At 40.7% G+C, this 66908-nt stretch overlaps 3 protein-coding genes across 3 annotated transcripts; 2 read left to right on the forward strand and 1 right to left on the reverse strand.

The window, feature by feature from the left end:
* The first annotated feature begins 3899 nt into the window (after window positions 1-3899).
* Window positions 3900-9287, forward strand: LOC124254820 (QRFP-like peptide receptor). The gene is made up of 2 exons (XM_046688670.1): window positions 3900-4293; window positions 5130-9287. Exons 1-2 carry the CDS (start codon window positions 3900-3902, stop codon window positions 5807-5809), a joined length of 1074 nt encoding a protein of 357 aa, XP_046544626.1. The 3' UTR covers window positions 5810-9287.
* Window positions 9288-27260: 17973 nt separating this feature from the next.
* LOC124254447 lies at window positions 27261-38256 on the forward strand. Its single transcript, XM_046688283.1, has 5 exons — window positions 27261-27329; window positions 33527-33606; window positions 35181-35462; window positions 35806-35895; window positions 36009-38256. Exons 2-5 carry the CDS (start codon window positions 33585-33587, stop codon window positions 38162-38164), a joined length of 2550 nt encoding a protein of 849 aa, XP_046544239.1. The 5' UTR covers window positions 27261-27329; window positions 33527-33584; the 3' UTR covers window positions 38165-38256.
* A 4040-nt stretch (window positions 38257-42296) lies between these two features.
* On the reverse strand, window positions 42297-44377 carry LOC124254463 (major royal jelly protein 1-like). Its single transcript, XM_046688284.1, has one exon. It carries the CDS (start codon window positions 44331-44333, stop codon window positions 42921-42923), a length of 1413 nt encoding a protein of 470 aa, XP_046544240.1. The 5' UTR covers window positions 44334-44377; the 3' UTR covers window positions 42297-42920.
* Between the last annotated feature and the right edge of the window lie 22531 nt (window positions 44378-66908).

Below are 66908 nucleotides of genomic sequence, written 5' to 3' on the forward strand. Positions count from 1 at the left end.
TCTGTCTCTATAATTTGATTCCACTGGAATGCGTGTACTTTCAAATGCATGTTTTGGGAAACAAGTATTCACAGTTCACTATAAATGCAAATCCAAAACGATCTCCACGGGACATCGATAAAATGGTAAGTAAACGATACTGAAAGTAAGCGATTTTTTATATCCTTAAAATAAGAACAGCTTTGAAGATACCTGATATTTGTACCAGCTTGGTACTCCGGTGGCGCTGTGTAAGAGTTGCCCCCCTTTGTCATGTCAGGGCGGCCAACATTATGCCCCTGTTCAATTTTTCGCAGATGTGTTTACTTCTAAAGGATCATAAATAGATTTGTCATACATTTATAACGAGAGAAAGCGAAAGACAAAGACATCGTCTTGACCTTTTCAGCTCTGTGATGTCTCCGTTTCATCTAGACACATGCCTGTGGCCAGATAATGTGTTATTCGAATGGCGAAACATCACGACATCGGTCTTCTTGCTTCGGGCGGATCGATGACCCGGTGACGGATGGTCAAAGGGATTGTTTTGACAACTGATTCCAATACGTTTCTAGGAGTCATTCCTAGTCATTATTGCTCATATTTATTTAATTATTTATGGTCGTGCGTTACTCGTTTAATGCAATAACCTAACTCATGTAATTACATGTAAAGGGAGCGTAAGTACTCCACACTCCCCCTTGGGTTCTCCACACCCTCCCCTTGGATACTCCATACTCACCCTTCGTTACTCCATACGCACCCTTAAATACTCCACACACACCCTTGGGTACTCCATACTCACCCTTTGGTACTCCGAACTAACGATTGGGTACTCCATACTCACTCATAGGTACTCCACGCTCCCCCTTGAGTACTCCACACTCCACGTTGGATACTCCATACTCACCCTTGGGTAATCCATACTCACCCTTGGGTACTCCGAACTCATCCTTGGGTACTCCATACTCACCCTTGGGTAATCCATACTCACCCTTGGGTAATCCATACTCACCCTTGGGTAATCCATACTCACCCTTGGGTACTCCATACTCACCCTTGGGTTATCCAAACTCACCCTTGGGTAATCTATACTCATCCTTGGGTACTCCATACTCACCCTTGTGTAGTCCATACTCACCCATGGGTACTCCACTCTACTTTGGATACTCCACTCTCCCCCTTGGGTACGCCACTCTCCCTCTTGGATACTCCATATTCAAACTTTGGTAGTCCATACGCACCCTTAGGTACTCCACGCTCCCCCTTGGGTACTCCATACTCACCCTTAGGTACTCCGAACTCCCCTTGGGTACTCCATACTCACTCTTGGGTACTCCATACTCACCCATAGGTACGCCATACTCCCCCTTGGGTACTCCATACTCACCCTTAGGTACTCCACACTCCCCCTCGGTTACTCCATACTCACCCATAGGTACTCCATACTCCCCCTTCGGTTACTCCATACTCACCCTTGGGTACTCCATACTCACCCATAGGTACTCCATACTCACCCTCGGTTACTCCATACTCACCCTTGGGTACTCCATACTCACCCTCGGTTACTCCATACTCACCCTTGGGTACTCCATACTCACCCTTGGATTACTCCATACTCACCCTTGGGTACTCCATACTCACCCATAGGTACTCCACGCTCCCCTTTGGTACTCCACACTGGCATACCATCGGTGACATGAGTGAGCTTAGTTTTATGTCGCTTTAGCAATATTCCAGCAATATCACGGCGGGGAACACCAGAAATGGGCTTCACACATTGTACCCATGTGGGGAATCGAACCGGGTATTCGGCGTGACGAGCGAACTCTTTAACTACTAGGCTACCCCACCACCCCACCTGTGACATGATATGAAGGGAAGATGGAAACAATTTTCCGGGTACATAGCGGTAACAGCCGCTACTGAGTCTTGATGGATTGCCATTATGACTGAACGTTGTCCTTCACCAATTGCTTTTATACCTGTGCTCTCAACTTTCCATTTCCATACGCAGTCCATACATTCCAATTTTGACATCAACTACTGTCAAACCTGTCCTATTCATGCATGTGCAATATTGTACATTACCATCATTTCCTGTGTTATCGTTGGCAGAGAGCATTACCCTGCAGATTTTATTGGTCCATCAAGTTTAAGCCTTTATGCCAGTGGTACAACGTACACGGTCGACAAACGGGGATGTGTGAATGTATACATGTACAATCGTCATGTTTTGGTTGTAAGGTTTGTACTGCTCCGCGTCCTTGTCGTTTCATTATGTTGTCAATACAGCCCTCTGCTGTGCGCCTGAAATAGCCTCTGACATTTGCTAAACCGTGCTGCACAAGATTTACGAATCTCATTATGAGACCATGCCATTTACAACGTAAATACTGAATTCGTGACAGATACGATTACGAATCACAGTGAATAGAATATGTTGCGTGACATAACTACACGCGCTTTTAATTGTGCTTCAGACACACAAGAGTGGAATTATGGCATCAATATATAATCATCACCGAATCATGCCGTACTCCCACATTATCAATAGGTTCTGCTGAGCAGAATTGCGTCCTTTAGCCGCCCAGGATCCCTAGAAACCTAGAATATACCTGATTATGAACCTTCGTTTGTCATACTTGCTACATAGGACCGGTGAAGATGCGAGTTAAAATTGATCTTATGTAACCCATGCTTGTCGTAATAGGCGACTAACGGGATGGGGTGGTCAGGCTTGGTTGACACATGTCATTAGTTCCCAATTGCGTAGATCCATGTTCATGCTGTTGATCACTGGATTGTCTGATCGAGACTCGATTATTTACATACCGCCGCCATATAGCTGGAATATTGCTGAGTGCGGCGTAAAACTAAACTCACTCACTTTCTACACACTTTAACTAAGGTGTACACATGTTCGCGGGTTTCCCTAAAGCGCCCATGTCAAACTGGCAGCTGTGTTACAACTGAGATATTGTTCCAAACGTCATTAAATCCCTCTGAATCACTCACTTTGTGCATACTCTGGGATAACTGATGCCTAGAAGCACGGAAGTGTTTAGTGTAGAAATCTCAGGAACCCCAATAATTCATAAGAAACATTTCTCTTAGGTTTAGGTTGTGAAATACACAATGCCATTTTAGGTTTAGGCTGGCCAACAAAACCCGTGATGCAAAAAGTGCTGCTGATTGTGTAACTGGTCAACGAGACATTTTCCGTGAAACAAAAATTACATATTTATCCTAATATATTTGTACTGGAACCTGAAGACATCAATGCCAAATTATCCATCACGATTCGCTGGCCATCATATGCCTGACCTGTTCCATAAGCACTAACATTTTCTTGTGATCAGTTGCTGGTATATTATGCCTGTATATCAAAGCTCCTCTCTAATGCTCTACCAGCCTCACAAAATATGTTGTCACAAATCAATGTCATTGAGGTCACATGTCGGTCATTTACTGGTCATCTTCATCAACGTACTACATGTATCTCCATCTGACCATTGGATTGTGCCCGAGAAATGAATCTTCCATTGTTATTAGCTCTGTCTGAAGAAGATCAATATACCTGCAGTCTCCGACCAATGTTACACGATGCGTTCATGCCCAGTCGTATTAGTGGACCGTTCAGATAGACAGCGTGTACAGTACAACCACTGATGTCAATGACCAACCATTAATAAGTGTCATACCATAAATAGGTGTCATTTCATAGGTATCATTTATGCATATTTTGAAAATTGCCATTGAAGATTTGTTTTAGACGAATTGCTTGCTGTAACTTTCTTGAACTTTGCATTTTCACTTCAACCATTGGATGTAAGGATACTGATGTTTATATGCATATATGTGGTTATAAATGGGACTTTTGTTTTTTGCAGATCCTCCCCGATTCGGTGGCATCCGGGATGGATCAGCAACAAGAATACAACTCCTACAAGCACCTGTTGGAGTCCAAGAACTTCACGGCGTTTCTTGGATACCCTTACAACTTCACGGGGGCAGAGGACATACTTCAGGACTTCGAGCACAGCTACTACACTCGTATGACGTACAGGACAGTGATTCTACTGTCACTGTATGCTCCTATCTTTCTCGTTGGACTCGTGGGGAATATACTGATAATCTGCACTGTAGCAAGTGACAAGAATGTCAGGAAGGCCAAGAACTACTACTTGTTGAACCTAGCTGCCGCCGACCTCATGGTGACACTATTCTGTATGCCGATGGCCATAACGACTATTATATATAGATTGTGGATATACGGGGAATTTCTCTGTAAAGCTATAGTGTTTCTGCAAGGTAAGTTCATATACATGTCCATCCATCTGTGTACTTTGGCTGGAACCTTTTTTATTGATTAGATACCTTATGCTGCTGCTCCAAACGAATGACATCAAAACAGTTGATGGACATATCTTAACATGTCAAACAACTGTTATTCTAAACAGCAAACAAACTAATCAAAAGTTTAAACAGATTGAAAGTTAATCATATATGTATTGGCTACTTTTTGGATATACATTTGATATACATCATTATGCAACATGAAAATTGACTATGTTTCAAATGTGATTCCTTGGTATGCCATGTTCATGTACACCATACTGAAATGTGAAATATAACCATGTTGTTTTCCAACGCCCAGTTTACACATATAATGATGCAACGTGGAATATAAACTGTGTTTCAAACGTGTTGTTTTCGTATGCACAATGTATATTCACCATGGTGCATCGTGGAATTTTACCAGAATTTCAAATGTTTGCCCTGTTTGTATAGACCCCAGTGCAACGTGGAATATTATTGTGTAGCAAACGTGGTCTTTGTATGCCCCCTTTATACACATCCGGGGCGGTGGGGGAGACTAATGGTTAAAGCGTTGTTTCATCACGCCGAATCCCCGGGTTCGAATCCCCACATGGGCACAATGTGTGAAGCCCATTTCTGGTGTCCCCCACCGTGATGTTGCTGGAATATTGCTAAAAGCGGCGTAAAACCAAACTCAGTCAGTCAGTCAGTTATACACATCCAAATTGAGACATGGAATATGTTTCAAACGTGCTTTTATGGTAAGCCCTGTTAATCTACACCAATATGCAACATGGAATATAACTGTGTTTCAAACTTCATTTCAGGTATTGCAGTGGCCAATAGCATCTTCACTTTGACTGCGATGAGCATCGATCGCTACATCTCGATTCAGCATCCTGTAACAGCACATCGGGTCACCTCCCCGGGACAAGCACTTATCATTATTTTGGTTATTTGGATCGTATCTGCCATTTTCATGGGACCCCTGCTATATATAAGAAAAATTGACACGTTGGAAATGCCGGAGTTAACCGTGATGCAGTTTTGCATCGAGGACTGGCCACAGGATTACGATCGCCAGGCATTTGGTGTATTTCTTCTTTTCATGATCTACATAATTCCGGGGGGTACTCTGGCCATTTGTTATGCGCACGTCGGAAGGACTCTTTGCAGCGATGATATGTGCAGGGAAAGCTCCGACAGCAGTACAAAGAGACTGTTCTCCAGAAAGCGTGCTGCTCGTATGCTTATTATACTTGTAGTGATATTCATGATCTGCTGGCTTCCATACAACATTACATCACTCAGTGTTGACATCGCAGAAGAAAGTGAACCGGTCCGATTACTCCCCTTTGCTCTTTGGCTCGGGCATGCGCACAGTGCAGTCAACCCGGTGATGTATTGGCTGCTGAACAGACGGTTCAGGGACAAGGTACGCAGTATGATGAAGTATATCAGGAGAAGCAACATGTTTCTCAGTTCTCCTACACCAGATTACGTGTGAAGATAGAGGAAGTCGTCCCTCACATACTGGGCTACATGTGTATGAATGGCGAAGTGTTGGAACTTACAACTACCTGTTTCGCCAGTCTCGAAGGTTCAAGTCCGGTCTGTGTTGTATATAGATATCAGGAGAAGCGATCAAATCAAAATTTATTTATCTAATTTCTTTGCCTCTCCAGCCTCTGCGTGGCTTTTTAGTGTTATTCAGACAGTTCTTCCCCGACAAAATGAGTAATCATTGCTAAATGAACATTTGGGGTATCCTATCACTCCAAAAATATTTTAATAATGTAATCGCACAACACATATTTGTTCATCATGTATTTAACATTCAACTGTGTAAATTCGTGTGCAACTGTGCGAGGTTAAGGCTGTTGTATTTCACGAAGTGTTCGGTACACGTTCCATTTCTTGCATGAAACGCCTTGTCATCACTGGGTGAAGTGCCAACTTGCATTATGTGGCTTGATCATCACTGTATATAGTGCAAGTTTACATTGTTTGGTTTGATCATCCCTGTAAGTAGAGCAAGCTTGCATTATTTGGTTTGATCATCACAGTGAGTGGTGCAAGCCTACATTAAGCGCCTTGATCATCACTGTGAGTACTGCAAGCGTGCAGAAAGAGGCCTGAACATCGCTGTAAGTAGCCTATCTTGCATTATAAGCAGTGCCAGCTTGCATGAAGCACCTTGACCATCTCTGAAAGCTACCATGCATGTTAAGGAAGTTATATCACTGCAAACTGACCAGCATTGCTGAATAAAGTGGTGTCACCATCGCTGTAAGTAGTTAAACATTGAATACATATGTTTAACCACTGCTGTAAATAGTGCAACATTACTTTAAACGATCTGACCATTATTGTGTTCGGTTGTGTTAAGCGGTTTGATCATCACTTTAAAGAATCGTACGTTGCATACGGCAATTGTGTCATCACTGAAAATTGGGTTACATTGCACGGTTTGAGCATTGCTGCATGTGGCGCACAGCAATTGGCCACCTTTCAAAGGCGACTATAATTTCTGAGTGACTGAGGGTATCACTGATATGTTGTAAGCCCTTTGTTTTGTAGACTAACATACCTGTGGTTTCGTTCGTACTATGAAATGTCGTAGAACACACGTATCATTTTGTACTTGATTTTATTGTAACGTGGAATCCTAACCATCCTGTCAGACAACTCTGTTTAGTTCATGAACATGCGTTAGTTTCTATGTCCGTTTCCTTCCACTGTGTTGATATGATAGTGTTGTTTTAGTGCTACGTACCGTAATCAAACAGCGTGCCGTTGATACGCATTTATCGGGATCTGTGAACTGGCTGCCATTTTCACGAAAACATTAAACAGCACAGCTTTTGAACAACTGAATGGAATCCACGCGGTTATAAAGCCCCAGTTTTGTTCCATTCTAAAATATATAACCCCACATATATATCAGTATTAAATACGAAAGGTAACCTGTGTGTCGGTGTACATGTTCATTACAATGCAAGTGCAAGTGCAAAACATTGATCATTAAAAATATCGGTTCACAGACACGATAACTTCATATCTGATACCTGTTGTAAGACCCTTTTTACAGGCAGCTTCTGTGTATTTTGCTCACGTTTAGTGTTGGGCTATTTGTATATATCGTGTATTGTAATGTATTGCAAGCATTTATAGAACCCACAGCATCAACCTACAACCCATATCTTAAATACACATAGGAACGTTCAAAGCTCAGTTCTGATACAAATGCATTCTCATATTGATAGATTCGTTGTTGGTAGATGAAAATGTGATATCTTCCCTCAGATTATTTCATTTGTCTAAAGGTTTACCTTTTGGAAAAACTGCGCCAATTCTGAGATTGTTTACATGCAAATCATACAAGGCTTTCTATATCTTGTTTCTAGTCAACTTTATCCAGTAGCGCGACCGATGTTCTCCTCTTGTACATACATCTGATCAAGAATCTCATTCCGTCTCTTGTAGTTTTGCATCTCCTGATGGTGTATGATGTGATACAAACCCGGTTATTAGTGGACATTGAGCCAGCTGAAGCTCTTATAGACCCTAGGGTATCTCATAGTACCAGTCCTAGCGACACCATTTGAACACACGCGACACTGTTTAACCATTTCGCACTAATTTCCTGTCGTACGAAATAAGATCTGCACAATACATAAAGCCTGAAGCAGACATTAAGGCTACACAAATGGGGTCGAGTGTTGGTTCAGATGTACGTATGACGATAGTTAAGGCAATATGGTCTCAATCAAATGAATATCAACACGGAGGAGGAAAGGGTTTATAAATTGAAATGTGTAGATATGATAAATGTTGCGAACAGTTATTAATATCTTAAAGAGTACATTAAAAATGCAGTATGAAGAGTATACATTATTTTCAAATCAGGATAACCATGGTGTCACATTCATTTCAGTTCCCTGTTCAAATTGGTCCGTCCTCTTCTAAATCTTCACAGTTCCAATATGGTATTAGCCTGTCTTTATGATATTACTGCCTTGTGAAAATATCATGGACAGATTGGTTTTAAATGTAACGTTGCGAAATTATTGTTAAAACCATGTTTATTTACGTAATTTGTTCTGGCTGAAATTTTACTATTTCTGTTATATAAAGTGCAGTGTGTGAATTAGGTCATCCGTTTAGTACACACTGCAAAGTAGGAAACGCGTAACTTATACAATCTGTAAACTACTGGCTATTTAAATCATTTAGTAGGTGAATAGAATCTGTTTCCTTTTTCGTGAAATATCATGGTTGTCCGAGCAACTCAAGAAAATACCAAGTCAGGTCAGGGACGATAGAAATATTATTTGACAAGAAATGAACCGGGAAAGGACGTTCGTGTCGCCCAGTAACCTACAATAATGTGTCAGTCAACCCGGGTTATCACATTGAAGCATTGTAGGATGACGTTGTCTTCACGGCTGAAACGTAGTCATTCGTGATGTACATGTATTCCCGTGTCAATGTCCTGTTCGCATGTACCACCAATCACTGAATAAATCCATTTATCGGTTCAAATGCCCACCACGTCGAGGGGACGTCGTATAGTTTCCTACGAGAAGTGCCTTTCATAGAGTCAAAAACGAGTACAGTTCTATCAAATAGAACCATAACCAACTCCATAAACCTCAAGTATCGCTGTTGTAGCAGATTATGTCTTCGTGTGCAATGCCTAGCTGTTGTGATTTTCTATGACGCTTGTGGACTAGTCCTTAATAGATCCTTTGAAATAATTTATTTGATTGATATACAAAACGGAAATCAGAGTATGTGCGAAACAGAAAATAACTACGTATAGTTCATTAGCCAAGTTAGATGCATAAAGCTTCATCGATCTTTTTATACTGGTTACAGTGTGATTCAATGTGCAACATAATCCCGGTTTTATTAATTATATATCATGTTAATACAAATATTACAGGTCTTTCCACGGGCAAAGGTTATATGTCGGTGACCGACAATTCAATATTGTGGTGGAAGGGGGTGAGGAGGGGAGGGGGTGGGGGATGTGATTATTATTTAGAGAGGGTGCATTCAAAACAAACCACGTTCTTTCTTGAATGAGTGCCAAGAACACTATTTTACTCGACATCCATCCAGAATGTTATTTTTTGTAAAACTTGAGGGCATTTCTTTTAACCCGGGGATCCATCCTCTCTCACCCCCATATACCGCTAACGCACAGAACAAGTATTTTTATTGTACGCCAGACCGCAATGACAACTTGTATAATTGTATTGTTAATTTTGCTACACATTAACCGTTGTGACAGCTCCATTTTGTACTATTGTTACAATAAAATGTTAAAGAAACTATACCTGTCATGTTGTTACTTTTACAGGCATGTTTTGTACATTTTTATATGTTTGCATTACTAAGTCTGCCGCGAACACCTGGTGTCTTCGCTGATTGTCACTGACCCACTCACTAAATGTCAACCACTATATTTATCTTTTGCTCTCAGTGACATATTTTTCGGATAATTCTGACCGATTATAGATCATCTATAATCAGATCATTTCTGTGGCATGAGTACTCTAGGTCTTCATGACAGTGAGTGTAACTTTGTCCATCGTTTGTGACCTGTTTCGAAGTTGGCATCACATGTATTGTGCTTTGTATAACAGAACCAAATGCTCGATGATGGTAATGTATAGATACTATATACTGAACATTTCCACCGTGTTTATTAATGTTGTTCTTCTAGACGTGTTTTCTAGGAATCAGGACGAAGCCTCATGGCTCCTCAGCACTGGCGTGGTCACCGGACGCCTTGATAAGCTATCCAATAAGTCTTTTTCTTACCATAATCAGATTACAAAGCGCCTACGGTACAAACCATTTAGCGATGTCAACACATAAATGAGACACCGCGTCGTACTGACTATTGTGAGCATGCCCGGTTATATCTCCAAGGTTTCTTTGATGGGCATTTTAGAAGTTGAGTTCTTTTATTCTGACGATGCGACGTTTCGACATAGATTCTAATGCTTGATTCTTGTTTGACAACGACATTAGAATCTATGTCGAAACGTCGCCTCCACAGAATAAAAGAAGTTGTATATCCATAACAAGTGTCATCATTCTTCATCTCCAAGGTTGTCTAACAGAAACACTAAATGCTTGAGTTGTTGAAATATTACTCATATAAAAGAAAAGTTGAGTATTGCAAAGCTGAAGTCATCCTTTTGGTCATCCTGGTGGATAGTGGCTCTGAATCTGTCCAGATGAGGTGTATTTTACTGCTGTGGTGTATTTGTAGCTCATGTGGGTGGGAAAACCACTGTGGGAAATTGGCGATTTGACGTTATCAGATTATCAACGTACCTTAACCGTATTATAGCACTTGACGTTCTTGACCAAATTGCCTTGAATTGACTTTTCCATTCTGTAATCATAAGGAATCAGATCAGGAAGAACGGAAGCACATTTAGTTTTCTTGAGAAGGTCAGCCTTTTGCCTAAATGTCATATCTCCAAATTTCACTTTGATGCTATCCATGATAAGTCCACCATTTCACAATACTATTTTCCTCAGTAAAGATAGATCACATTTACTTCCATTTTTGACAAATTGCTTTCAACGTTTGAAGACAGAGATTTCAGTGACATAATTCGACATCGTTAAAATTGGTCCTTTTCTGAGACTGCAAATCCTGTTGGTTTTGGAGATTCGACGTGGTATCGATTCCACATGTCTAAAAAAATGTCTTAGTTACGAAAGTGTAGAAAGTATATAGTTACGATGCATGGTTCAGGAAGATAAACAGAGATGAAACAAACAGGAAATGGTTGCACACAACGTACCATGTCGCACCCTCAGAAACAATCTAGCAGCCTGGGTCATGTGCCAATAAGAACATCATTATTGTAGATCGATGGTTGATTAAGTGTGAGAACACATACAGACTCCATCCGATGCGCTCCTGAAGACAAATTTCATTTTGTCTTAAAGCATACATGCACCAAGCTTTGGACCCCTTCGACACACCCACTGCCCCCAAACAGGTACTAAGAGGAGTTCCTCGAATGTATTTCTTCGCAATCTGAATCACTGGACGTGTTTGTATTGAGATGCGACAACATAATGACATCCCTAATTGAGTTTCTGCAGTACGTAAAGTTGAATGCTGGAGCATTGATCATAAATTATACACCGTCTCCCACATAGCAGCCTCAGAATAACACACAGCTTCCTACATTGTTAATTTGAGGAGACGTCGATCCAGTTATAACATGAAGGAGTGTGATTTATGAAGGTGGGTCCCCATATCCGCCCTGGTTTTGTTAGTAGGACGTGATAATTACAAATATGTACCCAGACTCATTCAATAATCCTAAGAAATTTAATCTTATACGATTTCGACGATACCATAAGATCGTTTTTGAGAATCACTATCAACTGGTGTTGATAACAGTTGTACATGAGGTGCTGAGCCTATCATCTCTCCTGGCGCTGCCTGTCAAACACACGAAGGAAAGTCAGTCGGAAACGTGTGGCAAAAATGAAAATGGGGATTTGCATCAGACATCACTCTTTGACATTTATGATTCAAATTTGGATATGTCCTGGATCTGAAAGCTTACATAAAGATGGAATGTCTATTGTATCTGTTACACACTTTACACACCTCATTGAACAATCAAACCTTACACGTTCAGCTAGTGCTTTAAACAAAGGTGAAATGACACAACAACCACAAAAATTAAAGTAGCTAGACGTGATTAGATAAGAAAAAACAATCCTTGGGAACAATTCCATTTTATAGCTCGACGTGATCCAGGTCACGAATGCATTTTCCTTTCAAAGCCCTTTGCCAATCAAGGCAATTGAAAGAACCTGTCATTCACGGCATAATCTGGGAGGCTGAACATAAGTAAGTTACAAATCAGAATTGTCACTACTCAACAGGGACCAACTGGATAGCCTGGCGCTTAAAGGGTTTACCATTCAACGTCTGAGTTCGATTCCCCACATGGGTACAGTTCGTGACACCCATTTCCACTGACCACCACCGGATTACTACTAAGAGCGAGTGCCGTAATGTGAAAGGAGGCTTCGTGAGGCATCACCCAACACAGACACATTTTACTACCTAACAAAACAGCTCGAGCAACTGACGGAGCAAGACGCGGGTACCCTGCTACTTATGGTGTCATCCATGATTTTCAGTCATCCTCGCTCACTTCCATAATCCGAAATACGAAGGTAATGGTTAACATGGTGACACGTGCAGATGTGGACAGCACCAATGTATACACTGTTCTAAAAAGACACTGGAAATAATGAGAATGTTGATTTTGTTTATCCAAGACACATGCAATACAAAAAGCAATGTTTGCATAAACATCCATTAGTCGTGTGTTCGCTAAACGCCGAAATGCCAAAAATGTTTTGAACGTTTGCAGCTTTATAAAGCATTTCCATGACCTTACACGGGCTTGTCATGGAAAAGAAATTCAAAGTAGAATACTGCATATACAATGGAGCAACATTGTACTGGCTGAGGAACTGACCTCGAGTCTCGTTCAGTGATGATTTCTTTTCCAACGTCGAGATGGAATAAAGCGTCTTGTGGACGTCAGACTGAACGTTTGGAGGATCTCCGGAACTGAACCCAATAGATTATAGGGTGAACACGATAAAGGAAGCATACAACTTTTGGATAACAACTTCTTGTTTATTGCATACATCGATGTGTGTGTGTGTGTGTGTGTGTGTGTGTGTGTGTGTGTGTGTGTGTGTGTGTGTGTGTGTGTGTGTGTGTGTGTGTGTGTGTGTGTGTGTGTGTGTGTGTGTGTGTAGTGTGTGTGTGTGTGTTTTGCCAAGTGATTAAAGCGTTGGCTCGTCACGTCGAAGACCCGGGTTCGAATACCCACATGGGTACAATGTGTGAAGCCCATTTCTGGTGTCCCCCGCCGTGATGTTGCTTGAATATTGCTAAAACCAAAATCAGTCAGTCAGATACATCGATGTAGATTGTTAACCGTTAATATCGTTAAAGCTATAGGTGTATAAATCTACATCGAAACGATATTTAGCGACCAACGTCTAGAATGCGAATTGAACATTGTACTCGACAGGTGTAGGTCAACGTTAACGTACGCCGCATATACTCGTCCAACTGGTCAAGGTACTGAGGAACAACTTATGATAATTCCTCCGGACATAATCTATAGACTCCTTCAGTCTGTGCCAAAGAGGTTTAGAGCAGTAACAAGAGCACACGGTGATCACACTTACTGACCAAAAAAGCCTCACAAGTGGACGGACAGGTCTTGTAACAGAACACTCAGTGTAAACATCATGTCAGTGATGATCTACGTGTTGTGTTTCATCCGTGTATCAATCATACTATTGCAATATGCGCATGTAATTGAAGACAGTAAACAATTTCCAGTGTAGCTTGTTTTGAAGATGGTGTCAATGATGTTCATTCTGTGCATGTTTAAAGAGCGACACTCAAGGATACCAGTAGCAAGCTATGTTAATAGGATGTGTAATCGTGACACATATCTGATGTAGATTTGTTTCTTCTATCCCATCCCTGAAAGCAGACTGTTCGTTGAAGTTCCTCAAGCAATACATAATCGCTCCCAAGACGCACCTTTAAAAAATTAGATGTGTGTTTGACAAATAGTCTATCGATGTAGCCATGTTTTCATGACGCCGTCCCGTTGACAGTTATGATATTATCTCGTGATTAAATGTCCAGTCTCTTTGTACCAGAGGGATTCCGTAATTGCTTCAAACAATGACTAACTCACGGCCACAGGGTTGCCATTTACTGAAAAAATAGTTTTGTAAGATAAATGTGTATTCGAATGATGAAAATCTAAAACTCCCTTGAAGTAACGCTTATTGCTTACACAGATCTCTAATACCTCTTTGGCCACATAGAAGCACTTCCCACGAGGGCATTAATCACTTTGTTGACTAGAAAGGAAAATGTCTCACGAAGACCTCCATCACGTTGTTGTCTCATACAAAACCTTCGAAAGTGTTTTCTATTTTCCACCACTGCTAGCCATCTCCAGCGATTCGATGACAGCTTGTAAATACGCGAATGGTACATATATCAAATTAATTAGTAACGTCAACGTAATTCAACGTCCCACGTGTCTGTTTTCGATAACACGCAGTCAACACATCTACCACATATATATCATGTTCTGAAACACTACAGATTGACAGTAATGTAGCTTGCAGTAGAAATTTACATAACTGTCACCAGACATGACGCAGTCGAACCTGGGTCTCTAGAGGTTGTTGCATATTTTCAGGACAATTTTGCCAACATCCAGCAGGAACAAATCCTGGCAGTTATTGTGTCAGTTGTGTTAAGGTGCAAAAGTCTAACGTGGATGGGGAATAGTAGAGGCAGGCACATTTTGAAAGGCCAAAGTTGGTGGGCGAAACTAATATTGGAACATCAGATCCCGATACAGCTATGGGGATGCAGCAACGAACTACAACCCCAATAACACCTGATAGGTTCCTAACTGCTAAACGCCACATGCTGTTTTCGGCATTTGCAATCATAGAAATATCTTTGTGTGATTGCCACATTTCACTGTCGCCAGTGATTGCATGCTCGAAAAGGCAAATTGTCACAGTAACAGTAAGCTATATATTTTTCCTGAAGCATTTGAACAAAGCCATGCATCGTGTAAACTGCAGTATATGGATATGGTGTATGTGTGTCTTCGTAGAGAATCCTACATCGTGCTGGTTTGTTTTCCACAAAGCATCTTCTGGTCTTTCAAGAACAGTGAGGAGGTGACTCACGGATCGGTTGCGGCAGAATGCAAACGTGTGCGCATCGTGATTGCTTACAAAGACGAATATCATTTCTTTACTCGTTTGACAAGGACTGACAAACTGATTAAGACAACAATAATACCACCGAATGAAGGTCTCAAATGGGTACGTCATTTAGTTTTATTCAACATTGCAGTTTTTATTCACCTCATTTGATTTGAAATGAAGCTAGAATTTCTTTCTCTTTAAGAATACCATTGTATGGACGCCAAGGATCTATGATTGCGGTCACAGTTTCAAATGACGCGAACCTAATTTCTTTTGACATTTAAAATGCCACAAATATCTCTTCTCGGCGTCACTAATGCCATCTTTAGTGAGTGATTAATTACTTACTGGGTACTCCAAAACTGACCCACTGACTGTCACATTTTCCCTTTGTGTACTCGAAATACTCCATCAAACCATCAAAGAACATCTGCTACGTATAAGTTCTAATCACTTGGAAATCTTCTGACAAATCAAATGTGATTCCTGGAGACATTGATTAAGGAAACACCCGAAGATATTCCACTGACCTAATTGGTTGTGAAATATAGGTGCTTCACATATTAGCGAAGTGTCGCACTGGTGATTATCGAGACAGCAGTTTCATTATCCAGTGTGGAAATGTGATCGGATGTGTTATCGATCGTAGACGAAACACGTTCCACCTGAAACTCTCTAAATAACTTCAATAAAGAAGCAAACTTATAGCGTAAACGGGAGTGGAGTTTTCCGTACTCAAAAAGTAGTTAGTTCGTATTTCTTCATGACCGTGCACGGACTGCAGGTGGCCTCCTTAACATAAAAGTGCATCGATTTTGGTTGATTTTCAGTACACCGTGAATGCCCTCCTAAATTGTTCATTCATGCACAAACTAAAATGACTTTGTGTGAAAGAAACTACAAAACCCGTTTTCACTCAGTCACTAACTCATTCACATACGGGATCGGCTGGTCAGACTCGTTGACCTGGCTCATGCATGTAATCGTATCCCAACTGTGTCGATCGATGTCCACGTTTTCAATGACGGGATTGCCTTGTCCTCACTTGATTATTTGTCAAATAGCTAAAAATTGTTGAGTGCAATGTAAAACAACAAACAAACTTTGACAAATGAACGTTCATGTAGTGTTGAAAGAAGCAAACAAAAAAACGTTCCCTCACTCACTTGAGGTTTAAGAACATTCATTGTTTCTGTTTGTGAAGTCTCACACAGTGGTTGTAACCACGTCTAATTGAAGAGAAAGTATTGCCGTTTTGGAAGCACAGAGCTCATTTAAGACATTCAATAACGGGATCGTATGACCTTAAACAGAAATATCTGATACATTTAAACAGCCATTAAACTTAAATGTCACGTATGTTCGGCATCCGCTCACGTGTAGGGTGAACATGTCGCAACATGTGACATTAATCTACCTGTATCTGTACGTAGCTCTGGTCCGGATAGTTTCGTGGGGTTTCACATTTTAGTAAAGATACTTTAATGTAAATTCCTAACATCGTAATATCAACCCATTTTGATTGTATATGTTGATGTAATTATGATATCAATTACGTGTCTATAGCTCAAGTGACCTTTAAACTGTAGACCTTTATCAAGATTTTAGCGAGATTACTGCTGAAAGAGCTTTGATTTTCAACACATTTGACATAGTTGACAGCGTTGCTTTCTTCTCCAAAGGAGCAGATCATTGCTTGTGTTACCGATCACTGGGTTGTTTAGTCCACATTTGATCGTTTATACGTTGTATTTCAGGAGTATTACGGGTCGCAGCGGTAGGGAACTAAGAATCACTGTCTAATTGTGACAGATGTGCGAATGTGGGTGCAGAACGCCCCTGTCGATGTGCAACGATTCATTAAACTTTCAAGATGTGAAGCCTCGTGAATTTCGGTAATTTCCAGGTCAAATATACTTGCACATCAAGCTGTATAGATCGTTTGACAAAACGTTGCTGGTGAGACAAATCCGCATCATAAGCAAAACATAATTCAGAATAGAACATTGGTCCTTGCATATTCATTCGTTACCTTTAATCAAATTTGATTATTTTATCAATTCGTTCTTTGGGATTTCGTGACAGAAAATGCCCAATGCTTATTGTAAGAGCTACACATGAACCACGGACATGCCGTGTGTGAGTCCTCTGCTGTGGTCTGGTGGGTGGAGTGTCAGGTTGGGGAGGGGAAGGTACGTGGTACGATCCCAGGGTGCGTCATACTACGTTAAGAGGTAGAAAATGTTGTTAATGTGTCAGGCGAATAAGAGGACAACCCATGGCTGGAGGATTGGGAGTCGGTGTACTGTGTCTGAGTAGGTATACACTGTGGGCTTACATCTACGTGGACGAACCGCACATGTAAACATACACGTACATTCGCGTCGCTATACAATAGTCCTGGACGCTACGTTCAAACTGATGTCACTCACCTCACCTACACTGTATAATCGGTTGTGTGATCGTTGTGTGATCGCTGTGAGATGTATTGGTGTGCTGTGTGGTGGTGCCGTGTGGTCCTGTGCATAGAGTTCAGGTCATAAATCAGTTGAAGTTAAGCAACGTTGGATGCGGATAGTCCTTGGATGGGATACCGTGTTTGGCAGCTTAACTCCTGAGAGTTTCTAGGACTTCAGTCCTGCCCCACAACGAAGTACATGTGATACATGTGATTTCAGGCAAGTGAGTTTGTTCAGAATTGCCTCTGTTCACCCAGCAGAAAATGGGTACTTGGGTTATCCGGGGTAATAACTGTCAGATTGTTAGCGCTATGAGCATCCACCCAGTGAATGGAGTTTAGCGCATTGTAAATGCACCTATTATTATTTATCGTATGTCATCGTGCCCTGATGGAGGGCATGCTGTGGACCACTGACTTGTCTTGTCCGGACTGGACTAATTACAAACCCCCATGACACAGCTAACTGAAATATTGACACACATCAAATATTGGTTCAAAATACTGAGAATGCATGAAATTAGCCCTGTCATTCGCTGTCATTAAGAAAGAGTCCGATTTGTCCTGTCAACTAATTTCACATTGTTATGATCCTTTCCACTATTTGCAATGTCCATACTTTGCCTGTGATTATAACACCATGTGTATGGGTCGGAGGCCTTATGTACAATAAACTATATTGATCTTGATACTAGAGTAGTCTATTCTTCTTAGTTTACTTCATTCTCAGTAAGGCCTCAATATTTCAGTATTTCTTTTCAATTAGTAAGTTCAAAAGTTTATAAAGAACATCTACTTCAACAGAAGAAAGTCATGACCTTGTCACACAAATCTGTTGTTGTATGGTCGGTCGGTGTGTGAGTGTCGTATTAATAGATTGATCCAAATGAGTCTTGACGAACTTAATCTCGTAACACGACACACGCCGACAAACCCAAGTCTACTCAAATATCAATGTGGCTGCAAGGCTTTGTCATTGGTTTCCAGATGAAAGCGTGACGAACGATAACAGCTGCACACGAATACAACATTAAACGTGATTGTAAGAATGCACAAAGAACATTACAGATGTCAAACTGGCTTCATATTAACCTAGATGTTATTAGTTTTAAACCAACGTGATAGGCGACTGTAGTGAGTTACAGCATTGTGCTAGAGGGTTTAGGCAGGCGTGGAGAGACAATGCTTTAACTCATAAGTGAGTGAGTGAGTTTAGTTTTACGCCACACTCTGCAATATTCCACATATATGGCGGCGGTCTGTAAATAATCGAGTCTGGACCAGACAACCCAGTGATCAACATCATGAACATCGTTCTAGGCAACTTGGATAAGATGACATGTGTCAACCAAGCCAGCGATCCTGACCATCTGATCCCGTTAGTCGCCTCTTACGACAAGCATGGGTTGCTGAAGATCAATTCTAACCCGGATCTTCACGGGTCCTCATATTCTCATTGTGCTTTAATTCATGAGTTACAAAACCCCCTAATAGACAAAAAATGGTCACCCCGTATTCATCAATGTGTGATCCTCCCGTAAATACAACGTGCATTGCCTGTGACTTAACTGCATACCAGTCTCCTCAATGCTCACAACATCCCGCACATGTCAATATATCCTCTGAATAACATCTTTGCTGCGAGCTTCCATGTCTTCATTTTACACTTAACACTTTGTTGTCGCACAATTTATCATCATTATCGTTGCTGTTAATTTAAGTTGCGGATCGCCCATAACAACGCTAAAGTACGCACGCACGCGCACACACACGCACGCACGCACGCACACACACACACACACACACACACACATTACTCTTCATGTTTTCTGACACAATCTGAGTCCTAGTCTGGACTTGTCAACCGAATGCTTAGTACAGCAACGAGCTACATCACCCGAGTACGATCACTAGGTGACCTATTCTTAGCCCTAATACTCACAATGCTCCACAAAAGTCACCTCAAAATTCACATTGCAGATATATGATCGCTGACAGCACATTATTTGAGGGGGATTTGAAGTGACGTTAACTGCATAGAAAGCCAGCACCACCGGACTACGACTGTGACAGTGTGTGCTTGTATCTATCGTTTGGTCCGTGTTCTTGTAATTTATCATTGTAACCTTTCATGAGTCATGCAAGGCAAATCTTATAAATAACAACTTCTTTGTTTGTTTACCACAATGTCAATATCCACCTGAAGTTGGTGCAAGAACTGGCCCAGAAACGTCGTGGTAAACAAAAGTTGTTATCCATACGATTTGTCTTGTATTTAATTACTACACCAACTTCTAAATGCCTTTGAAGAATTTCTTTCATAACTACTTACACACACAAAATTGAATAATACATATTGAATCGTTCTCACTTACGCGTATATTGTATATTTTAGAGGCGCTTCCGTGCAGCGATATTCAACACATTACAAGCACAAAGTTTATACTTAAGTTGTTCTTTGTAACGTGTAATATGACTAATATTCATAACAACAAGCCGTGCGGTTACCGAGTAAAGACGTTTACCTGTCACACGTGAGATCTGGTTTCGATTCCAAATCCAGTTGTGATATTAGGAGATTTGACCGCCGAACTGAAGGATGCATGGATTACTGAGCCAAACAGACGTCTTCTTTCTACAAGTGTGCAACGTGTCTTTACTACCTGGATTTAGAAATTATCGTCTACATCATACCCGAACAGAACACACACATATATAAATTATTTTCTTCGATTGCGGTCTCTTTAATGTGTAAATGTCATGTTGATCAGGAACCAGCGGGTGTATAAAATATCTACAGCAGTTCGTATTATGGTGTTTTTCGCATTCGAAATCCCCCTTCATATTCGTATTCGAGATACATATATCATGGTGGTCTATTTCTGAACACAACACAACGCCATGCCAAATTCATTGATGATACAAGAGAGTCTGCTGGTTCGTGAGCGCCACGCAAATGGATCAGTCAATACACTGTGAATGCGTACTGTCTTATGTAGTATATAGAAACGCCAAAACCCTTTCCACATCCATAAGAAATCTCTGCTAAAAGCAGAGTCGATTGTACAATTCTGAAAATATCATGAAAATATGTTTGTTTCACCACTATTACAGCTTTACGATGTTGTTTGCAAACAATCGAGTCTGGACCAGACGATCCAGTGATTGTCATCATGCGATATGATGACAGTGCATGTGTTTATGAATCACTATCAGTGTTGATACATGGTGAGCGTACCCTGACCCACCGGTGGCACCCGTCAAAATCCCTTTTGTCATACAGCCTTGTGGAGACTTTTTGTCACTCCCAATCTTTATGCATAGATCTAAATATGAAACAGTCGAGAGGACCTCACATTATTTCAAGTTTAGGTGGGTAAATCAGTGGCAGGCAATTTGGCTATTTGATGAACGATATTAGATTTTTGATATACCTGACACTAAAGTTAAACTTCTTGACCAAATTACCCTTTTCTGAATTTGCCAAGCCAAGCAGAAATTCTGATTTATATGCATAAAAAAAACCAGATTATTTTAATTATACAATATATACAACGCATACTGATTATCAAGACAGCTGAAGACGTTTTGACTGTAGTTTCCAGTAGCAGTAAGTCTGCTCATGACGTAGATGTGTTTATAGATAAAGCGTCTGTTCTCTCCTGTCAGATGTACAATTACCTTGAAAGTTACAGCTATTAGATGGTCTGATTTGTCAAGATGACAGTATCTGATCTAAAACCATGACAAATGCATTCATACCTCTATGGATTATATTTCATCACATACTCCAGATACGAATTCGAATCACTTGACTTCTGAACAGGTTCTAATAAAATAGAGGCTATATCTTAAATCATTACTTAGAGTCTACGCATAATTACGATAATCATTGCATAGTTGGACAATAGGCTAGTAGCGATAATATTCAACTTATCTTTTCCTTTTTATTCAAATATCACATCTGTGAAAAGTCATGACACAGTAATTCAAATAGCACATGTGTGAAAAGTTATGAAACAGTAATCGAGTTATCTCCCTTGACTCTCTAACCGCAAACATCTGTAAATCGCATGTGTCCTTGTGTACGGTTAACAGGTATTGTACCTCTGTGGCTTTGGTATTTGTGTGCACTACGCAATAGCTACCTTCTAATTATAAATATAAACAGCAGGCAAGATAGCGACTACACATTGTATAATTCGTACCATTAATTGCCAGTATCACGCTAATCTGTTTAGCTAACTCTGGAAGAATATTAAAACTAAATGTCGTGATAAACTCACTGCAAGATTTGTTATTCCGCCAGGACAATGCATCTGTACAAAAGGCTGTTGTTGATATGGTTCCAAAGCGTGACTGTTCCTTTGAACTCTTTGAGCATGGTTTTCATTCACCAGATTTGGAAACCTCCGTTTTCCGCCGGTGAGAAATGTCTTGCAAGCATTATGCAAATGACAATGACGTCACTTCTTTTTGGAGGGCTGTTTACACCACAAAAAGACACCTATCAGCAGACCTCAAACACAAGATCATCCTTGGCAATTTGTTATTTTAGTTATTTTGAAAATTATTAGCAACCCACTCCATTAATTATGGTTCGGCTCTCTCGTTTTTATCCATCTCTCGTACATCTCCAATGCACCCCGCGGTGTACTCCTTTAATATACACATTTGAGGTAATTTCTAGACGAAGGATGATGATAATTTTAAGGTTATACATCTTCTTTATTCTGTGAAAGGCGACGTTTCGTTATAGATTTTAATGTCGTTGTTAAGCAAGTGATACTTTCTCGACATTCGAAAGGCGTACGTTATGGGGAAAAATTCTCACGCTAGTGTCATAAAGTCAGTTTTCAGATGCAATATGCTTCCTACTCCAAAATCAGAATAGTGAGCGAGTGAGGTTACTTTTACGTCGCACTCAGTAATATTCCAGCTATATGTCGGCGGTTTGTCAAAATCAGAATATGTGTAGACCACTTCAGAAGAATTGTGGGCGGGATTTTATTTGTTTGTTTGTTTATTTGTGTGTGTGTGTGTTTGTTTGTTTGTTTATTTGTTTGTTTGTGTATTGTTGGTGTGGCAGCTATGTGTCGCCTGATATGACTTAAAGACATACCTGAATACGTTTTACTAGAATTTAGTGTTTAGTGTCCTGATAGGCCGTTGACACCCGTCACAAACACATACAAAGTCAAGTCAATTGTTCCCCTGTGAAAATAGTAACATGGTACACGTCAAAATAGGACAGTCATTTTTGTTAATATTGCTTCACGTTCAGACATACTAGTATTCTGCACATACATTTTCTGAAAGCTTCTGGGGCTTTGAGTGGAATGTATATTTGTTTATTCGTGTCATGGCGACAGCTTTCGAATACATTTTTCCTGTTTTTCTTTTCTTATATGATATTCGTCGAGAATATGTATAATCGCATAATGACACGGTTTCTAAAAAGCGCTGCTGACTTCAACACTTGCAATGTAAACAAGCACATATTTACAGGACTGGAATATATTAGAACAGCATAATATGAAAACTTGAGTGTTTTCAAAACTTCAGGTGGAATTAAGTGTTTCATATATCTGAATTTCATTTGACACTTCGCCATGGGGACACATTAAGTTGTCAGAAATATGAGTGTGATCCCACTTCAGTTAGTCCATATCCGTTCATTGAGTGCAGTGGGGTGTACTTGTCAAGCGCAGCTCCTCAACAAGGCTGTCCTGGCCTATGTGTATTTACGTTAGGTAAACGTACCTACACCGATTACGCCTATGGACTAAAACGCTGACGTCAGCGACTAATGGGAACGTATTGATACACTCAGGGTCAACTCTAGACATTTTCATGTACATATGGGATATAGTTTTCAGTGTAATGTGTGATTGGGCAGATTTATAACATGGCATTTTACATTACGCTTCACTTGAATGATCTACATAAGATAAGAACCATGTATTGTGAGCTGTTACAAAAGCAGTTGCTTGTAGAGCTGTTTGATCACAGCTCTTGAGTTCACGGAACTCTCGATGACGAGGACATATCCATATGCGTGAGTTGGTAGAGCGCCACTTTGTACAATACTCCATTCACGTCAGGGCGAGTCATTGTGATGTAGGTTATGTACAAATGACCATGAGAGAAGATGTATATCAGTTTACCAGTTTCCACATTATTATGCAACCTGTATCCGACTCTAACAGACTGCTTTATTCCTGTGTCGGTGTGATTGATCATGCTACTGGAGTGAGTGAGTGAGTGAGTTTAGTTTTACGCCGCACTCAGCAATATTCAAGCTATATGGCGGCGGTCTGTAAATAATCGAGTCTGAACCAGACAAGCCAGTGATCAACAGCATGAGCATCGATCTATGCAACTGGGAACCGGTGACATGTGTCAACCAAGACAGCGCACCTGCCCACCTAATCCCGTTAGTCGCCTCTCACGACAAATATGGGTTACTGAAGAATAATTCTAACCCGGATCTTTACGAATCCATACTATTGGAAGGTAAAGTTACCTGTATGCACGCGCTGCTATACGTTTGCATCGTCCAAATATATGTCATCCTCAAGACAATCAATCTAAGCAGGGGCGGTGGGGTAGTCTAGTGGTTAAAGCGTTGGCTCGTCATGCCGAAGACCCGGGTTCGAATCCCCACATGGGTACAATGAGTGAAGCCCATTTCTGGTGTGCCCCGCTGTGATATTGCTGGAATATTGGTAAAAGCGGCGTAAAACCAAACTCAGTCAGTCAGTCAGTCAGGCCATCTAAGCAGCTTTGGGATAATTTGGGTCGTATCGCATGTTTGCGCATCATGATTTTACATAGATATTATTTCAGCACGGTTATTATTCGTATTAATCTGTCTGAATGATCCGACTAGAGAGGTAGGTAAATGTTAGTGTAGAAGATACATGGATTAACTAACGGGTAATGTCACGTTGTGTTTCTCTTTTGGTATAGGTGGATGTGTGTAAGGCTAGTGGTTAAAGGGTTTGCTCGGATCGTTACCCGGGTTCGATTCCCCACATGGATAATATGCCTGATGCCAACGTTATTGTTTGAATATTGCCAAAAGCTGCGTCAAACATACCCACCTGATAAAGTAGTAGCGTATTTTACAGAAGTTGACAAAAAATAAATTTCCCTCGGTTTGATTATCGCGTCTAAATGCTATTAAAATATATTCAGGAATAAGCTTGCCTCCACCAACGCGAAATCTAATCCGATTAAACTGTGAAGAAAGTTTACGGACAACAAATTGCCAAATGAAGGCCTGATGAATCTCCAGTTGCCAGACTTTGGCGAAGTGAGCCGAGCTGTGCCGACTGTTGAACCCTGAACAGTCACTGGACCGCGAAGATCCTTGTTTTACGACCCTGTGACATAAGGCCGCGCCAAGCAATGTTACAGCTGTACGACGATGGCAGCTGAGCAATGAAGTCTGGGACGGACAACCAGATGATGAGCAAAGTCAGGAGCAATGATCCACATCTTTGAGAAACAGTGTCAGGTAGTCATCCAAGTAAATAGTTTAGCCAGAACCAGAGAAGTCAGTGATCAACAGCATGAGCATCGATCTACGCAATTGGGATACAATGACACGTGTAAACAACCAAGTCAGCGAGTCTGACCACCCGATCCCGTTAGTCCGCTAAAAAGTGTATCGTTATGTGTGTATATTGACAGGTTTTAGCAAGATATCGAGCTTGCTCTCAAAAGATACTTTGCATCCACAATGAAAGGAACATGAAGAATGTTGTTAAATAAAAAAATTGAGAAACAAGTTGTAGTTAACATGGTCGGTGTGTTTGTGTTCGTGCATAATGTGTGAGAAGCCTGCATAATGTGTGAGAAGCCTGCATAATGTGTGAGAAGCCTGCATAATGTGTGAGAAGCCTGCATAATGTGTGGGAAGCAGAGAATGAAGGTAGTATTGGTTGGTGGTTACTGGTGTAAATGTGCCTTGCCTTTATGTACGCCTGGGCAACCATACTCCCATATATTAACATAGGCTTACGGTAGTCCTATCTATAAGAGACCTTTGTGCAACGTGGCCCTATGCAATATAACATTACGACTGTATTTCTGTGAATGTTGAACACAAGTGACAAAACCATTCCCTTACGAAACCTCTTTCATGGGCAGTCTGAGATGTATTCTGCGTGAAGGAATTCAACGTTGTAATGAAAACACCGCACATTTCGTCATAAACTTCCGAATGTATAAAAATATACAACGATTGATGTGTTTCAGACCTTAGGCCTTCATTTCTTTCATCACTGCGAGACGTCCTTTAGAATATTCTATTTGAAGGTACAGTGTGCAGAGACGACGCCAGGTTGTATCGGAGCCCTGTTGTAGCAGCCAGAGCACGTGTGTCGTGTGCATGTTACCAACAGGCCGGCAAGAACAAGCACATGCGTGAAGAATATAATTATGCTCCTTCCCTGTCGACACTGACATGTACCGGAAGGCCACCGGGGCTTTCAATCTCTAATGATACCAATAAGATTGTCCTGGTCAAGTTAAAATAACCCGTAACTTATATTGCAGTAAATATTTGTGTCCTTTCTATAAGCAACTGAACTGAAAACAAATGTTCCCCAGTTAATAATAGTCAGTCGTGATTCTTCAACAAACATGCTCCTCCATTCACTTACTTGATTAAACATAGGAGCAAAGGACACTGAATTACTTAATTACTTTCTAATTACTATCTATGTATATTTGTTTTACCTTTAGAATGAAAAGATTGAAATTTGAAAATATTTAAACAAAAAAATGAGAGAAAGAGAAATATTAAAATGCATTATGTACATTCCAAGATCAAGTTTCCTTCATGTTTCCTCATAACACTGTTGGAAGTGTATTGTAATTTGGTATGTTATAATATACATTTACAGAATTTTGCACTCTCTCCACTTGTGAGTCTAATGTGTACATCCCACTATTTGTTACTGGACTAGTGTGTCCAGTCAAGGGGTCCGACTATCCGTTATGGTAACTGACAAATGCAATTCTATGTGTCACTCAGGTTAGTGTCATATTTCCAAAGGACCCGTGAAGGTCCGGGTTAGAATATTGGCCTTCAGTAACCCATGCTTGTCGCAAGAGGCGACTAACGGGATCGAGTGATCAGGGTCGCTGGCGTGGTTGACACACCTCGGTTCCCAATTGCGCAGATCGATGCTCATGCTGTTGATCACTGGCTTGTCTGGTTCAGACTCGATTATTTACAGACCGCCGCCATATAGCTGGAATATTGCTGAGTGCGGCGTCAAACTAAACTCACTCACTCACTCATATCTCAAAAGAGATTGACAGATAAGTGGACCCTTGCATATAGAGATGGGCAAATACAACTACGAACACCGAATTCCATTAATTGTGTGTGAATAATATCAACCTTACAATCACAGGATGAAGTCGCTTATGTTAAATGATTTAATTCGTCATTAATGTCGACAGACTATTCAGGGAAACAACAATTTACTCATTAATACCTTGCTACATACAGCGTACATACATTTAAGCTCTGACAATCAAGATACAATACCAACAGGTCGAGTGTTTCAGCGGGAAGACCTCAATTTGCTGACGTCATGACCAATGGCGACGGGGAATGAAACCGAGGCTTGTTAGAAGATGAAATCGACACGCATAAACTACATCTGCTATCGCTGACATTTGAGAACAAACACAGAGACGCGTTCACATTCAGGTAAGTGAGCACAAAACGGGCCTATTCTTGGGGCGGCCGATACAAGTTTGTTATGCAATACCTGAGTGGAGCGTTATCACTGTTATTACCATATCACTGCTTAGTAAAGAATCGATTAATATATATTTAGTTTAACTAAGTGCAAGATCGTACTAACTGGCAGTTCTTAGCAAGTTATGATGATGTATTTCAAGCATCTGTTTACCTGTCTGTTAATAGAAGAGGTTCGACACGCTGTTCAACAGAGCACCTACTCATAGTTATCATTACAGATCACATCTCAATTTTACAAAGGCATTAACAACATCCCCTGTGTAAAGAAATGAACTACATGTACTATGTATCACACTTATCCAGAATGGCATGTTTATATTTTATTCATAATTATGTACATAAACGTACTGAGTTTTAGGGTGAGAATCTGGTATACGTTCATCGTGCACGTACATATGTGTTACATATTGGGTAAAAAAGTAACTTGTTCCAACAACTGTGTAAAGGTTGTTATGACAACCGAGGTCATATTTACACAGCATCACCAGGATGTAACCAACACACACGGAATCTCATGCAATATATTTATTTGAAATGAAGTCCCCTTATCCACGTGTTAGTTGTAAACTTGAATCAGAATGGGAAAATATTTAGAACTAGAATTGTATCTCATCGGTGAGCGTAAGCTGTTATGCTCTGACATTTATAGGAATTCCAAACGTTTACTGGCGTTACGACGACAAAGTTAAACAGATAGGTGCGGTACACCCCTGCGGCGATAGTCGACAACTTGATATAACAGCCCTCCAGCCACTGCGCCAGCCATCAAACTGACATTACCATCTATCATAAAATTTGTTACGATTGTTACCTGCATAGAAATGCTTAGTCGGGGTTTGTACACAGTGACAAGCTGCCCTAATTCTGATTACTGAGGAACGATTAACCGCCTTAAGCATTCATGAATTCCAGATGTAAACCTATATCTTGAGGGACTGCAGTAAGCACTGGGTCAGCACAGCTATGTCGCGATTTCGCATTGCACGTTTTGTCAATATTTGTCTCAAATGAGTCGTATGAACCTTCACACAATTTGGATTCTGAGCAGGATGCAATTGTTTAGACAGATTCTGCAAAGTGCCCCTGTACCCATGAGCAGTGTTGAGCTTCTACACACATTTGTTTTTTGTATTGCCATCAATCATCTAGATCTTCAGCATACATTTAACTGGATGTAATCTCGAATCTCTCAAACAGGTAACCATACGTAATAGTTTACTTCATGTAGAGGTTCACTATATCACACCTGTATGTATAGCGAAAATCATGCAGTCCTTCAATATATCACGCATGTATGCATAGCGTCAATCAAGCCGATCTTCAATATATCACATGTGTATGTATGTACTGGTCAATCATGCCAATCAGCAATATATCACACGTGTATGTAGAGGTCAATCATGCAGATCAGATTCTCAATTATGACACCTGCATGTATAGCGTCAATCATACAGTCATTGAATTTATTACACCTGTATGCATAGGTCAACCATTCACATCAGATTTTCAATTTATAACATCTGTATTTATAGGTCAATCATGCACATCTTCAATTTATCATATCAGTATGTCTAGCGTGAATCATGCAGGCCTTACATTTATCACACCTGTACGTATAGGCCAATCATGCAGACCATCAATATGTCACACCTGTATAGCGTCAATCATACAGACCTTCAGTTTATCATACCTGTATGTATAGGTCAACCATGAAGATCTTCAATCCATCACACCTGTGTATAACTTCAAGCATACATACCTTCAATATATCACATCTGTATGTATATGTCAATCACACTGATCTTTAATTTATCACACCTGTATGTATCGGTCAATCATGCAGATCAGATCTTCAGTTTATAACATCTGTATGTATAGGTTAATCATGCTGACCATCTATATGTCACACCTGTATATGTAGCGTAGATCATACAGACCTTCAATTTATCCCAACTGTATCTATAGCGTCATTTATGCAGATCTTCAATTTATCAGATCTGTATGTATCGCGTCAATCATACATACCTTCAATATATCACACCTGTGTGTATAGGTCAATCATGCCGATTTTAAGTTTATCACATCTGTAATTTATCACATCTGCATATGTAGGTCAAACATGCAGATATTCAATTTATCACAGATGTATAAACAGTAACGGTAGTCAGTGTGGCAACAGTCGAGCGCTAAGTGCAAACTCACTCCAATACCGTTTAAGTTTTCGGGTGCGTAATACTGTGTTATCTCCCAACCTTTATCAGTCGACAAAGCCGGAACTGCTAGCATCTGACCTTGACCTCTGTAGTATTTGCTCTTGAAAGATAATGAATACTGTCGAAAATGTACGTGTGTTTTACTTGTTCCGTTTGTCATCCGTGAAAACTCAGTACAGTCATCTTGACACACAACCTCATGCCGCTCACCTGAGGCAATAGAACGCTGGTTACCATAGGCCGTCTTGGTTTCACAGGGATATTCGCAAAGCCGAATACCCGGATTCGATTCCCAACACAGATAATTTTTTTAGCCCAATTACAAAATAGTGGTAAAATATAATATTAGCGAATACCTTAATGAACAGATAATACATTTGCCTGGCATTTTAATCATGTACGGTTCCATAAATACGATTTTGATTTTTAAAACCTAATTTAGAGACTCGGCTGAATTGAAATAATAATTTACAAAACTACGTATAGAAAAATCTTTTTTGGTTGAATACGAATGATATATTATAGATTTAAGCTATACATAATCATCGGATCCTGAAACCGGTTCTCTTGGAGCTCTGGATAGCTAACAACACCATTGGTTACCACCTGTTTATCGAATCGGGCTTTTTGTCTTTGTGGACGGTTATAAATATAATTATGCAATAGTTATGTGATAAAGCTTGTTCCATGTACAAATCAGGTCGCCAGGATCCTGGTATTTACCAAACCATCTGACTATACATGGGATCAAGTATGTATACATTAAACGCCATTTAACAGTGCTTACCCATACAAAGGTAGCGCAGCCGAAGAGTGCGTGAGTGAGTGTATCTGACACCATATTACATTACTATGTGAGAAGACAAAATCAAAATGACCGGGACTTTAAACAATTTGGTGCTTGGTGCTTTTAGGATGCGTCCTAACAAAGAACAACAACCCTGTCCAATCTTGCATTCGAACCCACTACACAGGCGGATCCAGGAATTTTCAGGGGGGGTGGGGTCGGGGAAGGGGGACACCTAGAGATGACAAAACCATATGGATGATCAACTTCTTTATTGTGTTTCACAATGGCGACGTTACGGTATATTCTTATACCCTTTAGGTCATACCTACCTGATCGTGTCATACCTACCTGATCGTGTCATACCTACCTGATCGTGTCATACCTACCTGATCGTGTCATACCTACCTGATCGTGTCATACCTACCTGATCGTGTCATACCTACCTGATCGTGTCATACCTACCTGACGTGTGATACTCTTTCAGTTACAGTAAATTTAAGTCTGGTCCAGTTATATATCTCAATGCCTCGCTATTCATCTATTTGCTGGTGACCTTAAACCAGGTTGATTAACCACTGACTAAATCCTGTCAAAATGGCGTCGGCCTTAATCACGAAGCCCGGCCTGACATGGCGATGTCCTCAGTGTTGAAGTGGAGTTCCGTGTTTTTGTGTGTGTCGCAGGTCCAGGAGTCTAATTTGTATTCATGGAAAGCCGTCTCTAACAAAACAGTAGACGATGCGCTGGCCGAGACAACATGAGCGTGATAAAGCGGGTCAAGTTTGATGGGATCAGCGAGTGCAGTCGGTTTACATTTTACAACATCAGGTTGCTCGAAGATGTACGGGGAATGGCGTTAAACACAGCCTGACAATATATGTGCAGTAAGCTACGCTTACGACGATCACGCTTATAACGAACACACGGCTATAACGAACTGTTGTTTAGTCCCGACAACTTGAGTATAATCGAAATGCGTGTAACGAACTACGGTTTTTACGAACTAAAATTAGCGGTGCCTTTGAGTTCATTATGACCTTAGTTTAAAGTGTTTTGTGCCTGTTTGAGCGATTTTAAGGTGGTGTATAAAGTCATGTGAGTGAGTGAGTCCAGCTATATGGCGGCGGTTTTTAAATAATCGAGTCTGGACCAGACAACCCAGTGATCAACAGCATGAGCATCGATCTACGCAACTGGGAACCGATGAGGTGTGTCAACCAGCGAGCCTGACCACCCGATCCCGTTAAAGACATGTACATTATCTTGGTTAAATATGGTTTTGAAGCAGGATTTCGGATCAGATATCAGAAATGACACCGGATGCCTCCCGAAGAGTAAAGTGAACTGAAATTTCGCAACGTCTTTTAGCTGTGCCACGAGAGATGGATGGTGTGCCTGCACCATAACGGTAAAGTACACGCCTAGGTTATGGCCACGCCGGGTTATTATCGTGCGTTAACCTGATATGCGGTGGTATATATATACTTGGTATTTGAAACGTCAGAAACATGTCGTCCAGTTGGGGGCGATATAGGTTCCGGGGATAGGCGTGGTCACCAGTTCGTGCTAGAACCCGGAAGGGAGTTCATCACTCTTGGAAGGTGTTACGTGCACAATTGAATGTGACAGTCGAGCAGAGAGTGACTTCACATATTATCTCATTCCTTCATCACTCATTAGACACCTCATGACACCTGGTCGTTATTTATACCTATATTTCCAAACTAGTGACACTTCGCCCTGCATGTGGATTTGGTAGCTATGAATGCAATGTGCTAGCTCTGAATCTGTTCTATAATGCATTTGATATGTTATCAAATTATTGGTTTCGAAAACATAGACTAAAGAACTCCAATGCTCCAAATTCACACCAGTTTGCGTGCGTTGTCTGTCAGTATGGTGGGTGTCTGTGTGGCTAATCACGGCTCTACTGATTCCACACAAACCTACATAAGATGGCAGCTCAAAACGTTAATACCAGAGAACAACCAGCCTTGACCAACTGCCGGAACAAGTTCCATAGGTCTAAAGGCAAAATAGTGATGAAACCGATAATAATAGAACACGGGATATCAGTAATGACACCAGGTGTTCGCGAATAAGGAACGCACGTCCTGTTTTTTCTGAACTTTATTTTTTTTTATAAATATATGCCAGACAGTGAAAAAATGTATTAGGTTGGGAAAGCATCAAAGTAACAACAAACATAACTATCTTGAATGACTGCTCATTCATAGTTCTGCAGATATATCAACTGAAATATAAAAATCCAATTTCAACACCCAAACTCTAATCCAGATGTCCGATGTGAAGGTGAAGTCTCAAGTACATACCGGTTTTAACTTCCTGTGATAAGTCTTCCCCTCAAACGACCACATCTATCAGCTACACTGTAAACAGGGTATTTTACGTTCCTGTCAGCACGCCACTTTTAGAATGAACAAAACGATAATGAAGAAAAAAGTTCAAACGCTTGACCTACATCCGTCAACAATGAGGACATCTGTCAATGCATGCCCCGTTTCCTCAGTGACACGGGTACCGGGATGTATGTAGCAGCCACGCGATCGTTTGTATTACTTTCAGTTTCTTAAGAATTCTGTTTTGTTTTTTGTTGTTTTTTTTGTGGGGGGAGATTGGATTTTAATTTTAACATTTAATGTTGTTTGTTTTGTGATATACTGTGATCATAAATAGATGTCACAAGTGCATGTATGTAAATATAAACATGGCAAAATATAAATATATGTTTCATGTTCCTTTCATGTGACTGTGTACAGTTACATTTGGTAGGATTCATGTTGAAAATAGTATGCTTGTATAGTCATAATACAGTGATTGAATCATGTTTTACACCGTTTTCAACACTATTCGGAGACAAGTTATTTAGAATTAAGACGTTTGAATGGTCATGTTTCGGTGAGCAAGTTAGGGTACGGAACACTGCACAGAAAGGGTTTACATTCTTTAAGTCAGGTAAATGTATGTTATGTTGTTTTGACTCTACGTACATTTAAGTTGGTATCTCAGGATTCCAGGAATGCCGTCCCTATTTCCGACGGTAGACTACTAATGTCCTTGTTTGTACATTCATAGTATCAGGTATTTGTGTTTGGTTAAAAGATCTACTTCGTCTCCAGGTACCAGAGGAACACCAATGTTCAGGTAATCTGGTTCGGCGCCTCCACACCGGCCACAATGACAGCTGTCATCACCCCAGGTATGGAACATCACCGACGTGTCCCTTTATAGCAGCAGTCCCACATTCACTTGAAACAGTTCCTCTCCAAATATGAATTCAAAATTAAATATATTTTTCCAAAAGTTAACACGTCCCCTACTCGCGCTCGGATTCGCTGTTTAAGGGGTCGAAACTTCATACTGATACTTGATTTGTAATGTTAGTATTTTGGTTTGCTCGTGCCCAAGCCGTCGTAAGAACGTACACTAGACATGAATATAGAAAAGACGGTTTCCACCACATGTGTTTTATAACATATTTTTCAAATCTGGCTCCTGCATTTAAAAATATGTAATATTAACCAAAGTGTTACCAAGACATGTACAGGCGGCTGCATTTGTGTGCTGGTGATTAGGTGCCAGACTCTTAGGGTGTGGGTTCGAATCCATGATGGGACTCAACCCAACAAAAGTACTAGAATCTGTCTTTACTAAGAAAGTGTAATCCCAAATATAACACATGTTACAGGGCATGCATAATCAAACGTCTACAGTACTTGTGGGAATGAGTGGGTAAATATTTCTAAACGCGGTATCATCAATCAATGATCAGAAACGGTCGTGAACTTTGGAGATGATGGGTGTACACTTTACTAATTGTTTAATGTTTCGTGACACAGTTACGACTATTGTGGGCCAATTTTCTTCTATTTAAAAGTAGTTCGGTTATCACGTGTTGTTAGCTTCACGTGGAAGGAAGCCGGAAGTGATGCAAGTCTTAGATGTTATCACTTTACCTCATTGGTATTATGCTTTAAACGCAGGGTGCCGTTGTACAAAGCGATCTTAGCACTAGCGTGATCGTATCTCCCATTGCGTAACGCATAAACCCACGACAGTCTTAGCCTCGGTATCGATGTTTTTTACAACGGCAGTGGAATACTCAGCATCAATCGGGGATTCGAACTCAAGATGTGACGTTTCCGTCACATCTAGGGTAAGCAACTCGACATAGAGAATTCCACGATGTGAGTGAGTGAGTGAGTTTGATTTAACGTGGGCTCTGTGTAGTATGTCAGTTATAGGGTGTGAAATGATGTCGGGGAAAAGCTCGAAGAGATGTATCTATGGTGCTTGGATTCGAATCTTCGATCATAGGTTTCTGACTTTGATGGGTTGGCATACTTTGCAGTGAACTGTTCCCCCCTGAGATGAATGGGCTAACTTTAAAGCCAGAATGAAGTGAAACATAATTGCAAATAGCTTGTATTATGAATACGTCACGGAAACGAAAGATGGATGAAATCATTTCTAGAGAAAAGATGAAAGCTTAGTTATCACTGACATAAAACGACCACTGGGATTTCAAAATGATATTCCATGCACAGATTATATCATTTAGTTCTACGCGCGCACGAAATGGCGACATTGTTACGTTATCAAAAATACATATATACGATTATCATCCAGCGCTTAACACCTTAGGAGCATGTGGTATCTATCTATCTATCTAACGCCTGCTGTGATGAAAGATAAGTTAATTGCCCCTGCAGTATATATTTCGTGGAAACTCCCAGTATTGCACTTTGTAGCTACTGTCATCTCTTGACACAGGTTTGCCGGAGACAGTGATTGATAAAATCAGCCATGGACTGGCCGAAGACTGGCACAAGTTCGGCATCCATATCGGTTTCTCCAGTATTCAGCTACAGAACCTTCAAGCCTCATTTCAAACAATGGGTCTGTGCTGTGCAGTTGCTCGGATGCTGGACAAGTGGGGGAAAGTTGTTGTCCAGTCCTGGAAGATGGACAAGAGCATGCAGTTCCTTGGCAACATCCTAGATCAGATTGAAAGACGCGATATTGTGGAAGACCTCAATCTGGAACAAGTAAACGGTAACGCATAGACATAACACTATATAGCTAGAGTGGACTAGCCGAGTACAATGCTCAACAGGCCTTGCCTTTGTGCTGCGTATTCTCATGTCAAAGAGTCGTCAACATAGGACGCACCTATGTTTTACACATACGAACTATCCATTGTATTTTGAAAACAACTCTATAGAAGAAAATACAACAGTTGAATCATCATTATGAATCGGAACTCTACTTGGACAATAAATTGATTCGTTCTGTCTTCCATGTTCTCCATGTTCACAGTAAAAAATGCTAATTCCATGGTGTCTTTATAAAGATGTGTTCATCACTATATTCCTATTTCTATGTTTTCTTTATCCAGAAGCCACATTCGATTTCACCCTTGATTTGGAAATAGTAAACAAGCTCAAAAGTATCTGCCTTTGTCTGAAATGGTCTCCAAATATTGATGGTGAGTGTTTACACTTTCTAAATATAGATGCAATGACTTTCAATCATAGCGAAAATTAGTGTCTCGGTTTTATCATGACACGCATATCATGAACATTTCTGTTTCTTTTTAAGTTCGCCTGCTGAGTCGCGTCCAAAAATGGAAAGAAGACTGTGATCTCTTCTACAAGACAAGAGCTTACAAACAGATTCGGCGAATCGTAGATGAAAAAGGGATTGTGATCATCACTGGAAAGCAAGGGGACGGGAAAACATTCCTTGCTGAACACCTTGTACTACATTACCTTTCCCTCGGATATGAAGTGGCAACGGTCAACTCTCCTAAAGAGTGGAGACAGAGATGGAACCCAAACATCAAACAGATCATATTCATCGATGACGTATTTGGAAAGACTCAAGCCTTCCCAAGTCTGGCTTTGGAACAATGGGCTCTTCTTGGTCAGGAAATGACAGAATGCATTGGCCAGGGCCACACAAAGGTCATTTCAACCGTTAGAGATTACATTCACAAAGACTGTCAAGGAATAGTCCGTGGAGTGGAGATTTTTCGGAACATTGTCAATATTTCAAGTGATGAGTGGAAATTGACATTTGATGAGAAATTTCGAATGTTGGAGCTTCATCTCAAGCATTTTGATGTAAGCATTAACAAAAACAAGATGAAGGAAATTGCACAGAATGACTACATCCAAGGATTCCCCCTTCGATGCAGAATATTTTTCTCAGATCAGCAGCTCAAGAAGCAGGGCGTTAGCTTTTTCCTGGGGCATTTGGCTGATGTTTTGGTTGATGAACTCAATTACTTGAAGCAGACAGACAAAATCAAATATTTTGCACTTGTGATGTTGTTGTTTTGGGATGGTATAATTCCAGAAGAAACTTTTAAATCTGGCAAGGAGCAGGGTGTGGGGACACGAATTGTAAAATTCCTTGGACTGAAGTCACCTGAACCTGTAGAAAGGCTATTTACAGTTCTGCGAACTGAGCTTGGACTTCACGATGAGATAATGGAAATGTGTAAACTGCATGAAGTCTTTATTTCCTTGACAGGTACATACGTTATTAAGGTGGGACCTTCATTTCGTTTTGTACATGAATCAGTAGCCGAAGCGCTTGCCTACATTTTTGGTAATTCTCCAAAATACCAAGATTTCTACATTACTCACTGTTCTTTCCTGGAGCTTCAACAGCGAGTTCTGTTATCCCTAAGTGACTGTGCATTCAGACGGAACCCCTGCTCAGTAACTATAAACGCCCAGTCATTCTCAACACTGGCTGAGCGTCTTACACTGGAGGTAGAAAGAGGACATGCATCAGATTTGCTCAACGACTCAAGGTTCTTCAAAAAAGGGTTCCCTGAACACTGGAAGAACTACCTTTCTGGACTAGAACCGAAGAAACTTAAGAATATCCTGGACTTGAAGGATAAGCGAGGGAACAGCTTTGCAAGTCTTGTTGCAAGACAAGGTTGCGTGCCCTTGCTAGAATTTGTGATATCCACAACATCCACACCAACAGCCAGTCAACTCATGTTACAGGCTGCATCAACAGGCAAAACAGAAGCTGTGGAAATGTTGCTGAACAAAGGGGCAAATATCAACCAAAAAACGAGTCTTGGTCAGACCGCATTGCTGCTGTCGTCCGTTGAAGGACATATTTCATTAGCTAACTTCCTTCTGGAGAAAGGAGCTGGCATCAACATCACCGACACACAAGGGTGCTCCCCTCTACACAGTGCCAGTGCTCATGGACAGCTTTCTATTGTTCAGCAGCTTCTTGAAAGGGGTGCAAACATCAACTGCTGTGATTCGATCGGCTCCACTGCGATATTTTACGCATCCCTGAAAGGACATTTAGAAATAGTGCAGACTCTGATTGACCATGGCGCAGACATAACAATGAGCAATACATTTGGAGGGCAGCCTTTACTCGCAGCGTGTGTCAATGGACACATGGCTGTGATACAGAGTGTGCTTGTTAAGAAACCAGATTTAAACCATAAGGATTTCAATGGCAAAACATGCCTCCATTGGGCGTCGCAGCGCGGGTTTTCTGAAATAGTGGAAACTCTTATTGGTAAAGGAGCAGAGGTCAACCTGAAAGACGAGAAATTGCAGACGCCACTTCACTTGGCAGCACTGAAGGGTCACACTCACATCTGGCGTATACTTGTGGCTTCAGGAGCCAACATGTACAGCACTGATAGAGACGGAAATACTCCAGTGGCACTGGCGAACAAAGAGTCGAAAATTCCATTCCTGTTTGACTAATGTTATGTGATTGTCATGTCTGTGATTCTGTGAATAGTGTATGTTAGATGTCAATACCAACGCTGTTGGCGAACGGTCAAATCTGTATAGAACAATCCGTCGTTTAATTTATCATTTCCCCAATCTGCAACACATTCTTCGAATGAATACACGATGCTTTTTTAGAAGAAGAAGGGCGTGCGTGCCTGCGTCGGTTATGGTCCTATCCGGGATTCGAACACTCTGAGAGTAGGGAACCTAATAGTCTTTCTGAATAAAAAATACCCGCTGCAGCCCATGCAAGTGTAGAATGTGTTGCAAGTCTAGATTACCACAGTTTCAGTTTCTAAAAATGAAGAAAGTCTCTGGGCTCCTTTTTTTTGTATTTTCTTTTTTATTTAAAAACGGGGTTTTTTTTAAATAGTAATTTCAGAGAATGTCTATTAATATAGGCACCTAATTACTATTGGTTTATTCTTCTGACCCTCCGAAAGCCAACACTGGCTGACTTGTCATTGAAAGAAATAACTACTTTTGAGGGTGGATGATCGACTTTTGAGGGTGGATGAACCAATGATGAGGGTCTATACCAACATGGGTAATACCGTATTTGAGGAAAGATCAGCATCGTCAGTATATGGTCATTCGTCTATTAATCATAAGAGTTCAGATACAGCATGAGTCGTAGGAGTTGGTGAGAAAAAAACATTGAGTGAATGGGGTTTTAAGCCCTTTTAGTAATATTCCAGCAATATGATAGCGGGAAAACACCTGAAATGGGCTCAACGCATTGTACCCATGTGGAGAATCGAACCCAGGTCTCCAACGTGCTTAACGAATGCTTTAACAATTAAAGTTAATCCACCGCGCTGAAGGTGGAGAGAGTGGCCGACAGAAATAACGAGACGCAGATGGAATGCAACCGCGAGAATTGGTGATTTTAAGGCCGCGTCGAAGAATTGGCGTTACGACAGATCACAAGGTGGATCCCCTGGCAATGGAGACAAAGCAAAAACAGCGGTCTCTGCTTTTACTGAAGGGAGGTTACTCATAGACAGGAGACATGATGGACAGTAAAAACAAACTTGATTTTACACTCCTGGGAGAGTCATTGAGTGAGTTTAGTTTTACGCCGCAGTCAGCAATATTCCAGCTATATTCCGGCGGTATGTAAATATTCGGATCCAGACCAGACAATCCCGTGATCAACAGCATGAGCATCGATCAATTGGGATACGGCAACACGAGTCAACCAAGTCAGCGAGCCTGACCACCCGATCTTCTTACGACAAGCATTGGTTACTGAAGATCAATTCTAACCCGGAGTTTCACGGGTATATTTGAGTCACTGTGTGTAATCGACAACATCGAGTACAGTGTTTCTGTAGTCGTAGGGACAGGTCATCAGAACACACGGACCGGCGCGTCTTTCTCTATTGCCCATAGCGTTGTGTTGTTTCAATGATGGATGAATGCTTTGAATATTTTATTGGAAAAGAAATGAGATGACTATTCATTAAAGCATATGTATGTAGTTATCGAATGAATCGATGAGGTCGCATGCACGCACAGCTTGGTAAATATGCTCGCCTGGTATCAGCCCACAAGTACTCAACCGACCGCTTGACATTTCTGTGCAGGAAATATAATGACATGATAATTGTAACCAAACCATTCGATGAGAGTCCGGGAAAACTACAGAAATACACTGTGCTGCAGCTAGACGGGAATTTGGTCTGGAACTTTAATGCCTCGTATATTCCCGGTTGTTAGTGTGTTTGGACTAGGGTCTTGATATTCAGATTACTTTGAATACAAGATGGCGTGAAATAAGTATGAAAAGATATCACACTTTCATAAGATCTTGTGTATGAGATACATAGTGACATGGTTTCAGGTTGCTTTGGACAGCTTCCCAATCGTAACACAACCAGAATCTCCCGAGGTGATGCAAACGAGATGGGGCATCCTTAAGGCAACAGGCGGCAACAAATACATGTACACTGACGGAAATACTCCAGAGGCAGTGGACAAAAAGGAATCCAAAAGTCCATTCCTATTTAACTAACCTCATAATCAACCCATTATCAACCCGGGTTAGAATTGGCCTTCAGCAACCCATGCTTGTCGTAAGAGGCGACGGGATCAGGTGGTCGAGCAAGACGTCGCTCTGAAACGTCGTGGCAAAGAATAGAAGAAGTTGTTAACCATTAAGACTGCCATGTACTCAAGACTAAACTGTGTAGTATGGTATTTCTTAGAAAGATTAAGAGCTTCTTTGCACGTTCACTCGTTTATTTCACACAGAGAATGGGCGATTTTATGGACGCGTCGTATAGCTGGCATCACAGTCAGTTCATGGTGGATGACGTAACACATTCATTACATGACAAACCGATGTCAGACTACACACAGTCATTCTATGATTCGTCACCTGCTCTCAAGTAAATATGATCATTTCAGTGTTGATAAAACTTTTCCCAGTCATTACGACTTCTTTAAGGGAAGTAACTCTTGGGCAAGCAATAAGACGGACACACATGATCAATACTCCCCTGTTGATTGGTGCATTTGTTGAGTACATACTGAACGTCATTGAAACTTGCCCTGATACAACCAACACAACATAGACACATCTCCTTCTGTCACAAGAGAGGTGACCATTACCAATTTTCATAGACTAATAACAGCATTACTTAGAACGTTTACATCGTTACTCAAGTATCCTGATAATTTACTAACCCTTTTAAATAACGTTGTGTGTACACTTGTGCAACCGCCGGTATACCCACGCAGCACACAGTGATTCCACTGGAGGTCCGTGTCTTATGGTAAAGCGACAAACAGTTCCACAATCCTTAAAAATGTCCGACTATAACATTAGCATGTGTTTAATATGAAACAATTGCATTATGACATGATACTGTACAAGTTGGTCAAAGAAAGTTACGCTGACAATACAAGGTGGTGGCCCCATCAGTGGCACTCGTCAAAAAACACATGCAAGGGCAAGGCAACTGTTCACATGAAAAACACGTCACAAATCAAAATGGTGAACTGCATCATCATTTTTGTCTCCGATGTGTCAATTGTTGGAATGTGCTCTACAGGTCTGCAATAAGCTTTTGCAAGCTTTTGTAAACTTGCTGATGCCTTCATCTTATAAATGAAAACAGAAGCTCAAATATGTCCTTTATACTTTATTGTAAATAAAGTCATCATAAATGAGAGACTATTGTCGACCTTGTAACCAGTGTGAAATGCCAGGCAGCTAACCAATACTATTAACATAAGGCAGACCCGTTGTATACAGGTCCCTGGATGGCACTTCAGTTATCAATGCATTTCCGACTCAGCTCTGAGCATCTCGTGCAATTTTCTTCAGACGTCATACATTAGAATATGGCGACGGCAGTGAATACATTTTGGCAGTGTGCACGGACAAAATCGACCGAACTGAATTAAAGAAACATGTCTTGACTTCTAAATACTGGTTGTAGACATAAAATTGTCCATAAGTGAGTGAATGCGTTTTTTCCACCGCAGTCAGCAATATTCCACCTGTAGTGGCCGGTAAGTAACTTTATGAATCTGGGCAAGGTTTGTCGTGGAGGAGTGATAGTGGTCTATGCTGCGGAGTCAAAGTGAGAAAATGTACTCCTTACTGTACACATTTTAACCATCCGATCTTCAATAGTCGACTCTTGCCCGAAGTATGGGTACTTGGGACCCACCGCTGCCTCGCCATCAACCTGGCGGCTTTAATCCCTTGAAACAGTCACATTCTGAGTAAAACACTTGAGAATATCGTCATATTGATGATTCCACTGTTCAGATTAAATACATGTAGTCGTCCATAGCGAGAATAAAACTCGCATATATTGCAAATAAATAGACTAGCTGACAAAACATATAACATAGATAAAGTACATGAACAACAGTCAACAAATCAACAACCGGAATATGATATATACATGTTATAAAGTGAGAAAGTAACGAATATTTTTGTAATGCAATGCTTTCAGTCGAAATGAACACATTTGAATATACACCGCAGCGTAATTACGACATTTAGAGTCTGAGAGTGAATATATACTCATGCCAATAATGGTTGTCACCCCCCTCCCCACCCCAACTCCACACACACCTCACACCCCCTCTCCAATTAAAAAAATTGAAGGGGGTGACAACCATTATTGGCATGAGTATATTTGCTGAATAAACTAGCTCTGGTATAATATCACGAATTCCTATCTACAGTGGTCGGGAAACGGTTGCACATCAACCCGCGTCTGTGTGCATGCGTGCGTGCGTGCGTACGTGCGTGTGTGTGTTTAGCAGTCTGTATTGTATATATGTGCATTTCCACTGTAAACCGTGCATATCGAACACTGTATTTGTGCAACATATCAAGAAATAGAAACTTCAGCTGACAAAACAGTATCCAAGCACCAGTAAAGGACCCGTAGGATTCAGACGCGTGTTGCCTGAGTTCGTCCTGAAGTCAGTCTCGTGTGTGCTTCCACCTGTAGTGCCCTTCAAATTTTCTGCACAAACGTATTTTTTTAGATTCTGCGTATGTGCCTTCAGTATCCTCATGACAAATAACGTAAGGCCTCTGGCTATGAGCCACTACTTGGTCCACACTCGAATAGTTACTGCAGGGTAAAATAGCTGACATCAGTGTAAATCAACATACAATCATAGAGGCAGTAACAAAAAAATATCTTTTAGAAAATCAAACTTCATTCTTGTATGGCAGACGGAGGAAGGCATGTTAAGTAGCAATTAACGCGAGACAAACACTGAACACATGAAGCACCATCCACACAGCTCTCGATGCAGCATTGTTATCATTCACTGGTGCAGCAGCTGTTGTTGTTGTTGTCGTCGTCGTCGTCGTCGTAGTCGTTGTTGTAGTTGTTGGCAGAGGCGATGTCTTTTTCTTTAAATAACTGTTTTCCTTAACGTCGACTTTCCAAATGTAGTAGTTATAGGTGTGATGGTAATCCATGACATCAAGAAAATACCGCACAAGATTTGATGACGTAATCCACAAAACTCCTTCTGTATCCAAGGTAACGGTGTCGACCCACTTGATTCTTTCGTCAGCTACTGTCCTTGTCTGTGGAATATTTCCTACTGTCTTTTCAGTCACATCGGGGTAACTCAGTAGATCGGAGATCTCCCAACTATACACGGCACCCAGGCCTTGAGCGCCATAATACAAGTTGTTGTGGCCCAACACCATGCCCCGAGACTGTGACGGCTTGAATCCTACTCTCATAATATACTCATCCAGTTTGGATACATACGAGGGGTCTTTTAGGAGTTTTCTGAAGAACGCCGTTCTTAACCTATACAGTCCCTTCCCTCCAAGATGCGAAAAAACAATATAGTCCCTTCTCGGTGACAATGCGATTCCGTCGATATTTGCAGATACATTTGCCAGTATCATAGTACGATCATCAATGGTGATTGTTTTATTGCCAAGTTCGAACGCGAATAACGGGTGTCCCACCGCGATGGAGTAGTTGTCGTTCATGCTGTAGAAGATCACCTTCTGTTTAAGCATGTCGGAAATATATGCATATCCAGCTTCCGGGTCAATGACAATGTCGGAGAGAAAGGAACCAGTAATTGACGCCACTTCTGTTGGAAATACATAACGAGTGACGACTTCTCGTTTGTCAATGTCATAAACAATAAGTTTAGGCTGACACAAGTTTCTCACTCCACCCCAAAAGGTATTCACTCTTCCAGTGTCAATTATCCACATCCATCCTTTCACGGGGTCGATTTCTATGTTGTTCACCGTCTGTAATGCCTCGCAGTCCGCAAGTGTCTGCCATTCCCAGTTCGGAAACGATTCGAGAAACGGGGCTCCGTCTTTTTCAACAACCCGGTTTAAAGTTGCCGAGACTCCGCGATTTATACGAGGAACTGTCACATAAATGTCGCCTTTGTACACATTGAGCCCACCGAGTATGGTGTTTCTGTAGTCGTAGGGGTAGGTCATTCGGAACCGATGCTCCGACATGTTACTGGGCCGTATATAATCCATCGTCACCCATTTGTAAACAAGCGTAGGTTCAAATCTTGGTATGGTGTTTTCATCGGCTAAAGGACGCTGGCATAACACACAGCTGATGCGGAGAAGAATCCACGCGACGATGCTGACAGCATACATATTCTGAAGCAACTGACTCCCCCTCCTCGCACGCTGTCGCTGACCCAAATTATTCAGGCTATTTTTAGAACCTTACTTCGTTCCGGTGCTTCTGATTTTGTTACCCATAGGATTGTGTGCTTGCAATAACTTTCAATGTTTTGTAAACTCAATTTGGGAATAAAAGAAAAGTTCACTATTCATTATGGCATATATATCAACTTGTCATCAACGCTTAAATATTGTCGTGGAATGAATAACTGAAATGCATGAAGCGTCGTTCCACCATTTCAGGTTAATAACACCAGTTTAATAACAGCCACAGAGCCAGAATCATGCTCTTGACATTTCTCTGCCAAACAAGTCTGAACAGGAAATGTATTTATATCATCATCGTAAGCTGGTCCGGTGACAAAAATATGAGGCTCTGAAAATACTTACTATAAATGGTCGGGAACTGTCAAATATAATCTCGCGTTGTGGTAAGAGGGCTTGAACCTTTCGTTGCTTTAAATTTATGAGTGAGTGAGTGTTATTTTACGCATCTTTTAGCAATATTCCAGCAGCATCACTGCGGGGACACCAGAAATGGGCTTCATTTAAATTCATCAGAATAACGAACAACATCGAATAACGAACGAATAAACAGTTGTTTTGTCAGGGGCACTTATATGTATGAGTGAGTTGAATGTCGATTTAGACAGTTTCAGTAATATCACGATGCGATAAGAAATTCTCGAGGTGATGTAGCTCCAAGATGCTCCACTTGGTCAAACAACCGAAGAGTGGTGTAGACAAACCAAGTATTAAAATCAAAGCGAGTCTGAGATTCGAACCCCGGATCATAGGTATCCTCATCACAAAAGGAACGAATTTCAAACGCTCATAAAGTAAATCTTATTGACACTGATATGGGATGTTCACGTTCATTGTCGCAAATCCAATACCACAAGTTAGCTAATGTTGTCGACACAGTTGGAATCGATTCAGACCTTGGGACTGGGGTATACCAGCTATTTCCTGAGTGAAAAGTAACTCAGATGGCATGTAGATTCGTTTGATATTCGTATGAAATCCGTCGTGCTCCTCTGACGCTACTTGTGAAAATACCTTCACTATGTATCTGTATTCCGCCATTATTAGAAGTAATATGTGTTATATAAACATGGATATGATTTGAAATCAAATTTATACTGTTTCAAATTCTGTACAGGAAAACAAAGAAATAATACAATCTGTACACAAATTAAACTTACAATCTGGTAGATTTAATTAACAAATGCAGTCTTATACAGTACTTTAATTATTTAACTGTAATCTAACTGTATATATTAGGTGGTAGTATTGAATTAGTAACAAAGAAAGGAAACTATCTCCATATCACGAGAGATATAGACATGGAATCCATCTCCCCATAACGAGTAACAATTAAAAACGGAATCCATCTCCCACCACGAGTACTTAAGACATGGAATCCATGTATCCATCACGACTAATTAAGAAACGGAATCCATCTATCCGTCACAGCAGAAATAGAAAATGCCTCCTTCTATCCGTCATAGGGGATATACAACGGACTCGGGGGATCCGTCAGGTGTGATACAAACACAAGATCCAAATTCCTGACACATATCCGCATCAGAAGACACTATAACTCCATCGATCCGTTCTTGTCTTGGACATACATTGTCGCCATCATCCGTTTTGTATTCATTCATTCATTCATTCATTGAAAAGATCAACAGTTCAAATTGGGAATTATATTAGGCATCCGGTCTTTCATCAACACGGTTGCATTTCGAATCCGCATATTTTATCTCGTATATTTTATCGTGTTTTCATTCATGATTTGTTTTGAATTTCCAGGACAGCAACCTATATATAAATTCGGTTGAAATGGATGATGGGTAAACTGTGTACGCATGACAGGAAAGTGCTGTCGTTGACATTTCAGATATCCTCGGTAACAGTTCACATACACTCTGCGTCATATTTGTACGGTCACTTAGTATGAAGGATGTCCAACACAAACATATACAAGCCAGACTCAATAGCTTCACTAAGTTGACAAAATGATTAGCACTTGAACTACATGTTGTTGAAGCAGTTGAATTACATGTTGTTAAAGTAGTTGAAGTGCATGATTTTGAAGCAGTTGAAGTACAAGTTGTTGCAGTACACGTTCTTGAAGTAGTTGATTAGGTTGTTGTTTATGAAACTGAATACATGGAAAACGACGAATAAAAAATGTTACGTGCAAGATGTGATGGAAAATACTAAGTAAATACATAATGCTCAATCCGTGAAGTAAATACATAATGCTCAATCCGTGAAGTAAATACATAATGCTCAATCCGTGAAGTAAATACATAATGCTCAATCCGTGAAGTAAATACATAATGCTCAATCTGTGATTTAGCACACGTACATACTTATGTACGTGACAAATTAAACAGTAACAGTCAAATGTTGGTATTAAATGTTTACTTCCAGATGCAACTGACCAGCACACTTGGATATAGAAAATGCGACCGTTTTTCAATACGTTTGTCTCTTGATATCAACGTGCCCCCTCCAAATGGGACCATGAGGGAAATAATCTGCTCAAGGGCCGAACAGGGCCACGCGAGTTGCCTCCCTTTACACAGAGCAGCAGTTTGTGGTCAAAATAAGAGACCTAGAGCTCTGAGGAATGTGACTGCGTTCCTTTTAAGTACGTGGTTTTATCATTAACATCTACCCTGAGTAAGCTCTTAGAACGTCTGCTCCTAGATAGGATTGAGAAATGGACAGATAATAACACTTCCTTCCCCCACCCTTTCCAGTTTGGCTTCAGAAAAAACGCAGGAGCTGAGATGGCAGCGCTTACACTTACTGAAACCATTGCATATTACAACGAAAAGAACTCACCAGTATACTGTGCTTTTCTCGACAATGAGAAAGCGTTTGATCGTGTGTGGCTTGATGGTCTATTTTATAAATTAGACAAACTTGGTATATCTGGTAAAATGTGGAGACTCCTTCGTTTATCTTATATGTCTATGCACTCTTATGTTGGTTTTGCAGGGTTCAAATCGAACCAATTTCATGTTAAACAAGGTGTCGGGCAAGGCCGTGTTATATCAGCGTGGCTTTTTTCACTGTACATAAATGACTTATTACATGATCTTAATAGAAAAAGTTGTGGATTATGCCTCCCATGGGGAAAATGTCCCGGCTTATTGTTAGCTGATGACACAACCCTTACCAGCTCCAACCCCAAGGGACTACAATGTTTGGGACTATGATGTAACTGAATGTTATGCAAACAAATGGAAGCTGAAATATAATGTAAGTAAGAGTGCTGTATTGATGTTTGGTAACAACAAAAATGTATCGCCCAATGACCTTTTATTTTGTAACTGAATGTTATGCAAACAAATGGAAGCTGAAATATAATGTAAGTAAGAGTGCTGTATTGATGTTTGGTAACAACAGAAATGTATCGCCCAATGACCTTTTATTTTGTAATATCCATGTACCTCCAAAACAATTCATTATTTATGCTGGAGTGTATTTTACTACCTCCAAATCATCTGTTAATAGAACAGGTAATGTTTGTGAGAAACTGAGAAAAATGATTAATATTAACCATGACTCAGGGTTGCATTATGGAGAATTAAATCCTATTGCTGCAATTCGTATATGGGACAGAGTTATACTGCCATGCTGCCTATATGGATGCAGTGTATGGGGAAAGCTATCTAATAAAGAATATGATATGTTGGAAACCACACAGCGTTATTTCTGTAAAAAAATACAGGGTTTTGATAGGTATATGCCTAATGAAGTTGTTGTGGAAAACCTTGGTATTCTGTCATTACAAGCTTATATAGATCAACGCTCTCTGTTGCTACTTGGCAGATTATGTAACAACAGTATTAAGTTTTCTTTTAAACAGTTGTTTTTACATAGATTCTCGCAATATGACAATGAAATTATGAATGGCAGAAAGCATAAACGAAATATGAAATCACCTATAATTCAAATGTTGGAATTATCACCTAAATATGGTATCCAGGAAGAAATTAAACAATATGTAGTGTGTTCTAAATTTTTATGTAAAAGGAAATGGTCAAGAATGGTACGGGAAAAGGTCTTACAATGTGATAGAAAAGCAGCAGAGTATGCCATGCAGTCAAGGCTGTCATTGATACGGTATCAGTCAATAAGATCGGACGGTGTAAATCGACTATGGCAACTGGCGCTTGACAGACCAAGGTACTATAAACGTATTGGTTTTCTTATTAAACTGGGTTCTGTTCCCATTCAGTCAAAGGAATGTGAGTGTGGCACTGTGGCGTACGATATTTTAAAGCACGTTTTTATGTCTTGTAAGATTAATATTGCTGAAAGAAATGTCTTATTTGAACAAATTTGTGACATACTTGATGTCAATATCTTTGTAAAATTATGGACCTACGATGATGATGATGAATTCCTGAAATTTCTACTTGGCGGAATACCTGAAGATGTAAAGGACCAGCTAAACTATGATGTGTGGGCAAATGTTATAATATGTGTCTCAAATTCTGTATGTAAATGGAAAAATATTTATAACTGTTGTATTTCACCTTACCACCCTGTATAGATTATTTCATGAGCATTTCTGTTGTATCATGTGCCAGTAATATGACTGTATAACATACATATACATTTGTAATCTTCAAACTATGGAGGAAATAAAAAAATATCTATCTATCTTGGATATAGAAAATGCGACCGTTTTTCAATACGTTTGTCTCTTGATATCAACGTGCCCCCTCCAAATGGGACCATGAGGGAAATAATCTGCTCAGGGCCGAACAGGGCCACGCGAGTTGCCTCCCTTTACACAGAGCAGCAGTTTGTGGTCAAAATAAGAGACCTAGAGCTCTGAGGAATGTGACTGCGTTCCTTTTAAGTACGTGGTTTTATCATTAACACTGATAACAGTGGTGTTATCATTAACACTGATAACATGTGAAACTGAGAAACTGAGGTAGGAGAATGGACAATTATCTTCAATGATAACCTGTTTGTTTATGTTGGCCTCTGTGTGGCACGTTATCAGATGTTTCTTCTCTTGTCCCACGAGGACGAGAAAGTAAATCCATTCATTACTGAAGATGGACTCTGGACATGCAAACGTGTGTTTATATGTAGTTAAACGTAACGCCGCACACCGGCTAAACGACGAATCCTTCCAAATACTTGAATCTTGAGGACTTTGTCTCAGGAATTCTAAAGCGCGTTAAATAGTTGCCTCTGGCAGACACATTTCGTCTCTCCAGGAGAAGGGCAAATCTGTTACATCTCCTTAATATATATTTGCTTCATATATTTCAGATATATATGATTTCTATCCAGACTATCTTCATTTTACAGTCCCTATGATTCGATTATTATTACACTGTGTCCTCTGAAATCATTAAGCTGATTGTTTCTCGTGGTTCAGTCAGTGGCCATGGATTGCCTGGTCCAGACTCGAGCATGTGTAAAACACCATCTGCTGTGCCACTCGTTCCACGCAACACGAGACGTGCACAGGAAGTAGCCACATCGAGTGGACAGTCGTGACATCAACTAGGCCATCTTGTGAAAAACTGATAGTGCTGGCACACGTGGTCTAAGGCGCCTAAATTCGCTTGGTAAAGTTGCGTCCCTTGGTCACGACAGAACCCTATGATTGTTGGTTCGAAGCCGGGTGTCAGCACCATACCTGAGCTCGTAGGTTTCCTCAACGTGCTCAATGCCTGACACCTACATCACACTTGAAGATTCCACCTTCTTAGAGGGTCGCTGATCCTGAGCGATTATTGTTTCCAGCCAACAGTCTAATTACGAAACCTAGCTGCAAACTGGTCAGCCCCTGCTCCCTCGACCGTGACGGACACGGAGACTGGGCCACTGTCCACCTTGGCAGAATTTCGTCAACCTAATTAGTGGGACATTAGGAAGGGTGGATGCCCATCAGATGCCGTTATTTGATAATATACCGGTAGTTTTTATCTGATTGTAATAAAGTATCCCAGCAGTGTAGGCTTTTTCAGATTTTCAAATGTTTGGATGGTATAGTGACTGATCCAATTTGATCCTATTTCTGTGTTTTTTACCTCGATATTTAATAATGAAAAAATATGATGTCTATTACGCTGTGATAGAACCAAAATACTGATCACAGCGGCGTTTAACTTTCACACTTACACTATGTTGGGTTTAACGAAAGGAGCCGTTCATGAGGCCGTGAATATATATACCACTTAGTGATTAACATGCCAGCTACGCAGAATTACGGGTTATCAAGTCCAGGACCATGAACGAGATATACATCACTACGGCAGATACGACGTATTACGTCGTCAGCAGGGTGTACACGACTTTACCAGATGAACAGGATCTGTTGTGGTATTTCTACGTTTACATTGGTTTTTAGACAAGTGGACAACAGATTGCTGGTTTCGTTAACGAGTCGGTTGTTCAGAGTTTCCATATGCAATTTTACAATGATATTTTTGTCAGAAAAAATATTTCAATTGGCGGGATGAGTCACATAAGATGCATGTGATGTCCCACAAAAACATTTAGTCATCTTCAGTTATTTACGATAGGTGTAGATAAACATATAACGTCACGGTACCATAGACATGATAAAAAATAACGAACAATAAGACAGCCATTAACCACCCAGTCACAAGTAAGCTAATATTATTGGGTAAGAAATACTGGAAATGATTTTACCCATGTCCAAGTACCCATTGGCAATATTACACATATCATCCTTGAAACGGCGACCTAGACAGTTAAGCTACCATGGGTTAACGGTGACTCTCACGGTGCAGTTTGACGTTCTAATCTGATAAATGCAAACCGCTTGATAAGCCACAGAAGGGGCATGTACTGACATATACGAGAGGCTTGAGTGAGTTTACATTTACGCCGCACTCAGCAATATTCAGCGGCGGTCTTTAAAATAATCGAGTTGAGAACCAGACAATCCAGTGATCAACATCATGAACATCGATCTACGCAATTGGGATACGATGATATGTGTCAACCAAGTCAGCGTGCATGACCACCCGATCCCGTTAGTCCCCTCTTAGGTCAAGTATGGGTTACTGAAGGTCAATTCTAACCCGGATCTTCACGGGTTTCACATACAAGAGGACTTTGATGTGTACACAAGTAAATGCCGAATGAAGTAGTGTGCACCCTTATGTTGAGTCACATGACAGGGTAAAATGTGCCTTGCATCTATGGGTCTTGCCTCCTATTTACACGGAATTCAAACCCTCAAATAACTATCTTTTCCACACAGAATAAATGTATGTACCGAAAGCTACTCGCCCTTTTCACAATCATGAGAAACGTTGCTAACAACGGAGATCATTGTACAATCCTGCTGCATAATAGGCATCTGTTTATAAAAAACTATTTAATAACACATTTTTAAAGTCATTTTAAACGGCAAAAGCAGTTTATTAATGTTAAATTGAGTCCATTCATTCCCCATTCACCAACCAATAAACTCTTTTAATTTTATACAGATCAAACTTTTACTAGGTTCACTTACAAATTTCATCCTTGATAACTGAAAGATGGCTATCGCGAATCTACCGGCAACTAGAGGTCATTGAAGTTATTCTGATGTGTAATGTATGCTGATAATCACACTCATCTGTAATAGGCTATGTCTTTCAATTACTTTAATTATACAGATTTACTATGAAGTCCGAACATTTATGTGGCGAAACGGTGTTATTCCGTTTGGTGCCCAATGAAATCGCTCTGCATGGTCAGCAATTGTCCCTGACTGTGACCATTTTATGTTTGTATATGGTGTTGTTTCAAACAATATTCGTTCACAAAGCAGTCATACCGTGAGATAGACACTGTCGGTCTCAACTTGATTGAGAGGATAAGCACAGATTCTAGAACATTCAACATTGTTGTTGTAATTAGCTACTTAATATACTCTGTTAACGTACTTCATATCTACAGCTACTTTGCAGTTAGCAACAAAAAATGGGAATAAGCAAAGATATGTGTGGCACGTGACCAACTGACCACACACCCACATCGCCAAATGAAAGTAAGATGACGTGATGGTTATTCTGAACGCACCTGTCGGAGATTGTGCAATCGATAGCAGCCATCAGAGTGTGTTTCAAGAGAAGTATTGTTGGAAGTTACCGATGATAAACAGGTCAAGTTTCAGGGGAAGGTTGTCAATGATAACATTACTGTTCACTGGTGAGGTGTGTCAGGCGCATCTTATGTTCTCATTGTACTGATAATGACGTGCTACAATTAGTGGCACCCGTTTCCCATCTTGATAACTGCCATGTACTGATAATGACGTATGGTGATGCACCTAGTGGGGCCCACTGCTTGTAGGGACACCTCGGTTAGATGCAGTTAGCATATCACCCTTCTCCCAGATGAAGTGCACGGCTAAATTGATATTGCTTGTAAATGAGTGAATGCTGCCTAAACTCTTGTGAAGATATTGGTAACAATATATTATCTGTAATTCAGCCAGAAGATGCAGAGCAGAATTAATAAACTGACATAGTCTGATCCCCCGATCCAATATGTCGAATCGGGCAACAAGCATGGGCTTCTGGTCTGGAGAGAATAATGGAAAGAGAAACTGCATGTGTGTGTGTGTGTGTGTGTGTGTGTGTGTGTGTGTGTGTGTGTGTGTGTGTGTGTGTGTCTGTCTGTGTCTGTCTGTGTCTGTCTGTCTGTCTGTGTGTCTGTGTGTGTGTCTGTGTGTGAGATCTGAATTGATTATGTAAACGTTTCATGGTATATAATTTACATCTATTGATGCGTTTTTCTTTATCGTTTTCAAATTCAAAAGGTATGTGGTTGTGCATATGACGTCACACAGCTCTAAGACAAGACACGTGCTTCGGAATAATGCTTAGACCTTTTGTGTTTCATTATACCGATGAAATATGTATACTTCCTGATTTGCAGGTGCGCGCGCACGCACGCACGCACACACACACACACACACTACGTGAGGTAAAATCCTATCCTGTGATTACCTTAACATCCAAACGTTTGATGTGACTTGCTTGTGACATCAGTATTGACGACGACTGTACGTCCAGATACCAGACAGGTTATGTGGCGGGGTCACACATTAGGCCTTAGGGTCACACATTAGGCCTTAGGGTCACACATTAGGCCTTCCTGGCAAACACAAAACTAATTCGCCGAAAATACGTTTTGCATCCCCGTCAACATGGTGTATTGTGCATTCAGCTGTTGAACCCCCATACACTCGTTAGCAACACACGTGTTAGCAATACTTCCTCCTGAGAGGGAACGTAAGTCCCCAAACATTCAAAGTAAATTAAAACTCTCCACTTTTTATATCGTAGAACATATGTCTCTTTTAATATATGGCTAGATTTGTCTAAATTGCTAGCGGCTGAAGGGATGGTGTAAATCCAGCTAGGGTCCATGCAAGAAGCAAATGTACTGTAAATCCCCATGGTCCCTGGTATGGTGATCTACCTTCAGTTGTTGGCAGTCAGTCTATAGCCTGTTTTGATATTGTATTGTCATTTATAGTTAAGATATTTTAGATTTAATTACTAGTTGTAAATTTATTTCTGTGATAATCTAGTTGTTTTACTGTCCTTTTCAGACAGGTAAGTATATTTTCTAACTTTGTTTTTATTCATTTATAGATTTACAACTTTCTTAGTCACGATATGGCTGAAATACTGGTGATGTGAATTTAAATTTTAACTGACTCACTCACTCACTCACACATTGTTAGCAATACTGGCTACAGACTCGTTTTCATAAAGGAGGTGTAACCTACCTTTCTCAATTAAGAAATTGCCGAAGTCGCTGACAGCTGATATTGCTCATTATACCTAGCTTTGTCAGCACCCGTACTTGTAGGTTTCGCCAAAATAATACACTTCTGAGACCTGAATCACTTGGGTTTGCGTTAATGCAAACGCACGCAGTCTACTTTCCTACCTAGCTTTACTGATGTATGTTAACGTAACGTCACACAGTCTAACATGTCCCAGATAACTGTCTTGTGATTGTCTAGAGATAGTTACCTGGAAACTAACCCTTACTCATAACGGTGTCATTTCGTCTTCCTCTACCTCTTCCTCATTTTTTATTTATTAATATGATAAATGTTTCCACTTACAGTCCGTTTGATTTCATTTGAGACCGATGAATTGCTCAACAAGCATGTGTAGTTCAATTTCAATTTCACACATGCAACTCGAACACCTGGCTGTTCTACCAGCAAGTGTCCCCCCCCCCCCCCTCGTAAAAAATAGCGAAAGGTGACAACAAAATAATGATCGTTTGTTAAACAACTTTTTTATTCGAGTGTCCAAAATTATAAAACATATAATCAGAGTTGGTCTGTCGATTTCATGTGACTGTGCAAAATTTGTTTTTGATGCAATTATTAGAATTTGGGTCAGTATCAAATGAAATCAAACGGACAGTATATTTAATGAAAGTTGATATACGTGAGTGCAGTTTCGTTGAATGTATTCGTGTGAGTGTGTTTGGTGTGTATGTTCCGATACCAAATACTTGTGTTTGTGGTGTACTCATGGGCATAATTTGTACACAAATACATTTAAAGTACAGTACAGAGGTGTGCCTGATCACCAATCATTAAAGCTGTCGGGGCGGTTGGGTAGACTAGTGGTTAAAGCATTCGCTCGTCACGCTGAAGACCCGGGTTCCATTCCCCAGATGGGCACAATGTGTGAAGCTCTTTTCTGGTGTCTCCCGCCGTGATATTGCTGGAATATTGCTAAAAGCGGCGTAAAACTAAACTCACTCACTCATTAAAGCTTTCAATGAAACGAGATATTGGTATTCTACAGAGTACAAACTGATTGCCACACACTGACCCACAGTGTCAAAGGTTACATGTGGGATGGTATCTCAGATATATACAGGCTTCAGCCTATTTCCGATCATCTAGGGAAGTGTTTCACTTGTGTGACCGTGATAACGGAGTCACTGGGTGGATATAAGAATGAAGTATTTACGTGCTGGTCTCAATGCTTTCCTTGGAATATACTTTACATCGTTCTGTTTGCAGGCAGTCACGGGTAGGTCCACAGTGAGAAAATTCGTAATTTGTTAAGATCATGTTTAAAAGTGAATCAAATATTAAAATATGTAAAACAAGAAACGAGACGAAAACAGTGATTCGCTGTGTCCAATGGCGGACAAAAGAGGTTCTTATAGCCCATGGTTGGTCTCAAGTGGATGGTTATGTGTAAGGTCGTGGGTCATCTTCCCCGCCCAGGCCGACTGCGTGGTTGCTCATGCTCTCAGCCACTGGTTTACCTTGCTGACATATCAGCCGTCATAAAATCATCAATGTCAAACATGTCTGTCAAAACCTGTAATATAAATGATCAATGCAAAATAGAAACAAGGTTTGTGGAGAACATTATGTGAAGAAGCATATTCCCACATGCCCTTCGTTTTGTGATTACATATACCACAATAGCTGAAACCTAACGGCTGAATTGAAATTATACAAACAGCTACACGTATATCACATGTTCACAATACACTTGAAGATCTGGGTTGGAATTGGTCTGCAGACACCGATGTTCATCGTGAGAGACAAAGAACGAGATGGAGTATCTAGCTATAGGCTCGCTGACTTGGTTGAAGCATGTCATCACAGACCAACTTGATGGATCGATGCTCATGTTGTCAATCACTGGATTGTCTGGTCCAGAGTTGATTATTTACAGACCGCCGTCATATAACTGGAACATCAAACAAACAACAAGCAAATACAACTTCTTTGAGTGACATTTAGAAGTTGGTGTGATTAACAACGAGGAGAATTCTATGGAAATACAACTTCTTCATTAATAATATGAGCGATGTTTCGGTGTAGCTAATAAAATCGTTATCACTTGCTACAGTAGCTAAACAGAAACATATTAATAATACAGAAGGTGTATATCCATAGAACTCTCCTCGTTGTTCAACAAACAAACAATATATCCACACGGTTATATTAAGTAACACACACACACACACACACACACACACACACACACACACAAACACCCCACTACCATCACCACCACCACCACACACAAATCCACACATATGTTACGTGCATATTGTGCCCGAGAGGATTTGACCGCCTCAGTGGTGTAGTGGTTAGAGCGTCCGCCCGCAGAGCGGAAGGTCGCGGGTTCGATCCCCGACCGCGTCATACCAAAAGACGTTAAAATATGGTACTTGTTGGTCCCTGTCTGGCGCTCGGCATAATGGGTACAACAAGGACTGGTCGGCTCGGAGTCAGTATAATGTGTCTGAGTTGGGTATTCATGCTTCACTGCGGCATGGTATCTCAGTGGGCTAGCACTATAAAACCAGCTTCAGTCTGGGCTAGTACAAGCAGCAGCACATACACATACACACGCATGCACGCCGTCATATGAGGGAAATATTCTCAAGCACGACGTAAAACCTAATTTCACCTCACCTCACCTCACCTCACCTCACCTCACCGAGATGATTTACGTTTGTTTTACTTGTTCTTCAGCTAATTCACCGTCTGTCAACGACCATGCAGCTTCAACACCATGTGTTACATCACTGCCATGCAGCTTTGACGACGACATGTGCGGATTTACCACAGTCACAGTGTCGGGAACAGGTTTTCTGACGTGGAGAAAAGACCAACAGTTTGGTGGAATAAGTTCGACACACGGTAAGACAATTACAGATGGCTCAATCTCACGCCATATAACCACAGACGAGTTTATACTGTCGAGATGCATCAGACACTACTAAGTGGATCATTTCATGTTAAGGCAGGCTGGCCGCTGCAAGTGTTTGGGTTGTGCGTTAAAGTTTGCAAATTTCGGGAACCCAACCAGGCGTTGTATGATGTCATGCAGGGTGTCACCGTCAGCCTGAATTTCGCCTGTGAAGTTTCGACCAGAGTCGTTTCCGACATGGCTACGTACAGTTGTCAAATGAGAATTTTGTTTTCCTATTTACAGTTCCTATTTTTGTGTCGTGGATTGCTTTTATTGTAATTCTGACATTCAATAATTGTAAAGCGCTATTTGGATAGTCAATTAATATATTCGAATGTATAAGACCAGCATAAAGCACAAGATTTCCATCTATATAATTAATAATGACTATAAATATTGCAATGCAGATGATATGTTTATTTGTGCTAAAACAGAGCATCTGTGTATATTAACCAACCGTAGATAAGATGAAATGCTGAATCGGACTGCACAGATGTTTGTTTTATCAAGTAAAGAAAGAAGGGTACACGTCTACAGGTATTTGTGGACAAAATATGATGTGAGATGTGAAATGTAGTAAATAATATATTATTGCTTGGTGGAGACTGTTTGCTGTTACATATTCAGGACGATTTCCCTGGCTACATGTCTGAAGACCGCCTCCATGGTGTAGTGGTTAGAGCGTCCGCCCGGAGAGCGGAAGGTCGCGGGTTCGATCCCCGACCGCGTCATACCAAAAGACGTTAAAATATGGTACTTGTTGGTCCCTGCCTGGCGCTCGGCATTAATGGGTACAACTAGGACTGGTCGGCTCGGAATCAGTATAATGTGTCTGAGTTGGGTATTCATGCTTCACTGCGGCATGGTATCTCAGTGGGCTAGCACTATAAAACCAGCTTCAGTCTGGGCTAGTACAAGCAGCTGCACATACACATACACACGCATGCACGTCGTCATATGAGGGAAATATTCTCAAGCACGACGTAAAACCCAATTTCACCTCACCTCACCTCACCTCACCTCACCTCACATGTCTGAAACTGGAGAGTAATCGCCCTCTGGCCAACATTTGATATCGTTACTCTTAATAGTGACAGGGATTCGTGAGTTTTCGACTCCATTTAGATTACGTCTGTAATTTCTATGAGGTTTGTGCAGTTGGTATTTGATGTTCAAGCAGACCCGATATCGATTCCAATATCGGTAAAATTTGTGAATGCTGTGTCCCGAAGGCCACGTTGTGAAATAGCTGGAATATTGCTAATTGTGACATACACAACTCGCTTATTCCCCCACATGTAATACAGTCCCGAATAGAAAGAACAACTCACATCACGTCATACACGTCTGATATATGCCTCTGTAGTATTATTCCGGCAAACCACAATGATAACGACATCTCTACTTGTAGAGTAGTACCCTCTCAACAGGCACTTGTAGTTCAATGTAGCCTTTCGCTTGACAGGTAATTTCGCCCACCTTTCTACAACCAACATGCTGACCAAAGATGGAGATACAGCAGACCTGGTCAGTCCTCTACTCTGTGGCCCTGGAACTGCCAGTCTGTCGTTTGATTACTTGCTGAAGGGAAACAACAAGGCAGCCACTCTGGACATATTGGTCCAGACAGAGGGAACACCATCTAAAGCCATTTCGCTTCCTTCAGCAGCATCATGGACATCTAAAAGTACAACGCTAGATATCAAAGCCAATTCAAAGGTAAATTACAGAAACAAGGGTGGAAAGTTACAATGTGTCCTGTACACGTAACTACCTTGACATGCTTCCAGTGTACATGTATGTGTGTTCATGTGGACGTATATAATAACATGGAGACTGTATTTGCTATGTTTTACAGATTATCTTCAGAGGAACCCGTGATCAGTATGGAAGTATTATAGCAATAGACAGCGTGAAAATAACCGTCAGTAAGTATTTCAAGGATATTGTATTGTTATTGTAAGAATGACTTAAACTGCAAAATATTGTTCTGGGTTAAGCAAGATCAAGTCACTTTGAACTCTAGACACTTTGAACTCTCTTAAGTCCTTTAGTAAAAGGTCACACTTCTGACCGGCATCACTATGCCAATTTGACCTTGGATGAGGAGGTTCATGAGGTTCTGTAAACCTAACTATTGTTATGAGAACCCCTCATCCCTTGTATATCTCTACAAGTTGATATTCTCGACACATTGTATTGTGCTATTGTTTATGCATTGTTCAGTTCCGTAACTATTGTTTAAGATAGCGGTAACTGCAAATGATCCTTACTTTCTAAGAACCGGAACGAATATTATAAAATGAGCCTCATAAATCCTCCCTTGGTTCAATAAAACACAAGAAACTTCATATTTCAATATTGACTGTCCAGATATTCAAGCTGGGCCTGTTCGCGTCCGTGACCATTCAGTATTTAGTTTAAATCTTTGACATCATGTTCCTTATGATTACGTCATCTGGAAGGGGCCGGGTAGTGTCTCCAAAACAAGCTCTTTCAGTAAACATGAAGGGGGGAGTCACAAAGGATCGTAGTTTCAAATTCCTTTTTTATACACTTTGATATCTAAGTCTGAGCCTAGCGTACTTCTACCTATCTCAAACACACATATGTTTCTTGCATATATTGTTTCCTGAAGTTAGTGATGCATATATTGCAAATTTTGCGTTTTTGGGGGTACCAAGATAAAAAGTCAAACAAAATGGGGATCGTGTGAGGCTGGAACCAATTCGTTAGAGGTTGACAGATAATATGTCGAAATAAAACTGCTGCATTTGTATCATTTTACAAGGCGAGGCTGACTGCTTTTTGCATCCGCTATTATGCGCGTAAACCGATCAACGAATATCCATGGTGTGCAAAACACCACGTTGATGGAAACCATAAATGACATAACAGTCGCAAAATATGTTTTTCTTGTTAAATCAATGTTTATCCCATCTCTCGGAGTGACAAAACCTACCTATATCACTCAAGTCAACTAAGGGTCAGGTCAAATCAGCAGATATCAGTCGTGAGATAAATCCGTTAACTGGAGTGACAAAACTCAAATGTTACTTTTTGCAGAAACAAGAACAAGACTAACCACGACTAATCCGACTTCAGTCCAGCTGATCACACACAAACAAACACCACCTAAACCAACTACACACAAACCAACTACACACAAACCAACTACACTGAAACCAACTACACACAAACCAACCAACTACACAAAACAAACTACACCTAAACTGACTACACACACAAACCACCACACATAAACAAACTAACACATAAACAGACACACAAACCAACAACACCTAAACCAACTAACACCCTAACTACACCTAAACCAACCACAAACACACAAACCAACTACACACTAAACCAACCAAACTAACTACACAAAACCAAACTACACACTAAACCAACTACACCTAAACAAATAAGCACAACTAACTACACCTAAACCAACCACACACAAAACCAACTACACCTAAACCAACTAAAAAACCAACTACACCTAAACTAACTACACACAAACCAACTAAATACTCTAAACCTAAAACCGACCACACAAAACCAACAACACCTAAACTGACTACACACTAAAACCAACTACACACAAACCAACTACACCTAAACCAACTACACACAAACCAACTACACCTAAACCAACTACACACACAAACCAAACTACACACCTAAACCAACTACACACAAACCAACTACACCTAAACCAACTACACACAAACCAACTACACCTAAACCAACTACACACAAACCAACTACACCTAAACCAACTACACACAAACCAACTACACCTACAACAAACCAACTACACCTAAACCAACTACACACAAAACTGACCACCTAAAATGACTACACACAAACCAAACTACACACAAACTACACACAAAACCTAAAACCACACACAAACAAACAACACCTAAAACCAACTACACACAAACAAACTACACCTAAACTGACTACACACAAAAACCAACTACACCTAAACCAACTACACACAAAACCAACTACACCTAAACCAACTACACACAAAACCAACTAACACCTAAAACCAACTACACAAAAAACCAACTACACAAACCAACAACACACTAAACCAACTACACACAAACTAACTCAATAAAACTACACCTAAACCAACTACACCTAAACCTGACTACACACAAACCAACTACACCTAAACCAACTACACCTAACACAAAACCTAACTACACCTAAACCAACTACACACAAACCAACTACACCTAAACCAACTACACACAAACCAACTACACCTAAACCAACTACACACAAACACAAACTACACACTAAACTAACTAAACTTAACCACACTACACACTGGACCAACAACACCTAAAACTAACTACACACAAACCAACTACACCTAAACTAACTACACACCCAACTACACTCTAACTAACAAAACACAAACACAAAACTACACACTCTAAACAAATTACACACAAACAAACCAACTACTTAAACCAATACACACAAAAACTACACTCTAAACCAACTACACACAAACCAACTACACACTAAACCAACTACACAAAACTAACTACACACAAAACCAACTACACAAAAACCAACATACAATACTGAAACAACACAAACCAAATCAACACCTAACTACACCAAAACCAACTACACCTAAACCAACTACACACAAACTAACTACACTCTAAACTGAATAACACATAAACTAACTACACAACTAACTACACACCAACTAACTACACACTAAACTAAACCAACTACACACAAACTGACAACACACAAACCAACTACACCTAAACCAACTACACCTAAAAACCAACTACACACTAAACCAACTACACACAAAACCAACTACACCTAAACTAACTACACACAAACTAACTAACACAAACTCAACTAAGACTTTAAACCAACTACACACACAAACCAACTACACCTAAACTAACTACACAAAAACCAACTACACTACACCTAAAACTAATCTACACACAAACAAACTACACTCTTAAACTAACTACACACAAACAAACTCACACACTAAACCAAACTACACACAAACCAACAACACCTAAACCAACTACACACAAACCAACTACACTACTAAAACCAACTACACACAAACCAACTACACATATAAACTGACAACACACAAAACCAACTACACTCTAAAACCAACTACACACAAACCAACTACACCTAAACCAACTAACACACTAAACCAACTACACCTAAACCAACTACAATAACACAAACCAACTACACCTAAACCAACTACACTCTAAAACCAACTACACTCTAAACCAACTACACACAAACCAACTACACCTAAACTTAACAACTAAACCAACTACACCTAAACCAACTACACACAAACCAACTACACCTAAAACCAACCACACACAAACCAACTACACCTTAAACTGACTACACACAAACTAACAACACCTAAACAACTACACCTAAAACCAACTACACACAAAACTAACTACACCTAAAACCAACTACACACACAAACCAACTACACCTAAACCAACTACACACAAACCAACTACACACACAAACCAACTACACCTAAACTGACTACACACACAACTACAACTACCTAAACCAACTACACACTAAACCAACTACAACTAAAAACCAACTACACCTAAACCAATCCACACCTAAAACCAACTACACCTAAACCAACTACACACAAAACCAACTACACCTAAAACCAACTACAATACAAACCAACTACACTCTAAACCAACTACACACAAAACCAACTACACCTAAAACCAACTACACACAAAACCAACTACACCTAAAACCAACTACACACAAACCAATCTACACCTAAACTAACTACACCTAAACCAACTACACACTAAACCAACTACACACAAAAAACTAACTACACCTAAACCAACTACACAAACCAACACACCTAAACCAACTACACACAAACCAACTACACCTAAACCAACTACACACACAAAAAACCAACTACACCTAAACCAACTACACCTAAACCTGACTACACACAAACCAACTACACCTAAACCAACTACACAAAACAAACCAACTACACTAAACCAACTACACATTAAACCAACTACACCTAAACCAACTACACCACAAACCAACCCTAAAACTACCACACACAAACCAACTACACCTAAACCAACTACACACAAACCAACTACACCTAAACCAACTACACACAAACCAACTACACCTAAACCAACTACACACAAACCAACTACACCTAAACCAACTACACCTAAACCAACTACACCTAAACCAACTACACACAAACCAACTACACCTAAACCAACTACACACAAACCAACTACACCTAAACCAACTACACACAAACCAACTACACCTAAACCAAACTACACACAAACCAACTACACCCAAACCAACTACACACAAACCGACCACACACAAACCAACTACACCTAAACCAACTACACACTAAACCAACTACACCTAAACCAACTACACCTAAACCAACTACACCTAAACCAACCACACACAAACCAACTACACCTAAACCAACTACACACAAACCAACTACACCTAAACCAACTACACCTAAACCAACTACACACTAAACCAACTACACCTAAACCAACTACACCTAAACCAACTACACCTAAACCAACTACACACACAGCCACGAACTACACAAACCAGCTACACTAAACCAACTACACAATAAAACCAACTACTCACAAACCAACCACACCTAAAGCAACTACACCTAAAACTAACAACAACTAAACCGAACTACAGCTAAATCAAATACACTTCCATTCGGCTTCCCTTCTTTTCCCTGGCCTTCTTTCTACCATTCCTTTCCTGCTTTCCACTTCTTTCCCTTCATTCCTAAAACCCTTTCTTTCCTTCTAAACAAACTCCTTTTCGTTCATCCTTCCAACCACAAACCTTCCTCCATATTTCTTTTCATTCCATTCCCTAGGCTCCGATTTTCATTCCTTTCTTTACAAACCAACCTAAATGGCTCAGCTACCTTCCTTCAACTAACCGACTCAACACCTAAATATTTTCTTCATTCACACAAACACTGTTCCCGATCCCTTCCTTCCTTCATTTTCATTCCTTCCTTCCTCCTGGCCTTCCATTCCTTCCTTTCATTACTGTCCTGGTTCTTTCTTCCTTCCTTGTCCTTCTGTTCCTTCTGGGCTGGGGCTCAGCAGGGGCTCCTTCCTTCGTTGGTCAGTGCTTCCTTCCTGGTGTGTCCTTTGGACTACTTCACCTCCGATCCATTCGGTCCTTCAGTATGGGGCCCAGCCATCAGGCTCCTGGGCTCGGCCAAGTGTGTCTGGGCTGGGCTGGGCTCGGCTGTGCTGGGCTCTGGCTCCGCTGCGGCTCACCTCAGTCAGCCATGGGGTCCATTCCTTCCGTCCTTCTTCCTGTGTGGTCCTTCCTGGTCGGTCCTGTTTCTCTGTCAGTGTTCCTGTGTCCTTCCTTCCTGTGTGGGATTCCAGTGTGTCTTCTTCGGCCTTCCTGGCTCCGTTGTTCCTTCCTGTTCATGGGCTTTCTGTCTGTGCCTGGGACTGGTCCCTGGCTACTCATCTGGGGCTCCTTCCTTCCTTCCTTCTGGGCTCCTTAGTTTCCTTCACTTCAGCTTCCTGGTGTCTTCCTCCATTTTCCTTCAGCAGGGCTCCTGGTCACCTGGTCCTGGATCCTGGGGCTCCTTCCTTCCTGTGTGTGTGTCCGTGGTTCCATCTTCCTCTTCCTGTGGGCTCAGGCTCAGCGTTTCTTTCTTCCTGTGTCTGGTCCTTCTCGAACCAACTACACTCTAAACCAACTACAACTAAAAACCAACTACACCTAAACCAACTACAACCTAAACCAACTACACACAAACCAACTACTCACAAACCAACTACACCTGAACCGACTACACCTAAACCAACTACACACAACCAACTACCAAACCAACTACACTAAACCAACTACACCTAAACCAACTACACAAAAACAACTACTTACAAACCAAGATTAAACTAACTACACTGAAACCGACAGATTTCAAACCAACTAACAAACCTTACTCATAAGAACTAACTACACCAAACATGGCACACACAAATCAAGCACACTTAGTCCTACAGTCAAACCAATTTCTCACAAAACCAACTACACTTCTGACTAGAGTCAAACCAACTTCTCACAAAACCAACTACACCTACAACAAACCAACTCTCGCAAACCAACTACACCTTACAGTCAAACCAACTATCTCACAAACCAACTACACCTACAGTCAAACTAACAACCAACTACAACAACCAACTACACCTACAGTCAAACCAACTTCTCACAAACCAACTACACTCTACAGTCAAACCAACTTCTCACAAACCAACTACACCTACAGTCAAACCAACTTCTCACAAACCAACTACACCTACAGTCAAACCAACTTCTCACAAACCAACTACACCTACATTCAAACCAACATCTCACAAACCAACTACACCTACAGTCAAACCAACATCTCACAAACCAACTACACCTACAGTCAAACCAACTTCTCACAAACCAACTACACTAAACCAACATTCAAAACCAACTTCTCACAAACCAACTACACCTACATTCAAACCACTTCTCACAAACCAACTACACCTACATTCAAACCAACTTCTCACAAACCAACTACACCTACATTCAAACCAACTTCTCTCACAAACCAACACCCTACATTCAAACCAACTTCTCACAAACCAACTACACCTACAGTCAAACCCAACATTCACAACTTTACAACTATACCACCTACATTCAAACCAACTTCTCACAAACCAACTACACCTACAGTCGTCTAAACCAACTTCACAAACCAACTACACCTACAGTCAAACCAACTTCTCACAAACCAACTACACCTACATTCAAACCAACATCTCACAAACCAACTACACCTACAGTCAAACCAACATCTCACAAACCAACTACACCTACAGTCAAACCAACTTCTCACAAACCAACTACACCTACATTCAAACCAACATCTCACAAACCAACTACACCTACATTCAAACCAACATCTCACAAACCAACTACACCTACATTCAAACCAACATCTCACAAGCCAACTTCACCTACATTCAAACCAACTTCTCACAAACCAACTACACCTACATTCAAACCAACTTCTCACAAACCAACTACACCTACATTCAAACCAACTTCTCACAAACCAACTACACCTACATTCAAACCAACATCTCACAAACCAACTACACCTACATTCAAACCAACATCTCACAAGCCAACTACACCTACATTCAAACCAACTTCTCACAAACCAACTACACCTACATTCAAACCAACTTCTCACAAACCAACTACACCTACATTCAAACCAACATCTCACACAAACCAACTACACCTACAGTCAAACCAACATCTCACAAACCAACTATACCTACATTCAAACCAACTTCTCACAAACCAACCACACCTATATTCAAACCAACTTCTCACAAACCAACTACACCTACATTCAAACCAACATCTCACAAACCAACTACACCTACATTCAAACCAACATCTCACAAGCCAACTTCACCCAACTCCACACCAGCATCAACTACTCAACACATATTCACACCAAAAACATCCTTACCGACACACAAAACACGCAAACCAACATCACCTGCATCAACCACCAACAACCCATCTTCACATTCAACAACTGGTCACAAGGTTGAGAATGCGGACCTCTTGGCTG

This window comes from Haliotis rubra, unplaced genomic scaffold (assembly GCF_003918875.1).
Source record: "Haliotis rubra isolate DU_JTF1 unplaced genomic scaffold, ASM391887v1 Scf115, whole genome shotgun sequence".
NCBI lineage: Eukaryota > Metazoa > Mollusca > Gastropoda > Lepetellida > Haliotidae > Haliotis > Haliotis rubra.

Excerpts from the sequence above, each read along its gene's own strand:
- LOC124254447 (XM_046688283.1), top strand. The coding sequence starts at position 33,585 with ATGACAGCTGTCATCACCCCAG. Across the intron at positions 33,607-35,180 it reads GACAGCTGTCATCACCCCAG|GTTTGCCGGAGACAGTGATT; the intron begins GTATGGAACATC and ends CTCTTGACACAG. Across the intron at positions 35,896-36,008 it reads ATGGTCTCCAAATATTGATG|TTCGCCTGCTGAGTCGCGTC; the intron begins GTGAGTGTTTAC and ends TTTCTTTTTAAG.
- LOC124254463 (XM_046688284.1), bottom strand. The coding sequence starts at position 44,333 with ATGTATGCTGTCAGCATCGTCGCGTGGATTCTTCTCCGCATCAGCTGT.
- LOC124254820 (XM_046688670.1), top strand. The coding sequence starts at position 3,900 with ATGGATCAGCAACAAGAATACAACTCCTACAAGCACCTGTTGGAGTCC. Across the intron at positions 4,294-5,129 it reads AGCTATAGTGTTTCTGCAAG|GTATTGCAGTGGCCAATAGC; the intron begins GTAAGTTCATAT and ends ACTTCATTTCAG.